This window comes from Arachis ipaensis, chromosome B10 (genome assembly GCF_059453495.1).
Source record: "Arachis ipaensis isolate K30076 ecotype BB chromosome B10, ASM5945349v1, whole genome shotgun sequence".
Taxonomy (NCBI): domain Eukaryota; kingdom Viridiplantae; phylum Streptophyta; class Magnoliopsida; order Fabales; family Fabaceae; genus Arachis; species Arachis ipaensis.
The window spans coordinates 145,451,972-145,506,616 of record NC_142435.1 but is presented as its reverse complement, the minus strand read 5'-3'; the positions used below and the strand labels follow the sequence as shown (position 1 = coordinate 145,506,616).

At 29.6% G+C, this 54,645-nt stretch overlaps 5 protein-coding genes, 1 long non-coding RNA gene and 1 pseudogene across 9 annotated transcripts; 3 read left to right on the top strand and 4 right to left on the bottom strand.

Annotated features, from left to right (window-relative positions):
• The first annotated feature begins 245 nt into the window (after positions 1–245).
• LOC107621299 (uncharacterized) lies at positions 246–920 on the top strand (annotated as a pseudogene).
• Positions 921–1,433: 513 nt separating this feature from the next.
• LOC107623185 (golgin family A protein) lies at positions 1,434–6,066 on the top strand. Its single transcript, XM_016325355.3, has 6 exons — positions 1,434–1,850; positions 2,817–2,939; positions 3,310–3,495; positions 3,596–3,677; positions 4,529–4,593; positions 5,667–6,066. The coding sequence occupies exons 1-6, from the start codon at positions 1,569–1,571 to the stop codon at positions 5,964–5,966; spliced, it is 1,038 nt and encodes a 345-aa protein (XP_016180841.1). The 5' UTR covers positions 1,434–1,568; the 3' UTR covers positions 5,967–6,066.
• Positions 6,067–8,375: 2,309 nt separating this feature from the next.
• LOC107623184 (protein trichome birefringence-like 19) lies at positions 8,376–10,856 on the bottom strand. The gene is made up of 3 exons (XM_088485357.1): positions 10,174–10,856; positions 9,567–9,961; positions 8,376–8,987 (listed from the first exon to the last, which is right to left on the bottom strand). The coding sequence occupies exons 1-3, from the start codon at positions 10,645–10,647 to the stop codon at positions 8,573–8,575; spliced, it is 1,284 nt and encodes a 427-aa protein (XP_088341483.1). The 5' UTR covers positions 10,648–10,856; the 3' UTR covers positions 8,376–8,572.
• An 11,710-nt stretch (positions 10,857–22,566) lies between these two features.
• Positions 22,567–28,142, bottom strand: LOC148582021 (protein trichome birefringence-like 19). Its single transcript, XM_016323332.3, has 2 exons — positions 27,548–28,142; positions 22,567–23,621 (listed from the first exon to the last, which is right to left on the bottom strand). The coding sequence occupies exons 1-2, from the start codon at positions 28,064–28,066 to the stop codon at positions 22,812–22,814; spliced, it is 1,329 nt and encodes a 442-aa protein (XP_016178818.1). The 5' UTR covers positions 28,067–28,142; the 3' UTR covers positions 22,567–22,811.
• Positions 28,143–30,143: 2,001 nt separating this feature from the next.
• LOC107622065 (uncharacterized) lies at positions 30,144–30,573 on the top strand. Its single transcript, XR_015899272.1, has 3 exons — positions 30,144–30,232; positions 30,311–30,353; positions 30,445–30,573. It is a non-coding gene; the product is annotated as an uncharacterized LOC107622065 (long non-coding RNA).
• Positions 30,574–34,324: 3,751 nt separating this feature from the next.
• Positions 34,325–40,956, bottom strand: LOC107621679 (zinc finger (C3HC4-type RING finger) family protein / BRCT domain-containing protein). Of its 3 annotated transcripts, XM_088498069.1 has the most exons (8): positions 40,825–40,956; positions 40,474–40,647; positions 40,165–40,298; positions 39,410–39,584; positions 38,135–38,737; positions 37,256–37,435; positions 36,139–36,346; positions 34,325–34,426 (listed from the first exon to the last, which is right to left on the bottom strand). In XM_088498069.1, the coding sequence occupies exons 1-7, from the start codon at positions 40,954–40,956 to the stop codon at positions 36,167–36,169; spliced, it is 1,578 nt and encodes a 525-aa protein (XP_088354195.1). In that variant the 3' UTR covers positions 34,325–34,426; positions 36,139–36,166. The 3 variants fall into 3 exon arrangements, with proteins under 3 accessions (XP_088354195.1, XP_088354168.1, XP_088354231.1); XM_088498042.1 differs by lacking the exon at positions 34,325–34,426 and having other exon boundaries at positions 35,815–36,346; XM_088498105.1 differs by lacking the exon at positions 34,325–34,426 and having other exon boundaries at positions 35,815–36,346; positions 40,474–40,613; positions 40,825–40,929.
• A 7,812-nt stretch (positions 40,957–48,768) lies between these two features.
• On the bottom strand, positions 48,769–54,020 carry LOC107623675 (protein FLX-like 2). 2 transcript variants are annotated; one of them, XM_016326022.3, is made up of 5 exons: positions 53,826–54,020; positions 52,805–53,441; positions 50,764–50,909; positions 50,569–50,666; positions 48,769–49,913 (listed from the first exon to the last, which is right to left on the bottom strand). In XM_016326022.3, the coding sequence occupies exons 2-5, from the start codon at positions 53,416–53,418 to the stop codon at positions 49,407–49,409; spliced, it is 1,365 nt and encodes a 454-aa protein (XP_016181508.1). In that variant the 5' UTR covers positions 53,419–53,441; positions 53,826–54,020; the 3' UTR covers positions 48,769–49,406. The 2 variants fall into 2 exon arrangements, with proteins under 2 accessions (XP_016181508.1, XP_088341480.1); XM_088485354.1 differs by lacking the exon at positions 53,826–54,020 and having other exon boundaries at positions 52,805–53,802.
• Positions 54,021–54,645: the final 625 nt, after the last annotated feature.

Here is a 54,645-nt window from a genome sequence, read left to right as displayed (position 1 = left end):
GTGAATCTGAATCTGACGATTTAATTTCAAGGAGGAAGAGAAGAAGGAGTTCCAAGTCGAAGGGTCGGAGAAGGAGAAGGAGAAGGAGAAAAGTTGATAGTGATGTTGAATCGGAGGAAAGCGATATTGGTTCTACTATTGGTGATGAGTCAGAAGTTGAAATTTCAGATGATCTGCTTATTATAACTACTAATGACCCTCTCTCTCATTTGATAGACTTTGCATATTCAAATTTGTGACAAAACATGTCAGATTATAGGTATTTTCATAGTAAGATAATTCTTGCACCCATGCTTGAAAGTGTCGAAAAGGTAAACGATTTCATCTTGACAATCTTCCTAGGGATGGAAAAGGAGTATATAAGTTCTGACACAAAATGTCAAGTTGATGAGAATGAAGATGTACAACAAGAGTGGTTCACACCAGAGTTCCTAAATGACATAAAATGTTCGGGATTACCCAACCACAAGTTGACTTTGAAGCTAGGAGTCGCTGTAATGCTACTGCGAAACATAGACCAGACTTCAGGTTTATGCAACGGGACAATGTTAATAGTTAACGAAATTGACAACAATGTAATTGGAGCGACGATAGTAATCGGTAGAAATATTGATGACAAAGTGCACATTCCAAGAATGAACTTGATCTCTTCAAATTTAGGATTGCCATTTAAGTTCTAACGGAAACAATCTTCATTAACAGCGTGCTTTGCAATGACCATCAACAAGAGTCAATGTCAGTCATTATCACATGTAGGGCTTTACTTGCTAAAATTAGTGTTCACCCATGGACAACTTTACGCTGCTTTGTCAAGAGTTAAGAATCGCAGCGGTTTCAAGGTTCTAATTCTGGACGAAGACGGTAATCCAAAATCATTAACAACAAATGTCGTGTTCAAAGAAGTTTTTAATAATATTTAGATAAGAAAAATAGTATTTTCATTTTAATAACATGTTAGGATTTATACTTTTGCACAAATATTTACTGTAAATATAACTAATTTATCAATAACACTACTTTCAGACTTGAAATGAAGTGTATAACATAGAGCATAACATCATATACTAATTGCTTTTCTAATGAGGTTAATAAAATAATAAGTTGTTGATAAATTTTTATTAATCTTTTGATATAAAATTTACTATAAAATTGATATGCTACTATTACAGTTATATATATTCTTATTTTTTTAGGTCTCTCCTTATGGTTCAAGAATATTATAGACTTCAAATAATTTTATTTATATTTTATTTTGAATAAATATAAAACAGCATATTCAATACATTTATTATATAACAACAATGATAATATTATATTAAACTTGAAACATTTATGATTATAAAATATTATTTTCAATTTACAATGTCAAAAATTAAAATGTAAGGGTTTTACACTAGTTCAATTACGTAACTGTCATATTAACCAAAATAATTACGGAGTAACTGATCACTCTGATTTCGGTGACGGTAATTAGCAACACTCTGAGTTCTCGATCGAAATTGAGATCCCGGAGACTCATCTCATCTCTGAATCACACAGAACACAACAAACTCGTGACAGAGAAGACCATGGCGGGGTTACTAGCATGGGCAGCAGACGTGGTGGGCGGCGGCGGAGGATCAGGAGGAGAGGAGGAGTCGATCCCTTTGGTGCTGTCGGAACAGCAGAGCAAGTACGTTCAGGAGCTCGACCACAAAGCAACCTCCCTACGCCGTTCGATTCAAGATCTCCGCCAGAGACTGCCACCTCAGGACATATCTCAGAGCCTCCCTCACCTCCACGCTCACTCCCTCGCCTCCAACGCCGCCCTCGCCCTCCAGTTGAACTCCCACTCCGCCACCCGCCAACAGGTTACTGCACTCTCAACTAATCAACCTCATTCGCCGATTGTTTTTACACTGTGAAGGGAACAAGTGCTTAATCACTTGAATTATCCGTGTATTGGTTCGTCTATTATCGCATTAGATCTTGGAGGGGCTTAGTTTGGTGACATCGTAGCTTTTGAAGACTAATTTGTCTGATTAACTGTAGCTAAGTAGAATTAGGTATAGTGAAATTGATTTGGTTATAAACTTATAATTGATTATGATATAAAGTGATGTATAATTCGCATGTCTCGAAATGTGATAGGGTTAATCGAAATTGACAAAAATCAATTCTAAACTCTAAGCTTACCAATGGATCTCCAACATGCTACTAGAGTTTACTCTGAGGTGACTTCAGAGAGTGGGATTAAAAATGGAGAAGAATTATCTATGTTGGTAATAGATATGAATCTTGTTTATAGTGGGGGTTACTTGATTTTTATATTGGATCTGTCTTCCACCTATTTTGTGGTTGAGCTTATTGTTGAAACAATAAATTTGGTAATGCAAATTGCTGTGTTCTGTTTATGGATTATGGTTACGCACATTTGTGTGAGTGAAATTCATTAGTTCTAGCTGCTACAACTGTCCGAAAAGGGGATTGTGAATGTTTCCGGGTTGTGCTATAAATCCAAATTGGAAAGGAAACTATTATTGTTAAATATAGGAGAATGAGTCCGAATTTTGTGGGGGAAAATTGTAAGACTGGAGCTATTAGATCAAACTCTAATAACATTTTTGAGAAACATATAATGATAATTTAATCCCAAAAGACTTTGTCTTGTTTGGTTCATATCCCCGTTCTCAGTAGATCAATAAATAATATGATGTAATATGTTTTATACGGGAGAATGGAGAAGTATCACTGCCAGTTTTGTTCTTAGTTATATTTGACTTATATGTTATTATTACCTATGGTGCTGAGTTGTGAGTTTTTTATGTTATGAACAGGCCCAACTTAGAGAGGTGACATTAAAGGAAGAAAATGCTGCTTACGAGAAGGCTATATTAAATTGCGAAGATAAAATAAAGGAGAAAATTCAAGAGGCAGATTCACTACGTATGAAATTAGAGGTCAGGACTATGATTTAGTTTACTGTTGAATGCATCTTTCACAAATATTGTATTGTTATCCAAATTGGTGGCATAGTTTGTTTTCCAAAGATGATAATGGAAGGCATACCTTCCATCTTTAAGGAGTTATCTGTTGGATATGCGGACAATCTGTCCAGATCAAAGGATGACGCTCATTACATCTTTATATTTTGTGAGACGCTCTTTGTTTTGTGGCATTTTCCTGTGTGCTCTGTTTTATTTCCCATCTTGACTTGTGTATGCAAGATTCCATGGTGTACTATCAAGAGAGGTTCTATTTACATTACATATGTTTTCAGAATTGTACTCTTACACTTGATAACATTTATTCTTCCACTTTGTATTGCAGGAGATGGATGAAATGGAGAAGACACTGAAAGCTGAACTGGAACATATGCAAGTGCAGGCTTCGGTTGATGCCAACAAATCATGGAGATCTGATGGATTGAAGGAAGAGATGAATCCTAAAGCAGACGATGCAGATGCATCAAAATCAGCTATACAAGAAAAATTGGAAAACAAGAAGAAAGAACTGGTTCATTGTATTTCTAATCACAAAAATCTTCTCATATTCCCATCACCTTACTATTTATTGGAATATCACTTCCAAATTAATAACCTTTCTTTTGATTCAGTGTTCAATGGAGGTTACTGTACAAGAGTTGGAGAAGAAATGGGCTGAAATGCAGGAAAATGCGCTTAAGCAACCTTCCCCGGGTATTATATTGTTATTGTTGTTTTAAATGTAAATGACTAATTTATTGTTATTCCTCTCTCCCTTTGTTCTTTTGTGTTGCTTCCTTGCTTTTGCTGGTACATATTGTTGTACACATTGAGAAAATAGATCATAAGGAATTGTTGCAAATGAAACTTAAATACACAGAGTAGGACATGGTTCTACAAGGTACAAATACAAACTACTTGAGACTTTTAAATGTTTACATTGTTGATATTATAGGAAGTTCAATGTAAAACTACTAGCATATGTGATCTCTTGTAAGTTGGATTATCTTCAAGCCTCTTTGTGTGTTTGAATACAAATTTGGAAACTTAGTATAACCATTTTGGCTAAACTGTTTATTTCTGATTTCGCATGAACAAACATAATGACTAATACTGTTTGCAGTAAAATAGCTAGTATGGATTTTAAAAAGCTGATTGTGTGCGGGATTTTAACAAGATTGTTTGTCACTCCGGTTTGCAAGGGGAGTAGGTTCCCTTTTTGGTTGATAATTGATATTAGTTTCATTTTATTTATTTCCATTATTGTCTTAAATTGTAGCTTTTGGAGGATTCCTGATGCTCTTGTATAACTCTTCTTTGTGCATGAATTATTCTTTTAGAAAAAAGTTTGACAAAAAAATATAAACTATGTATTTCTGGCTAGAATTTAATCCTCTTATGTTCCTGAATATTGGATACTATTCTTATGCATGTGGAAATCCATGCTGTTTAATTAGGGTGTAAATGTAATTATTGTTTTATTATGTTTATTCTGTCAGTAATTTTGTACTCTTTTGATGTTGCTGGTGTACCATTTTGTGATCTAAGGCATTCTTGTTCTGCAGCTCAAAGAGAGAAGGCTTTGGATAAGCAGCTTCACGGTCTAATAGAGCAACTTGCTGTTAAACAGGTCCTTTATACTTCCTAATCTTTGTTCAACATGCAACAGCATATTTTAACTGTTTGTTTGGCAAAAGATTATAACTATTTTACCATTTATGAACTGTTTGATTGATTATTTGCATGTGCCAAATCTTTTGATAGAAAACAATTTTTTTTTTTTTTATTTAGAATATGAGTATACACAACAGAGGATGATCTGTCCTCTCATAGATACAAAAGGTGTGGATAACTGGATATGACATAAAAAGCTTAGTTGTTTACCAACCCGCGTCAATCCCTTTGAATGTCATTTAAAGAAGCCCCCGTTAAACAGACTATGTGTTGAGCACCAAAGAGAAGCCGAAAAGATAATCCTATCCCAAATGAAATCAATAGTATGAAATGAACCATTAAAAATCCTTGAATTCCTCCAGCCAAATTCACCAGAGCTCTGCAAAATCTGCGGACAGCCATAGAATCTTTGCTCTTTTACATGAGCCACAACCTCTGAAATTAGTAAGCAGAAACTGGTGTAAGTTCATAGGGCAAGCCCACGATTCTTCAAAGATACCAGAAGGCCTATTCGACAGAGATCTTGCCATAGGGAAATGTAAAAAGAGATGGGCGACTAATTCTGAATTCAACTCACTTTATGCTCATGTTAGGTGACAGAGCACTGAATGGTTTGTACTTCTAGAGCATGTCATTAGTGTTAATCTGATTGAAAACTGCAGTACAAAACAAAAGCTTCAACATGGAGGCAGCTTTAGATTTCCAAATAAGTTTGTGCAAGGAAGTTTCTATAAAGACTTGTTATTTGAACAAATTAATGGTGGACATACTGAACACCTAGATAGACAGCTGTGAAAAAGAGAAAATAAATACAAAGAACAAAAAAAAAAGATAATAGAAAAACATGGGAGAAATGAGAGATATAGATATAGATATTTGGTGCTACCAAATTCTATGTTAAAATTTCATTTTGGATTTTGTTCTTTGGAGAAGAGGTCAAGAATATTTCGATATTTGCATGTGAATTCTTCATAAGTGGTTACCTTTTGAAGGAAAGTCTAATAAACTTTCTTCCTCTATTTCCCTCAGGCACAAGCTGAGGGCCTGCTTGGTGAAATTCATCTGAAAGAGATGGAGTTGGAAAGATTAAATGGACTATGGCGACAAACCGAGAGCAGCAATTCAGAGGCTAATGCTGCCAGGAATCGTTTTAGTAAAAGCTACTCCGAGAAGGGACATAGTTTGTCGGATTACGATGGTAGCCAGAGGCTTCCTTACCATTCTGCTGGCAGAACTGAAAGCCTGCAAAGGCTTATGCTACTCAGGTCGGCATTTGTGCTTTATATTTTTATTTTACACATTGTTGTATTTATCCGGATATCGTTTTGACAAGAGTTATTATTACTTTTACACAGCACGATTGAACCCTTCTTTGTACTCATCAAATATGTTGTCTATAAAAAAGAAATGTTGTGCAGAATTTAACTTATATTCATTCTTTGAAGTTTTGATCAGATTATGTTATGGTTGTAACTGAAAGATGAGACATGAGAGTATAGGAAAATAGAGCTCATTACAAGGATACTCACTTTCTAGGATTCAAATTCTGCAATATGATATGGTATAGCTGTGGTAATTGAGTTAGTTTGGTTTCACTGTTTCAAAAATATGACATCTGAAAAAGAAACACTAGGTCAAGTGATTGTCATTTTTATTGAAATGGCTAATGTAATCAAGATTTCATAATATTCAGAGATTAATTTAGATATAATATCAGCATAGTCTTTTGACTTTGTAAAAAATACTTGATCTCTTGATATTTATGAATTTGTGAGATTGAAGATAGATGCTTCAAATTTTCTACACCGAGTTATTAAATGCATCAATTATACTGTTCTGTGTTCTCTTTCAAATAAAATAACAGGGGTTGTTGATCTTTGCTGAACTGTGTTAAATAATTTTTTATGTTTCTATAGGCTCCCTTATCTGTTCCGTCAAATAATATTCTTTAGGTTCCTTCAAAGTCCAAATTTGCTTATATTCTTCCTTCCAGGCAACTTACGAACACTAGTTATTGGTAGTGAAAGCATTAGCACATACAATATCGAAATTTACATATTCATGAATTCATTAGTTTAATGCTAAGCTTATTATTATATTTTTTTTATACGCAACCTGTCAATCATTTTGGGGAAGATGATCGAGTTTTTTTTTTTTTTTTTAATATAATAAAATTCAAATCAATAAGCCATCCACATGTCAAATTTTGATTTGAAGGGAGAGGACAGGGTTTGTGGGACAGATGATCTGCGTTTGGTCTCTTTCCTATTGCTGGAGCTAGGGTGTTCAAAACACGTACCAGAGTACCAGACTGACTTAAAAGTTAAAAATTTAAAACCAATCAATCAAGTAGAAAATCATAGGAAATAACCCGTAACCGGAAAAAAAAAAAAAGAAGAAGAAATTTCTGTCTTTTGTCGGCTACCGAAAAAAATTAATGAAATCTGTCTTTTGTCGGTTCGGTTGTTGGTTGACTTGGTTCTGAGTAGTGATCATGGTGCTTTAGGGGGGTCCTTTTAGCTTTCTGATGCTTTTCATTTATAACCAAAGTGATAGTCTCGTGTACAAGTATCCTGCTTTACATAAAATTTGGAAGAGAGTTATATCCAAGGAGTGTAATGTAGACTATCTTACGTGATGTATATATCGTCAACTAATTCTATATTTCTATTGAAAAAGAATTCTCAATAAGAAAAAAGTTCCCATAGAATGTATAAATGCTACTGAATGAATAAAAGGTAGTTGAATGCACAAGAATCTCGCCTTAATACAGGATTTGGAGAAGAACCGCACTCAAAGAATGTAATATAGACAGTTTAACCTGATAATTACAAGTCTTGAACCTGTAACAATTCAACCGTTGCTCTAAGACTTCCTTTCAAATGCTACTAATGAATAATCAAGCTATTTTCCTTTAGCACATATCATATTCAACCGTTCCTTTCAGCCATGTTTTCACCTCATGTTATCATAACACTTTGTTTTGGTGGAATGAGCTCATGAATTATTAGGATGATAACACCTCAAACTTTGGATTCCTAAAGCATACTGAATGACAGCATTAATGAAGAGGGGACATTATTGTTCAGTCATATCAACTAAAAAAGAGTGGAATTATGAGCTGGAAAATTTGAAGCTAATCCAATCAAAGATCCAAACAACAACAACAACAATAATACTACTCAATAATTTCACAATGTTTTTACCATTCTATCATTGTACCCTACACCTGATCACTGGGACAATAATAAGTTAATAACTGTGCAGCCTAGACATAGGTGGTGGCCCGGTGAAAGTAACGGCGTGGCAGTAGTGGTAGCACCTCCGAAAATGGTGGTTTTGGGGTTCCAAAAGGAGAAGGTTGAAACTTGTAAAGATGGAGCCATGAAGGTGTGACAGAAAATTCTGTTTCAATGACAATTTTAAACTCTATCTTATAATAAGTTAATCTTATAACTCTGAAATTCATTATTGTTTCCAACATTCTGCATAGGGTAAAGTATACGATTTGCGATTTTTGTCAAAATTATCTCTAGACGTTAACTCCATGTAAAATGTTAGGAACAAAATTGAATGAATCGAAAGCATTAGATGCAAAATTAAATAAATTTAAACATTAAGAGTATTTTTGAAAAATATCACAAACGTTAGGGACAAAAAGTATACTTTACCTATGTAGCACTTTAAATTTAGACCTTTGGAACAATATTTGAAGATCAAAGAAAATGGATCAGCAAATGGTTCATAACATCAAGTGGATCAACTTATTCTCCGCCCAAAGTAAAAATCTAATTTTCACAAATTGCTTTTCATATACATTCTATATTCAAAGTATAAAGAGTACATAAATACATTCTATGATCCCTCTTCACTTTCCTTTCCAAAAAACCTTGTGTAAATACAAGTAAAAAACAGTACATGGTAAACCAGATGTTCTAAAAAATTCTCTGTATAATTGAGTCAGAGGAATCTTGATTTTCCATGTTCATCATATACTGTAATAACTCATTCCATGTGTCAACAGGACCAGGCAAGCACCAATGAACGCAGTCGTTTAGCGTCGTGTTCTTATCCTTTGAATGTCCATAGTTGTTTGGATGGCCATCAGGCCTTAGCAGCATGATCTCAGTTGTATCAAGCATCATAAACTTCAAGCCTTTCTTTCTTGCTTCCTTTTGTGCTGCTTTGAATTCATCCACTTGAGTCAGATATGTCTCAAGCATGAAACCATCTAACTTGATCTCTTCCTTGGTGAATGGCTTTGTCCTTTTACAGTTTCCTCCTTTGTTCCAATCCCCATTCTCAAAGTGTGATGGAGAGAATGTCCTCAAAAATGTCATTCCATTGTACCTGTTGAGCCAAAAAAAATTAGAGACATTCAAATTGACTTATATTGTATATTTTTAACATTGTCATAGATATAACCATTTATATGTCTCCTCCTATCAACTTAAGTTTTTAGGAAAAGTGGTTTTATGATATGATATCACAGCTTCTATATGACTTAAAGATTTAGAATTCGATCCTTATTGACTCCAAAAGAAAAATTTCAGTATAAAGTAGACAAAAACAGAAGGAAAACCTATGCAAAAATTTATACAAATCCAAAAGAGATTCTTGCATAAAGGAGCGTGTTAGAGATATAACCATTCATACGTCTTCTCCTACCAGCTTAAGCTTTTAAAAGAAGTGGTTTCATAATATGATATCACATCTTCTATTATCTAAAGGTTTAGAATTTGATCCTTATCGACTTAAAAAGAAAAAACTTCAGTATAAACTAAGCAAAAGCAGAATGAAAACCTATGCAAAAATTTACGCAAAGTTCTTGTATGAAGGAGCTGTTAGAGATATAACTATTCATATGCCTCCCCCTATCAGTTTAATCTTTTGGGAGGAGTGATATCATGATAAACATTCAAATAGTACCTTTTAAGATTTGTGATTGCTTTGAATGCAGTTCGAAATGCCTTCCTGTAACCGTAGTAGTATGTAAGATCTGTTACATTCTCCTTATCGCATTGGTTGCATCCAACTAGTTTATTATTTTCGAAGAACAGAAGAGGTCTAAAGAACCAATGCCCTGCTGAGAAAATGACAATGTCAAAATCTGCAACCTGATTAGTCCAAGCTTCATCTGCCTCATCCAAGTAGAGTCTCATTATGTTGTTGTAACTGTGTTGATCAGGATCATCATCCCTGGCTTTCACAAAGTATGGAGACCATAGATTTGCCAATGTGAAATTGTAATCTTCGAAATAGTACCTCTTGAAATACATTGGATTTGATGAATATCTCTCAGAAAGGTCTTCAGCTTCAGATACCTGAAAGAGAGATCAAAATCACATGATCACATAAGCATGTTTTGTAACTTGATCATGCAAAATTAGTTCATTAAGTGTTAATCAAGTAACAAAATTACCGACGAAAGATTTTGTCATAATCTTTCGTCGATGATTCTGTTACTTAACTAGAAGAATTATGTAACTTCCAATATCCTAAAAAGAAAAGAAAAAAGCAGAATTTTTTTACTTACATGATTTAGGAGGCACAAAAGAGACCACATTTGGTTTTTCCCTACAGAATCACCAACAAAGACCATCTTCTTTCCCTTGACAAGTTTCAAGAACTGAGTTGCATTAAAGAGAGGAAGCTCACATTGATCTGGTTTCCACCTCCAATGCATGAAATCTGTGTCAGGTCTCCCAAACTTGATGCAGTTCTGCTGATCCAGTATCCATGGACAAGTTTCATGGTTGTAATATGGCCCTTCAGGGTAAGGAACCCATGTTCCAGAAAATATGTCACACCCATCTTCTGATTCTGATTCTGTTGTGCTATTCAAACTGCTTCTGCTTCTGACAGCAGATATCACAGGTGGTGATTCATGGGAGTTTCTCATGAGAGAGAGAGGGAGAATGATGAGTAACAGAGTGAATGGTATGAGGAGAACACTTTTGGAAGTTTTTCTTGTTGTCCCATTGAGGATTTCATTGATCCTAGACTTCATGGCTGTGTGAGATGAATTCTGAACCAAGAGCTTTAATTGACAACATATATAAAATGTATAAAGTACTTTTTGTTCCAATGTTCTGGTTAGATCAAGCTTTCATGCTTTAATTGAGTTTATAGCTGAACTTTATCATAACTCTACCAAATTATGGATACTCCAATACCATCATGTATTCATGATATGCCTTGTCTTGTTAAAATGTCATTGTATTCTCACGTGACATATATACAGGGGATAAAAGCAATTTATTAAAAAAAAAAAATACAGAATAAACACTTAAATTGATCCTTACTAAATTTTAGATGGGACACCTTAGTTTTCCCATTTATTTAACATACATATCAGATAAATGAGTCTTTAAAAATTTTATTATAAGATAATTACGTAGTATTTCAAAGTAGAAATTGGAATAGAAAGCAGAGGATTGAAATTTAATATTGTATTTGTTAGTTAGAGATTAAAATTAAATTTAGTTTCAAAATGTAAAATTTTAATCCCTCTAGAAAGTAAAAATATAAGAAGACTGAAATTTTTAAAGATGTACATTAAAAATTTTAATAACATTTATTTTTAAAATTACCCTTATTCAACTCATCTTTTCTTTTTTAACAGGATATTGAGACATAACCTATGATGCACAGACATTGACACCGATACGGGGACACGCTAACACATGAATTTTAAAATCTTATAAGACACGGGACACGCATACATATAAAATATAAAGTATTTTTTAGATAAATCATAATGGTATTTTGATATTTTATTGAATACTAAAATATAAATTAATTTTTTAATTATTTTTAATATCTTATTTTAATTATATCAAGTATTTAAAATATTTTTTGTTTTAATAAATAATAAATATAAACTATATCTAAATTTATTTAAAAAATATATGTTAAGAATAAAATTGGACACGCTGATACGTGATGGTATTTAGATGTGTCTAAGCGTGTCCGGTGAAAATTTTTTTATTTTTTATTTAGGTGTGTCCAAGCATAGTATTAAATTCCAAAAAGATATCATTATAAGATAAATTAGTCCATTTCAACCCGACAAAAAGACCAATATGTCTGACGGAAGTAATTTTTAAGAACTTTTAGAGAATCAAAATTTATAAACACTAAAATGTCTGATATAAAATCTGTTGAGAACTAATTTGAGTATTTATTCTAGAATATCTCTCTTCCTTTATTTGAGTTCTCTTTTGGTACTTTCCTCTCTTAAAGCTTAAACTGTTGGATAGAAATAGAAACTCCACCAAATTCATTAACTAAATCTTTCTCTTGGAAAAGGGACAACTGTTTCTTTTCTAAACCAATAAACAATGACTTCTTATTTGCTTTTGGTTTTGCATAAACAATGTTCCCTATGCCTGAAGCTGCACATGTTTTTTATATGCATCTGAGAGTATAATTTCTCTTGGCTGATGTGGTTGGTCAAGAACAACCAAGTCTGATGAATAAAACATGTTAAAGAATTATCCAAACAGAAAAAAACATGAAGTTTTGGAATCCTATGTGGAAGCTTTAAGAGTTCCTTTTTCACTCATTGGTACTTTAGTACTTAGAAGTAGTGTTTGCATGTTCTATGTGGAAGTGAAAACTTGAAAGGATAAAAATAGAAGTAAGAATTGTTAAATGTATTTCTTAAGTAAGCAAACATGTGATGTTTGATCAGTTGATATGTATGTTAGGTAGATCTCTTGTACTTCTTTTTTTTCTTTTATATTTTGTTATTATTATTATTATTATTGTTGCTACTATTATTTTATGAACTGCTTTTTTCGAACTTTTTAATTTTAATATGGAGGGAGGGTTGGTATATAGCAGAGTTATAAAGGTATATGGTGTTTTACTAGGGTATGAGGAGGTACTGAAAATCCTGGGTTCGATTTGTGTAAATTCTGGGTCCAATTTGTGTATTGTCAGAAAATTCTCGGTCCGATTTGTGTAACCCTGGATCCGATTTGTGTACTGGCAGAAAATCTTAGGTCCGATTTGTGTACTGGCAGAAAACTCTGGGTCCGATTTCTTTTCACTAAAGCAAAAAATTGAAAACCGTCACAATCGTGTATATCTCCCCAATACTCCATAACTCAGCATAACTCACGTATCAATCTCATATAAAAAAAAATTAGCCGCTTTTTTTTTGTTTTGGGATTTGAACATGCTGGTTGGTAAGTCAGAAAATAAAGTTGACTCAACTTTTTACATGTTCCTTATCAATGAAAAAGAAATCTGATTTCATTGCAAGTAGTTGTAATAGAAACCGCCACAAATATAAGGATATATTTGTTTCTGAAACTTTTAGAAAGTGATTTCATAACTTTTTTTACCATGTATATCAGATTCATCCTTCCACTCAGTAATTCGTATAGATTATATGTTGAAGTATAAAATATAAATTAAAAATAAATTAAATATATAGTGATTATTTTTTATGTATATATAATATTTTTAATTTTTTTATATTTTGAAAACTTAAAGTTTAAAATTGATTTTAATTAGAGACTATTTTTGTTTAGCTTTTTTGGGGGAGGGGGGGGGGGAAGAAATTGTGGTTATCTTATAAAATTTATATAAGCATGTTAAAAATAAAAAAATAAATTTATCCAAAGTTTTAATTTTTTTCCAACTCTTAACAATTATTTATCTAATTTTCATGAATTTGTAGTATTATATAAAATGCAATTATTATGGAGTAATAATAGAGTGACAACACTGCATTAAAAACAAAAAATATTGTTGGCTAGCTTAGGTACTTAGTTGGATTATTAGTTACTTATTATTTGTCCAATGATTTTATGCTATATCAGATGCTAATTATTGTGAAACAATGAGTGAAGATTTGAGTATATAATCTAGTTACTTTGAACATAGTTACAAAAAACAACTAATTATTGTCCTAAATATTTCACTTATGAAATGAAAGCCATGAAGATGATTTGTCCTTTGTATCCCTCCAATGAGGTGACCCCATCATTGTTTCACAGCAAAGCAAATTAAAAGCACATGAGAGAGATCTATGTTTATAGAGTTTACAAGAATAAATGTGGTGGTTCGGTGCATTTAGAATATTGCCGACACAAAATACTCAATGATTTTCAGTTTTGTGATTATATTTAGGCAAAAATATATTTGGAAAAAAAACTAATAATGGAAAAATATCAATTTGGTCCTCAAAATAATGCAAATACTGGCAAAGTAGTTTTCCAAGGATATTTTTTGTTCCTTGTAACATACATATTTTAATGGTTTAATTACTCTGTTGGTTCTATAGTTTTGCGAAATTTTCAATTAGGTCCCTATACTTTTTTTTCTTTTAATTAGGTCCCTACACCAAATTTTTTTTTAATTGAGTCCTTACACTTTTTTTTTCCCTTTTATTTGAGTCCCTGCACCAATTTTTTTTTTTTTGGTTGGATCCCTATATAATGAAGCCAATTATTACTAAGAAGGACCTAATTGAAAAAAAAATTGGTGCAGGGACCCAATTAAAAAAAAAAATATAGGGACCTAATTAAAAATTTTGTGAAACTATAAGGACTAACAGAGTAATTAAACCTATTTTAATTTATTTTCTAAAAAATTGATTTTGCAACAAATTAATGTCCAAATATTCTTTTATATACTTTTGAAAAAAAGTAAATCGAAGTTACATAGTAGATTTACATTCCTATTCTAAACTTTAACAAAATAAGAAGGAGGTGGTTGATTTTAGTTAGAGGAGAGACCTAAACTCTAAAAGGTTTAGAGTATCACAAAATGACAAAATATTTTCCCAGAAATAATTTATTTGTCAATACTTTAATTGAATATTATATATGAGTTATGATCAAATAATGACACCAATATCATTTTCAGCAAAGTTGCACCATTCATATCTCTTTATAAAATTTAATTTTTATCGGTTCAATTATATATTAAATTATAAAATTAAAAATTATTTTGTTAGTCTTTATAATTTTATTAATTTTTTAATTAAATCATTATTAATTGTTATTTTTCATAAAAAATACAATAAATTTAAAATATTTATTTTTAGAATATTTCATAATTCATTGTATATCAAATATAAAGACGATTATTTTTAGAAAAATTGTATCTTTTACAAAAATAGTTAGAAAGAACTTAATTAAAAGGTTTAATCTAATATAAGGACTCATTTATAAAATTTTAAATTACAAAAATCTAATTAAAAATATGATAAAATTGTAAGGGCCAACAAAGTAATTAAATTTAAATTATAATTATTTATTATAAAGATTAGTTGTATTAAATTTTGTAAAAGTAAGTATCTATAAAATTATGATCTAACAATTCATATTCATGTATTTTTTGAAGTTTTTATTACAGTCATTTTTATTTATAAATTAAAAAAAATGTGAAAAATAATCTTAGATTATCATAAACTTTTATAAAAAAAATATGTAAGACACAAACTTCTGATTGAACAATAAATTTCATAAAAAAATTATAAGAATGAAAAGTTACATAATAGTACGGTATAATCTTTACTTAAAACTTATTATATCAATAGCATTTCATTTCATTCTAACTCATTCCTATATATGTGTATGTTGACTTTATTTGTTTGTTTTTTTCAAGTGTGACCAAATGGTGTGTTGGGGAGAATGTTACCTTATATATGTTGGCATGGTTTGGAAGGAAGTGAAGGAAATTATTAAAATATAAAAGCTGATAAGAATGAAACAAGCCACCAACCATGATTATTGGCTGTTGTTATTGTCTTTTTATTGGATGCATAAAAGCATTCTTTTCCTTTTCTCTCAATTTGTCTATGTTTATTTCATTGTATATTTGTATCAAATCCAAAACCAATAAATTAAATCAGTTGGTCCAATTTCTTTTCATAATATGGAATACTTTAATTTTAAGTATAGAAGAGGCGCTTCTTAATTGAAATAGTATCTCTAAACCATGGCTCATTTTTAAATGTTTCTTGTTAAGTATGGAGTGCTGTATACTTTGTAAATTCGTTAAATTTGAATTCTTTATTTATTATATTTTATTTGAATGATCTGAATTTAAAAAGGTAACCTAAGTTAATTATTTTTTTACAAATTTTATATTTTTTTTGTAAATCTTAGATATTAGGCTGAAGTTTAAAATAAAAAAATATTATATAAATATTAAAAACAACATATCTGTACAAAAAAAAGTTATTAAACTTTAAAATTAAAATAAATAATACATAAAAAATAAGTTAAAAATTCATGTACTAAATAACCAGAAAAATAAAAGATATATTAAAATCTTAAAAAAAATAATATTAAATATATATTATGTATATAATATTAAAATTTAAATAAATTTTGTTTTGTGTAAAATAAAATTATAATATTAAATATAACAAAAAGATAAAAAATTTTGTGTTATATATATATATATATATATAATATTAAAATTTAAATAAATTTTATTTTATGTGAAATAAAATTATAATATTAAATATAAATATAATAATAAAAAAATTTGTGTTTTATATATATATATATATATATATATATATATATATATATATAATTTTATTTTGTGTGAAATAAAATTAAAATATTAAATATAAATAAAATAATAAAAGATTTTATATTATATAAATTTAATTAAAAATATATATATATATACGACGTAAAAAACAAACAAACATATAATAATTTTATTTTAGACAAAACAAAATTTATATAAAAAATATTTATATAATTTTTTATTAACAATTTTTTTATTGAAATATGTTATTTTACTATATTTATAATATATTATTTGGGATAATTATATTATTTTAGTTAATATATATTATTTAAAAAATATTTAAAATTTATTATTTTGTATTAAGAATATTATTAAAAATATATTATTAGTTTTTCTTAAAATAACATTTTCTTTTCTTTGGTCAAATATTATGACAACAAAAAAATTTTATGTAACTGCGTCTACTCAATAAATATTATATTCATTTATTTCTATATTGCATGTAAAATAAATAATTAATGTTTAAAAAAGTTAATAAAAGGAAGAAGTATTCTTTTTTTTTTACCAACTCTTAGGTGAATATAGAAAGATTATGTCATTTGAATTATAGTTCGTTGGCAAAAAAAAATACTCTTAATTATATATTAAATAGAATAATTATTTATTAGGCTCATTCTTATACAAATAAAAATTTTTCTTAGTTTTATATCTGTAATATTTTATACCAATTAGCTTCAACATTTAATTATTTTTTGAATAAATTAATAAAAAATAATACAAATAATTGTTTAAATATAATTGTATTTTAATTTTTCATTCTATTACTTACACGTTGAGGATAATTTAAAATAAAAGATAATAGACTTATTGTAATTGCCATGTATTTTGTGCTTTGACTGCGTCGTCATTTGAGAATAATGGCGCTTTTATGGAGACCGGAGTTCTTCTACAGAATCTGTTTTTGCGTTTGGAGTTAGTCAATCAGCACCGCGACGAGAGACATGTGTCTTCCTTTTCAGCAGCAATTTTTCAGATTTTCAAGGTCATTTATGGTAGAGGTGGAATGGGGTGGGTTCAAGAGCGTCAAAATCTGTGGCTAGCTAGAACCATGGTGGAAGCACTTGCCAGCAAACAAAACAGTGAAAATGTTTGAAGACATCACATCGATAATAACAGAGTAATGGAGGAATTCGATCAAATTTTTCTGAATACTTTTATGGTGTAAAGGTCGTCTTATGTTAAACAAGGGAATTAGTTTTTTTGTTAGTGCCGATTTGTTTGTTCCATCCATGACAAGAAAAAAATAATAACAATAATAAATAAATTTAATTTATCTGATAACTTTTGATAATAGATTAACTTTTAAAGAGTGCTGCACTCCCTACTTTACCTGGAGTGCACTAACTTTCGCCCTAAACCATGTATTTGTTGAAAATCTCTAGTTTGCAACAAAAAATAAAATCATTACTATAAATTCAATTATAGTTGTTAATACATTTAACATATTAAAAATATTTTATGAATATTAAAAATTAACTACTCAATTAGCTATTATATATTTATACATAATTTTTTTAAAATAATCATTATTAGAATAATAATTAAATCTGTTATTACAAAATAATTAAACCTGTAATAACGAAATAATCAAATATTTCTATAGAAGAATAATCAAATTTTTTCAACATCAAATATATTCTTATGGCGGATATTACTATTTTTTATGTGCATGTATAATATGGTTATATTATTTGAACATTTTATTTGAATTTGGGGCGACAGTTTCATGTTTTAACTGCTATCTTAAGTTTATAAATATTTAATTACTAATCTTTGTTAACATCACTTTAGTAAATTCTAACTTCACATTTTTATTAACTAATACATTCACATTATAATCACCATCAACCTCTGAAGATAATTCACATTATTTGATTTTGAGAAGTCAATCCTTTTCATCACTAAAAGAAAAAAAGTAAATCCAATTTATTTCTTAACAATTTTTCTTTAGACTTTGTTAGGTAGACAATAATTTTTGTGAACAATGAATTCTAAAATTGGCCCAATAAAGTAAAAATACACTACACCTCCAAATTACCCACCTAAATCTTAATATTAGAATAACCTTAGCTTTCACATATCTAGTAAATTGAACATCCGATATATCCATTATTCATCACATTGTTTAGTATTTTCATTGTCTACCTATACTTTTCCTTTTGAGTAAAGTATTGTTTTTGTTCCCAACGTTTGGGGTAAGTCCTATTTGTGTCCTTAACGTTTAAATCGTCCAATTTATATCCTTAACGTTTATAAAAGTGATTCAATATTATCCTTAACGATACTTTACTCTTTCCTTTTTTATATGGCAGTTTCAGTATTATTAGCTTCTTTTTTATTTTCACTCGAAAACTCCAATAAGAAAATTATGAAACAAAATAGTCTTTCAAAATTTATAGGGTAAACTACCAAAAATGAACTTAAATAAATTTTTCTCTGAGAAAAATATATTCGAATTTCACTATCGATAAAAATTTCCTCAAATAATTTTAAAACGCAACAAAAATATCCAACATTAATATGTATTTCTCAAAAAATGTTTTAGAAATTGAATTTTGATGTGATTTTTTACAAATATGATTAAAAAAATGAGATATTATTATTATTCTTAAAATTTGGTATTTTTTGTTAAGCACATTTTTTAAAAGTATTATTGGTTGTTGACAAAAAAATCACAAAAAATATATATTTAGCGAAAATCACCAAATTTAAAAATAAAAATATCTCATTTTTTTATTCATACTTGCAAAACATCACATTAAAATTCAATCTCTAAAGTATTTTTTGAGAATATATATTTAATGTTGGGTATTTTTGTTGCATTTTTAAATTATTTGAGGATATTTTTATTGATAACAAAATTCGAGTGTATTTTTGTCGACAACAAAATTATTCGAGTGCATTTTTTATAGTTTACCCAAATTTATAATAATAAATTCATTCTTTATGATCCAAAAAACTGTGACCGATAATAAATTCTTCCTATATATTTTTTAAATAATTTTCAACACTACTGTTTTGGATGCAGTTTGGTGTTGGAGTATATGTGGTGGGGTTCTCATGCCATCAATGGCAGGCTGAAACAGTGTTTTGGTTGTTGGGTATACATTTTTCATTTATTTCAAGATAAGCAATCAAGCAAAGCTTGAATTTTATCTACACATATAACAATTGATTTGACCACTCCTATCAAAAATTTTTTTTGGGGTTTTTTTACAGTAGTTTCTAATTCCACAAGCAAAATATTAATCTATTGCGAATTTGAGCTTTACTCAAATTATTGACACTTGACTAACGAGTGAATTAACCACCCTATCGATCCATGTTCGTTTCTATCAAATAATAGAATAATAATGATCATAGTGCTACTGAATGAAGTATTCTAGAGAATAGGAATGTGAAAATTTTACATAACTTTAGTCATATATTGGTTGAAGTTTGAGGTTAACATTGGATAGATTCATACAAATTTTCTGATCAATATGCTAAAATTAATGCATTGCAAATTAATTATCTACACCATCATACAATATGTAAAAATATATAAAAATATACAAATATGACAAATTTAGTAAATAATTTTTTGTTACACATAGTATTATAAATTTTAGGAAGAATTTCAAGTGTATTAAAAATGCCGGTATTTTAATTGTTTTAATCGTTGATCTAAATTATAAAAATTATTTATAATATATTAATTAAAATCAACAGTTAAAACGACTGAAACACCGGTATTCTTGGTATACTTAAAATGTTTCTTAAATTTTATAGTTAGTTCATTCGTTGGAAAAATGTCTCGAGAGCTTTCAGCGATCATTAGGCTCTGATGCATAAACATCTATATATATATATATGTCAAGTGTTTGTGATAATTTGTGATGAAATGATTGATGTTCAACTGAATCTAACGAAACATCCAACAAACTCTATCTGCCATTGCCTTAGCAGTTGCCACACTTCCCTTCCCTTCCCAGTCAAGTCATTTTTTTAAACAATTTCCTTTTTTTTTTTCACGTCATGTTGTTTTTCTTTGACACATGTTATTCTCTTCTATTCTTAACGATCGTTTGCTGCTTATAACTTATATATGTAGCACAGATATTGATAGGAATACAAGATATATTATGTCATAGATACACTAATTTTATTTTTTTACAGGATATGAAAATACGGTATATATAAATAATATAATGTATTTTTTAGATAAATTATAATAATATTTAAATATTTTAGTAATATTAAAATATAAATTAATATTTTTAATATTTTTTAATTATATAAAATATTTAAAATAATCTTTTATTTTAATAAATAATAATATGTATTATTTTAAAATTTATTTTAAGAATATATATTAAAAATAAAGTTAGACATATTGATACGTGATGGTATTTAAATATGTTCAAGCATGTTTAGAGAAACATAATCTTTTATTTTTTTTATTAAGATACAATTAAACATAAAAAACACACGTGTCGAACAAATATCAAATGAGTATTGTATCTAAAATGTGTTTAATATGCAAATATAACAATTCAGTCAAATATTCGTATTTGATGGCTTGCTACCCTATACTACTATTTCAGGCTCTTTTATATTCCAAATTCCAATGAGGTTTAATTATTCTTTTTGTCTCTATAATTTTACCAAATTTTCAATTAAGTTTTTATACTTTTTTTTTCTTTTTAATTAGGCCCCTATACCATATTAGATTTTGTTACTAAACTTTTCCTGTAACAAAAATATTGAAATTAATGGAATATTCTGTTAAACTATATAAAATATTCAGTCAAGTATTAGACATATTCGTTTTATTTAACGAAATATTCTATTAATTTCAATATTTTGTCACGGCAGAGATTTAATTACGAAATCTAATATGATATAAGGACTCAATCAAAAAAAAAATATAAAGGCCTAATTGAAAATTTAGAGAATAACTAAACCTTCCAATAATCCATATAAAATTTTAGATGGTGAAACGTGACAATAGATACTTATAGTCATGTTTGCTAATCTTGACCATTTTATTGAAAAATATGTCATTCTTTAAACAAAAATCACATTCAATAAGAACATGTTGAAAAGAACGAGTGTATTTGGCTTTTTATAAAAGGAAAATCAAATGTTACATTTACGAACTGTGGTGATAAATTCTATTATTAGATTATGACTGAAGTCACGGTTTAGAAATGGACAGAGACCGGATTGAGTGTTTACTCCGTATATAATAATCTAATTATCCAACTAATGAATTATAGTTCAAATATCATAGTTTCTTTATCTTTATTTAACGGTCTTGGATTTGAGTCTCACTTCTAACTTTTAAAAAAAAGTTTAATTAATTTTTTGTAATTTTAGTCACCATTTAATCAGTATAAATATTAAACTATTTTTAATAAATAAATTTTATTAATTTATATGTATAAATTTTAAAAAATATAAATACAAATTATATTAATTCATATATATAAATTCTGATAAATATAAATATAAATTATATATTTTTTTATATATAAAACTCTTATAAATATAAATATATATTATTATTGATTAAATACTAACCAAAAAAATAAGAATATTTACTAACCAATAATATTGTTCGTAAAAGATTTTTCTAAAAATATTTTCGGAAGTACCCATTGTCATATATTAAAATTGGTCTATTTTTCTCTATTAACTGTAATATGGAAAATGAACCATATTTGCAGCTCCCCCTAGTCCCTAACTAATAATCTTTCAGTAATGTACACCAATTATTGAGCTAATAATATAGGCTCAATGCGACACATTTTAGATCAAATTTAACAAGAAAATTATTATTACATATTAATTTTAATAAAATAATTTCCTTTTAATATAAAACTAAAAAAATGTCCATACTTGTAATAGAATGTTTATATGACAACACTTTATAATTAAACTAGTTGGAGCAACTTTGTATTTTATTCTTTTTTGTTTCATTTATTCATGGAAATATGGGATACTGAATGGGTCCAGTGCCAACCTATCTCCAATGTATCTTATGTACACAATATTCTTCAATTTAATAAGTTAAAAATTAATCCATGCGTAAATCTAAATTTTATTTAAAAAATATTATTAATTAATAAATTATTGTATATACAACACAAAATTTGAATTGTCAACGGACCCAACACTTACTCTATTTTTATCTCATATGCTTGGTACCCTTTTTTTTTTTTTTTTTTTGAGTATCCTAAGCTTAATATATAAAATTGGTTGTCATTAGTGTATTGTAGATTTAATCCAATTCTGATAAATACTTGGAGTTTTGATCATTTATCTGGACTAACTCTTATTTAGTAACTTTTAGGTGAAAAACAGGAATTTAATCATGAAAAAATAGATCGTTACATATATAAAATAGACTTCGAATTTTCATTATTTACTTAAATATACCCGTTAATTGATTATTCAACCAATTCAAGGTAATTGAACCATATCTATTTTTATGTAATTTAAAATACACTATTAGTCTTTTGGTATAATTAATGTATAACATATAAAATAAATCACAAAAAATGTTTCAAAAATAGTATACTCAAGAGATTAATAAGATATAATTTATGATATACACTATAATCAATCTCTCTGCAAATAAGGACTCTGTCCATGGTTAGATCTCACACCCTCCATCTTAAGTAAGTGTAATAGGAAATCGCTCCACGTGTCGATGGGACCCGGCAAGCACCAATGAACACAATCATTGTACAATGTCACATTTTCATTGGGCCAATGGCCATATCTACTTGGATGGCCATCAGGTCTCAACAACATTGATTGTGTGATATCAAACAACCTAAACCTTAAACCCTTGTCCCTTCCTTCCTCCTCAGCAATTTTGAACTCTTCTAATTGGATCCTATACAACTCCAAAAAGGAACCTTCTAATTGTGTCTCATTGCTCCTAAATGGCCTTGTTCTCAAACAATTACCACCTTGATTCCACAACCCATTCTCAAAATGTGATGGTGCAAATGTTCTAAGAAATGTTACACCCTTAAAATTCTCTAATCTATTGATGGATCTAAATGCTGCCCTAAATGCCATCCTATAGCCATAGGTCATGTTCAAGTCAGTGACATTTTCTAAGAGGCAATAATGGCACCCAACAATTTGTTGCTTCTCATAGAAAACCATTGGCCTGAAGAACCATTGACCACCATTGAGGATGACAAAGTCAAAGTCTTGAATTTGGGTTGACCAATTGTCATCAAACTCATCAAGGTAAAGGTTGAAGAGCCCAGTGTTTGTTGGGCCATTTGAATCTCTTTCTTGGGCTTTGATGAGATGGGGTGACCAAAAAGTTGCCAATGTGAAATTGTAGGTTGGATATTTCCACCTCATGAAATTGAAATCTGATTTTTCTGACACATCTATGGGCCATTCCACCTGAGAGGTTAACAACATTAATTAATTAGAAGACTCAGCAAATAGTTTAATTATTCTATTGGTTTTTATAGTTTTGAAAAATTTTTAATTAAGTTTTTATACTTTTTTCTAATTGAGTTCTTGTACCAAATTTTTTTTTAATTGGGTCCTTACACTTTTTTTTCTTTTTATTTAGGTCTATATACCAATTCTTTTTTTTTAGTTGAGTCTCTATAAAATTAAGTCAATTATTACTAAGAATGACTTAATTGAAAAAAAAATTTAGTGCAGGGACTCAATTAAAAAGAAAAAAGTATAGGGACCTAATTAAAAATTTCACGAAACTATAGAGACCAACAGAGTAATTAAACCCAGCAAATACTGCTATTAATACACAAGAAAATTAAAAAAAAAAACTTTAAAAATTTGTGAAATTTAGGGTCCATGAATATGGTTTTATATTTTTGAAAAAAAAATTGTGAATTTCAACTAAAAATATTTACAAAATAAAATAAAATAGTTGAAGATCTTCTTTACTTTGTGTCAAATATGTATCTTCATATAGCATTGTTCTATATTCATAAACACTCTTTAAATATTTAATTTTTAATTTTTTTTAAATAAAATGTCCTTCTTGAACAGCAGAGGTTAAGAGATTAGGAATTAAGGTATTTTAGAAAAATTCAAAAAAAAAAAAAAAGATTGAGTGGAAATGATATCATCAATTTTGAAATAACAATAATCTCTTTTCTATTTTTACTATGATCATGTTTAAAAATAAATGACATGTTAAATTTCTACTCTTTCAACAATCATTTTTTGTAAGAGAATAGATCAATATAATAAAAAGCAAGGTAAATAGTATTGTGGAAGTTGATCAAATAAAGCATCTAGTAATGGATTAGAGTTAAATTGGCTATTCAACATTATTATGAGAACAAGTAATGCAAACTAAAGTATTTTAATAAGTATTGTTTTTTATTCTGATATTTTTGAAAAGTTTAATTTAGAATTATTTTTTTATATATAATTTTATTTAAAATTATTTTTAATATTTGAAATAACTTTTAATTCTCATTTCTATTATTAATTTTATTTTTTACAATCATTAAACAATTAGCTAATTTTTTTCTCTCTTTCAATTTTATTTTCGCATTATTATCTCAATTTTAAACTATGGACGCCACTTAAATTATCACCCATTTCAATTCCTTCTTCATCTTTTCTCTTACGCTTTGTTTGGGAGCGGAAAAAAATAGGAAGGAGAGAAATTGAGTGAAAAGAAATAGAAAGAAAAGAAATAGAAGTGAAATTTAATTTTTATGAGTGTGTTTAGATGGAAAGAAAATAAGATGAAAAGATATTGGAAGATAAATAGTTTATGTTGTTTGTTTGAAAAGAAAAATTAAAAAAAAAATGAATTAAGTTATATAATGACAATAGTATCCTTCATATTATATAATAATGTTATTATGTATATAATTATGTAAATATTTATAAATGTCATTAAATAATAACAACAAAATTTAATTATATTTATAATATAACAAGTTAGGAATATAAATTTTATATTATAATAATAATAATAATAAAAAGAAGAAAAAGAAAAGGGTAAGGTTTGGAATGATGGAATGGAATGAATTTTTCTTCCGTTTTTTCGCTTTAGTTGGAGAGAAAAGTTTTTGGTGGATTCCTTTCACTTTTTGCTATTGGTGTATTTTTCACTTTACATTTTCTTTCAAAACCAAACAAATAAAAATATATATTTTCTTTCTATTTCTTTCCGTCCATATTAAATTTCCCTTATTTTCCATCTAAACAAACATAGCATTAACAATAACCACCACTATCACTTCTCATATTTTGATTGTGATGGTGGGGTTTAGAGTGAAGGTAGTGGTGATAGTGATAGTGATTAATGGTAATTATGATCATGATGTTAATGATGGAAAAGCGTGATGATATGGAAGAGGAAAAGAAGAAGAGAGAAGAAGTTAAGAGTAAAGGAATAAAATTGAAAAAGAAAATAATATTACATATAGCTAGTAACTAAATAGAGTTATATAATAAGAATGGAATTGAAATTAGTTTTAAATGTTGAAAATTAAATTAAATTAAATTAAATATTAGAAATCAGTTTAAAATTTTTAAAATTATAGAAAAATTATATTTTAAAATTTAATGTGTTGTGTGTTTATATACAATTATATTAAAGAGACAAAACGTGCGCGCGAACACATATAACAATGCAAATAAATTACTAATTAAAGTCTGAAATATAATTTGACATTATTACTTGATATATAACAACATAATATTTATAATTATATTTTTATTATATATAATATTATTTAGTTATTTCTTTTTTTTTTGTGACTATATTATTTAGTTATTTCAACAGTAATTAAAGAATATAAAATAAAATAATTAATAATTAAAATAAAATAAAATAAAATAAAAAATTTTGAATTTTTTAACTGATTTTTTGTTGCATTCCATGTTAAAAATATAAGTGATATTTTCTTATGTTATCTTTCAACGTGTATGAGACTATGAGAGTGATTATTTTATGAGAGAGACAAAAACAGAAACTTCATCAAAGTGACCATTCACCTAATCTATATGTACTAATTAATAGGATACAAACAAAAATGCATTTACTCATAATTAATAACTATATAACATGACACGTGAGTGTAATATAAGGATTAATACATGGAGATTGAACTTCTTGATGACTCATTTTTTCTCTCAAGTCTTTAAAACTTAATTGAGAAGGATAATAATGATGGCTTTCAAGTGCCAAAATGTATGAAATCTCTAGATTTCGATCTGCCTAATATTAGAAAGAGGGAGAGAAGAGGGTATCATCATTAATCCAATGAATTGAAGCTCAATTCGGCTTTTATAAAAGTTGGTAGGGTAAAAGTGAAGGCTTGTTATGTGATCAGATTACCAAATTACGTAGCATCAAAGCATATATAATTCACATCACAATTTGAATCAATATAAAATCAAATAAGATAAAATTGATCGACTGTTTGATTTGGTCTTTGTGTGTGTCGAGATGTGAGTTTGGAGTATTTTTTTAAGGTTGAGAATTATTATTCAGAAAAAATATAGGGTATCAATATATTATCTATCAATTTATTGCCAATAATAATTAATTATTATATTTTAAATACATATATAAAGAGACACATCCAAAAAATATATCTATAAAGACACTTCTATTTAACACAATCACAAAAAAGACATTTTTATTAGACACATTCACAAAGACACTTCCATAAAACACAATTATAAATAAGAGTTGGCAGAAATTGACAGAGATATACTGTTGGTAACATAGTGAAACCGTATTATTAATTAATCTAAGTAGTTAAAAAGTCTTACATTGGTAAAAAATGAAGTATTTATGTAGAAAATATGGAAGACATCCATGATATGCTTAGTGATCAAGATATGATGTCTGAACTCTGAAGTATTGTTATGATTATTCACTTCATTTATTACTTCAAAGTTCAAAATGATTTTTGTAGATTTAAGAGTTTCAATTTTAAACAAACAATCAACAATGCTAACTAGTAATTTTATGCTCCCAATAAAAATTTAAGAGGGTAAGACATCATAGTAGATAAATTTGTTACTTTTTCTAAAGTTATTTTACTATATATTTTGGTTAATAAAATAAAAATTTAATTTTGATATACTTATAATATAAATTATTTTACACAATCATTCAAATTATATTATTTTTTTAATAACAATAAATGATAATTTATACTGACATAACAATATATAATTAAATATGCGTGTAAAATTTATTAATATATTAAAATTAAAATTCTTTAAAAAATTTTTAGATTATATCAAAATTAAATTCATATCATTTCAAGCCATTATTTTAACTAGAGTATAGTTTTATTAGAAGAAATGAAACATACCCTTGATAGGAGGCAGATCATAGATTGCATCTGATTTCTTCCAACTGAGTCACCAACAAAAGCCATGGATTTTCCCTTAACAATGTCAAGAAAGTGCCAAGGATTGAATAGAGGGAGTTCACATTGATAAGGCTTCCATCTCCATTTCATGAACTGAGAATCAGGCCTTCCATACTTGATGCAATTCTGGTGTTCATGAATGGCCCAACACGTTTCATTTGTGTAATATGGTGCCTCTGGATTCGGCACCCATTCCCCTCTGAATATGTCACATTTGTTATTATATTCTGATGCTTGTGACTCATCATATTCATATTCATGTGGATGTGGTTTGGATTCTATATTCAATAGTGATGAGTAACCAAAGAGAGGATAATAAGAAATTGGGGAGAGAGTGATTAATATGAGTATGCTAAGGATTAGCAATGATATTAGCAAAGTTAGTTTGGGGGTTATTAATTGTTTCCAAGAGAGAAGCTCGGTGTCTTGGATCTTCATATTTTTAGAGAATGAATTCATGAAGAATAGAACAAAGACAGGAAACAAGAGAATGGAGCCGCTAAAGGTGGAGACAATTTGGAACTAGTATTGCACTATATAAACTATATATATTTTTTTATCAGCTTTATTTAAGGTTTTATTAATGAACTAATCACTAGCTAACCTAAGTTGATTACTATATATATATATATAAACATATTATATCTATCGCTCATTGTTAAATATTCTTTAGTAAAAAAAGATTTATTATATTATTTATGAATTTAATTTTAATGCAATGTCAGTGTAAAGTAGTTTCATATGTGCATCTAATTACGTAAATCACATCAGTAAAAAATAACTACTTTTTACATTGATTATGTGAATGATTATCCAAAAAAACGAATGTAATTACACGATTGTGTGAATGTGCATCAAAATTAAACTCTATTTCTTAAGTAGACAAATAATAATCCATTATTTATAGGACCAAAACTCTATATTTAACCCTATCATATGTTTATATGTTTTAATTTTTTTTTTTATTTTCACAATAAATTGTTGCATACACATAGAACAAAATTTAGAACAAAATTTAAACCATGGCACTTGTTTAATCATTCTAACGAAGTAACCATTGTACCAATCCAACTATTTTATCGAAAAATTAAGTATATCGAGAACATTGGTGTTCCAGTTGTTTTAACCGTTAATTTTAATTAATATATATTATATATTTTTTTATAATTCAGATCAACGGTTAAAACAATTAGAACACCGGTGGTATTTTCTGTACACTTGAAACTCTTCTTATTTTATATATGTAATGACTAATGAGAAACATGTATGGTTCCGGTTGGGCCTGGATTTCCCCAGTTTTTAGAGGAAACCATACTCATTTTGTTGCCAAATTCCCATTCAGGCTTCTTAGTGGGCTAAGGTTCTATCAGTGACAATGTTGCTTTAGATTCGTTTGAGAGTTATAACTCAAAACTATCCAACAGAACTGACCCAAAAAAGAAAGGAAAAACACTAACCGACAGAAATTTTAGACCATCTCTAATAAAATATTTTGAGAGTATCATTTTTAACATTTTCAATAAATAAAATGATTTAGAATTGAAATTTATATTAAATTAAAATTTATCGATAAAATAAAATTAGAATCACCTTGATAGAGAACCAATAAAATTTTGTCACTTTTATAATTATGTTGATGAAATAATAAAAAATAATATAAAATTTTAATTGAATTAAAATTAAATATTAGAAAAAAAAATTCTATTTTTAATTTCAAATTACTATTTATAATAAATAGTCCCATAAATATTTATGTGTTATTTTGTAAGAATCAAAATAAAATTGAAACTGAAACTATAATTGGAGATATTCTTAACATTTTAAAAAATACTAATAATTATATATCTTAAAAAAAAAGGTGAATAAATGTTAAGAAAGGACTGTAACATTTTTCAAATAGAATAATCATATCTATACATTGAATTCGTGATTAATTTAATTACATAAATTATATTTTGGATTCAATTAATCTTCTGTAGTCTTAAAAAGATTAAACTTAAATATAAAATAAATTTAATTTTTGTGTATTATTAATATAAAATAATTTTATATAAATAATTAATTATATATTATCATATCAATAAAAATAATTAATTATTTAAAAAATAATTTAAATGTATAAATCTAATTGAATGACTTTATAAAACTATTTATACATAAATTTTTTTTTCTACTTTTGGCATTAAACTTTTTAGAATATATTAGGATAAATTATTATTGATTAAAATTATTTAACATATCTAAATATTTATTATAAGATATTACATCTTTATTATTTTAATTATCTTTACACGTATAAATACTATTTTATATTATATAATTCTACACGATTTGAATACATTTAAAATTTTTCTCAATCATTCTCTCTTACCTTTTTAACAAAACTGATTAATGAAAAAGGAAAATAGATAAAAAATATATATATATAAAATTAGTGGTGTGTGCAACTAAAATTCTCACACACACACACATATATATATATATATATATATATATATAGAACACATTGATAGCTCATGCTCTATCCTCTTGTAAATATAAATAAATACACACGAAGAACACAGAGCCCAAGATTGAAGCAGAACAGAACAGTGTCTTTTAAATTCAGAGAGTAATCCTTCACAGGTTTTGGTTCTATTCCTTAATCACCAATTGTCCTTTCTATTCTTTTCTATTTTTTAATGAATTAAAGATGGGTTTCAGTGTTTGAACTTTGAACAGAATCAAAGATGATGGGTTTGAGAAGGTTGGTGCTCACTCTTAAATCCAAAATAATAAGGTGTTTGATGAAGAATAATAATAATAATAATAACAAGCATTCTTATTATTATGATAAGGTGGAGAAGAGTGAGAGCATGAGAATGGAGATAAGGAGCAGAAAAGCTAGAAAGCTTATTGAAGACACTCTTAAGATTGCTGATTCACCCACCTCCAAAACCTTTGCTTTTTGATTATGCATTTATGCTTAATTATTGTTTAATATTCAGTGTTTCATTCTTCATTTCTGTTCTTCATTTTGTAATGCTTCAATGATAAATTCATCCAACACTTTTGTTTCACTTGTTTTGAATTGGTTTAATTATTCTGTTAATGTTTATAGTTTTATCAAATTTACAATTAAGTTTTTTTTTTTTTTTCAATTGAGTTTTTATACTGCTTTTAATTTTATAATTAGGTTATTTTTATGTTAAAATGTTAAATTAATAGAACATTTTGTAAAAAAAAAATATTATTAAAGATTTAATTAAGTTTTTAATTATAGATATATTTTTAATTTATAAAAAAATATTCAATTAATTTTAATATTTTTTACACTAAAAATAATTTAATTATAAAATTAAAAATAACATAAAAATTCAGTTAAAAAAATTAATTAAAAATTTAATAAAATTATAAGAATTAATAAAATGATTAAACCTTTTAAATTCTATTTCTGAGACCAAAAAAAAATGTAAACGAAAAGAGAAATTTATAAACTCTGTTAAAGTAAAATGCTTTTTTAAATGAATTTTAAATTCGCACCTTACCATGCACATGAACCTAATGTAAAGTTTATTGCATGATGAAATTGGTGAGTCACCTCACTTGTTCTTTTCTTATAAATAAAGTATATAAAGCTTGAAAGGTAGAAACGACATTATAGGCTAAAGTTAAATCCTATAAGATGCTGGATTATTCTTTGAAGTGGCTAAACCAATTGGTTATAAACTAAAAGGTTATAAACATAGTAATACTACATTGCTAATATTATAGCAGTCAATTTCAGCTAATATTATAGTAGGTTGTGAAATAAATTCAATATTTTTTTGAGTTTCGAGTGTTTTCGTTTTTAAAAATTTTTTATATTTTTTTTAGTTGAATTTTAAATATTTTTATTTCTAAGAGTTTCAGATATTCTCTTTTTTGTGTTGAATGTTGGCTTTCGAGATTTTTTTTTAATATAAATATTGTAGTATAAAACAAATTAAACAAAGCAAGACACAAGTATATGCTACGTTACAAACACACATCTATTAAATCAAACCATTTTAATTTTATTACGATTTTATGTTTTAAGAATGATTAATATGATATAGAAAAAAAATTATGCATGTGCTTCTTCCTTATAACATTCTCTGTTAAAATATTAATTATAAGAATGATATAACTTAAAAAAGGATTTAGTTAAAGAGTGTTTAAGGATATTTGTTACAAAGTTAAAATAAAAAATTTAATTTTTTTAATATATTATTAATGCATTTAATGCAAAAATATAAGAGTTTCGTTTTGATATACAGTGTAAAATATTTTAATATACAGTTACGTTTAATTTTATCTATTTTTTTAAATAACTATTTAAGTAATCAACATAAAAAATAATTATTTTTTTAATATGAAATTATGTAATTATATATATATAATTATTTTATATAGACAGTGTATTAAAATTAAATTTAAAATAAAAATTTAAAATTTTTTAATTACAGTTAAAACATTTATTATGGAGACGATTTTTTTTTTTTTTGAAAAAAACTCAATGCAACAAGGTAAAACAAACAAAAAATAAAAACAAACAACTAATAAGAACTAAATAAAAAAATATTCCATTATTATTTGTTCAAATTGAAAAAATGTTTAACTAGATAGCTTAATATGCACACTACTTGTCCAATCTCATCTAAATCAAATGATAAAAAATATAATATTAATTTCAGATATTATTTTTGAATATTATCTAAAGTTTATAACCATCGTATTTCCGTATCGATAGTCATAATAAAATTCCTCTTACAATATATCCACTTTTAAACTCTTTAAGTGGCTTTTAATAATTAAATGCAAATTAAGGCAAAGAATTTAAATAAGAGAAGAAGCAGTTAGTGCAGTGGTTGTCCTAGTCAGAGCAGTGACAGAATACGGTTAAGATGCAGTGACTTTGCACGTGAAACCAACAAAACTATAAAGCACATACATACAGACACTTTTTTTTATTGTTGTATTCACGTAGATATATTTTAGATACAACACTTGGTATTTATTTGATATGTCTTCTGATGTGTTTTAATAAAAAATAAAAAAAAATTTGAATATATTTAGACACACCTAAATATTATCACGTGTAAATGTATCCAACCTTATTCTTAATATAAAATTTATATATTATTAATTATTAAAACAAATATATTTTAAATACTTTATATAATTAAAAAAGACATTAAAAATTAAAAATTAATTTATATTTAATATAAAAAAATACTAAAATATAATTATAATTTATTTAAAAAATATTTTATATTTTATATATATATGCTCTATTCTTGTGTCATATATGAATTTTAAATTTGTGTGTCCCTATGTTCTGTGTCTTATAATGTCCCATATCCGTACATCACAGTAATAAAATTATTACTATAATGTCTACAAATATTTGTCTAACTTATTAAAAAAATTAAAAATTAATATTTAATTTTAAAATTATAAAAATAAATAATTATTAAATATTTAAACTTCATTATAAAAAATAAATTAGATAAAAATTAAACACTAAATTATAAACACTATAAAATTCACCGTATAACAAAAAGACATTTTAAGACCACAAAATAGTTGCTTCCAATTTCGACGATTTTCTTGCACACGAAAGTGAACGTTCAAAGGATACTTTCGAATGGAAAAGGCAACTTTACGGAAATTGTCTTTTTCCATGTCCCATCATTCTATTTATTAAATATGTGTAGAAATAATAAATATTATTTAAAAGAATAAGATAATTTATTTTTTATTAGTCACCAAAAAAAATTATCTTTTATGAATTATAATATAGAATATGTTCGGAAAAATAATCGTGCATTAAACATTTTTTGTGTTTGTGTACCATAGAAAATTTTTCAAATATTACTAAAATACCAGTATTTTTAACTGTTAATTTTAGTTAATATATATTATATATTTTTATAATTAAAATTCATGACTAAAATTTTTAGAATATCAGTATTATAAAAATATTTAAAATTCTACCCTATACTAAATGAGTAAAAAGTCATTATCATTTGCGTTTTACTTGTACAATTATTATGTGTGTTTAAATTGATATTTGTCAAACTAAAATTTAAATAAATTTAATTTTATAAAATTAATTTTAAATAAAAGTAAATTTGTCTGAATATAATTTTTACATTTCAATGTCAACTAGTTATTTCTGGTGCACAACTGTTACATAAGAAACAAAAGAATGTTTTACCTAAGAGTATGGATAATTGGATATGAAAGGAAGTACTACGATATGTATAGGTTAGAGTAGTATAACGCCGTTACAAAGTGGTAGGTAAACAAGTAGTTTCAAGTTTAAATATTTGAAATAAAAAAAAATTACACTAATTGTTATTCCTTTAAGAAACTTTAGTGGCATTGAATCGAGACCGTTTATATTGGTGACTCAATTAGAACAATAGATAAATAAATATAATGATATAATATCAATTGAGTTGTCTTCGTGTGAGTTTAAAGTCATATATTTAAATCATAGAATTAATTATCAGATTAAGTTGTTTTAAATTACACTATTTAAATAAGATTTTTTTTTTCCGAATCTTATATTACTACAGAATACTTATACATCAAACTATCTCTTTTTTTAAGTAATTATAAATTAAAAAAAATGTAACCGATTATTTTGATATCCTGAGAATAGGTATAATATGTCAACAAATTAAACAATTGTTAGAGATTGGAATTTCACCTTGTACATGTAGTAACTCATTGGTCAGCGACAGATCTTTAAATGGAGGTCAGATCTGTGACAGATTAGTCCTTGACCTGTCGGACCGAAGGATACCGTGGCTAACAAAAAAATTATATCAACAAATTAACATATCTAATTAATGGACAAGATAATATATATCAACCTACAATACTTATGCTGGTAACATGAGAAAATGCATAAATTCAAGAGGGGGAAAAACGTATGAATTTAGAGAAGAATGTACAGGAAAGTGCTGAGAATACGGACATAAACACACAACAAACGAAAAGGAAAACGATAAGTCGGTTGGATAAAAACAAGAATGTTATAGGAAAGGGTTGAGAATTTGGATGGGAGAGGCATGAAAAGGAAACTTGTTTGTTGATAGGTTCACTTCAAAGTAGGGGCCGCACGAGGATGTGAGCCCATAAGAGCAGTGTGCTCGATTGTGACATCACAACTCAAGAAAAAAACACACTAGATAATAGATATGGCTGCATGCATTGCAAGTGCAACTTCTCAATACCACAAGAGATTAAGCATATATCTTCTTGAGAGGAGTTACTTTTTGGTTTAGTAATAAAATAATAAAAGAAAGTAATTTTTTGTTTACCACTAATAAGGCATCTAATATAAAAAAAATTATTGAAAAATTTAAATATATTAAAAAAATAAAAAATTACTATGATATATACTTTTAAAAGAAACACAAAAAAATACTTTTTAAGTGGAATCCCTTTATTTAATTTTGGTATATTATAAAAAAATTTCTATAATTAATTATGTATCATCATATTATAAAAAATTAATTATTTTTTTACAATCATCACATAAATAATCATTTAAAGAATAGACAAGATTAGACAACTTTTGTAAATTGATACTACTATTAATTTAAGTAAATATTATACAGTTGAATTAGAAGCTTAAATATATAAATCATTTTTAGAAAAATTTATTTCAATCTAAAATCATTTACTATGCTATTTTATATAGTTGAAATTTGAAAATCAACTTAATATAGTTGTTCAAAATACATCTAAACAAAAGGTTCTTCAAATGCATGCTTATTAATGTCGAGTTTCAATAAAACTTGATATAGATAATCTTTTATTATATGCCATTGTGATTCAAGCACTTATGATTCATGCATGCTTGAATCAATAAAAAAATACATCCTATAAAAAATTATAAATGGTATAACTTTATTTAAATTAATACCAATGTCATTTGATCCTAACTGATATATGTATAAAGTAATGCTTCCAGAAACTAAATTCTTGTTTGTAAAAGATCTCCCCGAAAAACAGGATTTTTCGTTTAATAAATAAACCTAACTTCATATTGATGTGACTTCAAGCTGCAGTAGTGATAACAAATTAAATTGAGAGACAATTATAGCTAAATCATACAATGTAATTTGAATCAAAATATTCAATTAGTAGTATTCCCACTTTATGCTACTTTCATGAAAATCTCATCCATGCTGATAATAACAAGCATAGCTAGATTCAATATTAGACAGTAACGTTAAATTACATTTTACATTTTACATGTACTCAGGTGCTTGTTTCATACCCATGAACGTGCAGTTGAACAATCCTTACAGAAATTCACAAGCAAAATCAATTGAATCCTTGCATACTATTGCTAAATCTCACAATTAGATTAAGTTCAATATGAAAAGGCAAATTAAATTGGTGCAATAGATGTAGAAAATGAAATCGCTTAGAAAATGCCACCAACAATTTTTTTTTCTTTAAAATTACAAGAAGCTCAGCAACAGTGATGTACCAAGAATGGCACTTACTCTGGATAAACTGAAGAAATGATGGAAATTAATACGAGCGATCATAGTAACTTCTCCGTAGTTGGTTGCAGGGATTGCATATCCATGGAGTTATAGGAGGGTCCAGGCAATAGATATGGATTCTTCGAGTTTGGCAAATATCACACCTGTCAAGGAGATCCTCTGGTTCCAGACCACCACAAACTACACAAGAGTTTGCCACTGAGGACTGTATAAGCATAAGACATAAAATTATGGATGCAGGAGAATTATCACAAAAGAATGGCCGTTTATAAACATGACCAAAAAAACGAAAAGGAAATTAGGCTTTCAGATTAGTCTTCTGGGTTTTTAATTTTATACGTGCATTTTCAACATACTTAATTACGCTAATAACATATTAATTTCAGTATTACGTAAGAGATAGGAAAAATAGCCTACCTAGTTAGTTAGTTAAAAAGGCTAAAAATTTAATACTTAGGTGAAGTCTTGCATGCCAAACCATGTTCAGCTTTTCTAGGTGTTGTAACTGCCTAACTGATTCTAGTTTCTTTGTATCTATATATTTCTAGTTCCCTTGTTTTTCCCTCTAATCTAGACAAAGTAATGGTTAGGAGAAGCACAACTAGAAGTTGATCAAACATCATAACATAAAATACATATGAAATGCCAGGTAACCCAGGTTAGGCAAAAGAGAATGAGAGTCATGTACTCATGTAAATTCTTCCTAATCACTCTATTTACATAAAAGGTATTCACTAGTTTGAAGGCACAATGATATACAACTCAAGCTTTTTAAATTGTCGGGTATAAAATCCAGGCAAGTCTACTATATATCATATTTTTAGTAGTACTATTCTATATATTATGAAAATCTACAAGCCAGAAAATGTTCAGTGTTCATTTAAACGACTATGCATGATGCATCATAATTTGCGCCATGTTTCTTTCCAGCCACCTGTTACTCTTTTCCATAATTTATTTCCCTTGATGTTTCTTTTAATAACATCAATTTCAAGCATAATTCCCTCTATATATAACGCCAGGGTACAAGCAAGATGCTAATATTGAATTCAACTACTTTGAAAGAATGAGAACTTATTGACGCACTAGTATCTAGTTTAATGGATAACCATACCTCAAAAGGGTAATCGGGAAATCCTTGATGTGGAGCGATAAAAACATCTTCAGCTGAATTGTGACATGGGACTGTCTGGGTGTATACTTTTTGATCAATTTTATCTGCATGCTCAACCTTCTTGATCGACTGAAAACTTGCCTTGCACAAAGGACAGGTTGCATTTTTCCTCGTTGAAGTCTAAAAATAGTGATAAACCGATTATGACCATGAAAGAAACATTCAAATCATATTAGACTGAAGCTGTACATGATAACAAGTTCTAAATAATCCAGTCAACATTGCTCTGTAAAAGAACCCAATCTATAGATTGACAATAACTAAAGCACAAAATATTACAACCTGCAGCAACAAGTCTTTTTGTGACTTGGTGGGTAAATAAACATAACATAAAGCTAAAGAGCTATAACATTTATCACAACTTCTATTATTGTATCTGTTTACCATTTTATTCATTACCCATGTCAACACAACACAAATCTAATTAAGACATACTGTTTCTTTAAACAGAATTTGAGACAGTATTAACAAAGAATCTGACCTAAATAGGAAAAAAGTGACATGAATGTTAGGACAGTAAACTTCATGTCAAAGTTGACATAATTTAAATTTTAAAAAAGTCGAGTGAAAATACTATTTGACTCAACTTTTAAAGAAATTTTAAACAGCTTTAGCACCCAGCTGAATAACACCCAAATATACATACACAACTTGTTCATTAGATAGTAGCATGGCACCCAAAGTTTCCGATAAGATATCAGAAACCACGTAAAGAGTGCATTTCTAAAAATAAAAAAAAAAAATCAAAAGAAAAGGGAATATACAAGAGAAGATTGTTATAAGAATAGGAGAGAAATTAAAATTAAAGAAAAGGCATACCCTATGATTAGCCCAACTATGAATGCATTCAAAACAAAATCGATGTCCACATGGAAGAATTCCCCTTGTTGCGCTGAAATCTGCGTGACAGATAACACAGGATAACTCACTGGATGTAGGTAAGCCAGCAACATGTTCATCCTGACAATCATCTGTGAACTTTTCAGCAGAAGAACATGTATCTGTCGACATTTGCGTCATAGGTAGGTGATACTCTACAGAGAAAGTTGAACTTCTAAGAGCTGATACATTGTTCGAATGATCGATCTCTTCAATGCTATCTGAAGTTCCATTGATAGTTTCATTTTGAGTAGACAATCCGGCATCTGTTGTTTCTCCATTTTCAATTGTATTTCCCTTATTGACACCACTACAAAGGCTAGTGGTAGCTGCAGCATCATGGTTTCGTCTATCCCATCTATTATGGTGGTTGTCCGGGACCACATCCAATAAAGGGTCCAACACCACTTCATCAACAATATTGTTTACAATCCTTCTGCCTTTAGGAGAAGGTTCAGCCACAGTACAACCTCCATTACCAGCACAGATACTTCTTTTTCCTTTCCTTGACCGTCTAGAAGGATAAGCAATGGACTTGTCATGCTTAAAATGCAGTTGAAACAAGATTAGCAGGCCTCACAAAACAATAGAAAAGTAATTCATATTCATTCACTTGGTCTACTGCATGAAAAGGACAAAGTTCCAAAATATTTAACATTTTTCAATTTCATTCTAAAATTGCACCTTAAACAATGCAATTAACCATAATGCTATATTCAAGGGTATAAGGTATCAAAGTAATTTAGAAAACCTTCAATAAAAAGAGATTAATAGACATCAGCTATTTTATATTGTTAATGTTAACTAATGCATTAAATTTCAACCTATGAATCAAAGCAATAGAAGAAAAAATCTCATCCCAGCTCCACATAAACATACCATAATCGATTGTTACAACAAAAAGGCTTCTCAGCATATTAAAAGCACTACCAATAACTATTAATAGAAACTGATACCAAACAAATTACAGTAAATCTAGATGGAGTATGTAACTACGTACTGCATATAAATACTGATTAAAAATTTGAGTTGATAGTTATGCATCCACGGTTGAGCCTTTACAATTCATAATGACATTTGATGAAAGTTGAGGCCCACTCAAAAAATGGAGTGACATATTTGTGAAACAGACATGAATACATGATGGCAAATACGTAGAATGTACAAGAGCAACAAAACAACAATCAACAGAAAGAGCGGAGAGGCTATTGCTACCTTTGTATTTAAATCTTCCCAAACAGAATTTTCCGAAGCTCCAAAACTGATCTCAGTTGTTTGCTCTCCAGAGTCAATATCATATATTTGATGAGTTATAACTTTATTTTTTGTCAATCTAGTTGCTGGAACACTGATTGGAACTTCCAGTAACAATGGCCCAACTTCATATCCACTGCAGAAGAAAGGTAGCTTAAAAACAAGTGTGTGAAGGTTCACTGCATGCAGGCTTTATACAATGTGAAAATAAAAATACCAATAACATGAATTCCTACAAAGACAAGTAACTAACTGTATCTGCAACTTTTCAAACATAATAATAACCACACCTGCTGAAAACAATTTAAGATCAATACTCCCTAAGCCTAACATGAGAAACTACAAAAGAAACTTCAGCAAACTCGGTATTCAAAAATAAAGCACCTCCTCCTCCTCTTCATCATATCATCGTATAAAACAAATTCTACCCTATATACAAACATCTCAAGGACTAGCTTTGAAAAGTTGTACCCTGATTACCATCTTTCTCTAGAAGTAAGATGAAATTTTAAACTATGGCTTAGTTAAAATGGAAATAGTTGATCCGTTTATGCAATTTCAACGGCTGATTTAACTCTTTTCAAGCTTGCCATTGGATGCCATCAAATATAATCTATCACTACATAATAAGAATGCCATAATTTAATGATATCCAAAGCCACTCCAGTATAATCATCCAACAGGTACCAAATAAAGGCAGCTAAAGAGAAAAGAACCTTTGCAAGATATATGACTCTTCTGGCACGCGCCTTCCTTCTTTAATGCAGTCTTCAATCCACCGATGATTGACTATAATTATATCAAACTTTTGGGCAATCTCATACTTTCTTCCCTCAAACTTCCAACAAATCTGATCACTCAAGTTTATAAATAAAAAATAAATTAAAAAAAAACATCGAACAGGATCAAAGCTACACTTATACTACTTTAGTTTTAATTCACCTTCTCACTTGCTTTCCTTTCCTCACATAACGTACTTTTGACCTAATTCGTTCAGAAAAATAAGGAAATAAAATAAAACTGACCAGATGCGTGATCGATTTCGACATTGACCCAACGTAATTGGCGCCGGCATGTGAAATCAGCCTGATGAGATTGAACCGCTCGGAGCCATGGTAGCCGCTCACCGTTGCCACCACACGATCCATTCCTTGAACAGGAGAAGCTGCAGAATTCAGCGAGATAACTGCATCAGCAAGCTACATACGGAGAATTTCCATGGACAATTGGATTCAAAAATTTTATCAGAAATTTGAAGGGAAAAAAATTATGATTTCACTTGATGACCTAAAGCTTTTCTCGGAAGCCAGGCATCTGAAACGAGAGAGAGAGAGAGAGCGAGAGAGAGAGAGAGAGAGAGAGAGAGAGAGAGAGACCGTGAGATTGATGGTGAATCGTTTGTGCTTCCATGGCACTGCAGAATTCGGAGAGAGAGACAGAGAGAGAGAGTGTTCTGCCGGGAAATGAAAATATTTCAAATTTGAATTTATATGAAAAGTTGAAAACATACCAATGCCAACTTGTCAAGGCTGTCAAGTGTCAAGCCAGTAAATGTATTGAAACTATTATTGGTAGTGTTGTGAAATAAATAAAGGAAGATATAATAAATATAAAAGTAGAAGTAGAAAATCTAGTATTAATATTAGCTAATATAATAGAACTTTTATTTTTGTATATTGGATTATGAGTGGTGAAGTCTTTAAAAGTGATCTAAATTAGGTGTTAAACGTTATATATCTATGATAGGAATAATCTTAATATAATAGGAATAATTTATATATCTATAATAAAAAGAAAGAGAAGTGTTAGCAGTGTATAAGAAGGAGCAAAGAGGAATACTTTATTGTTGTGTGTTACTTTAAGAGGCTTAATTCTCTATTTATAGATGTACATAGGATAGCTTTTTCAAATGTTTATTAAATGTACTCTTCCTTGAAAATACTGAATCGCCCATCATAAATGGGCATCCACGTAAGTAATCTTATCACAACACTCCTTTTTGAATGTCCATTTAGGATTATGTCTCGTTAAAACCTTACTAAAGAAAATTCAATGGGAAAAACTTTAGTGAAGGAAAAATAGTACAAAATCATTTGCAATGGAGACTGCCTCATTAAAAACCTTGTTAAGAAAAACTCAATGGGAAGAAAACCTGACCAAGGAAAAAAGAGTACAGTCTCCCCCTTTTGTCGACATCATTTAATGTCTCGAAATCGGCGCATCACAATCTCATGTACCAATTTTTCAAATGAGGATTTTGAGAGTGACTTTGTGAATAAATCTGCCAGATTGTCACTTGAGCGGATCTGTTGGACATCAATTGTCCATTGATTTTGAAGATCATGAGTAAAGAAGAATTTGGGAGAAATATGCTTCGTTCTATCACCTTTGATGTATCCGCCTTTAAGTTGAGCAATACATGCTGTATTATCTTCAAACAGAACAGTTGGAGCTATCTTATGATCAATTAGTCCACATGATGACAGAATATATTGGATCAAACTCCTAAGACAAAAATACTCGCGATTTGCTTCATGAATCGCTAGTATTTCGGCATGATTAGAGGATGTTGCAGCAATCGTCTGTTTTGTGGACCTCCCTGATATAGTTGTTCCCCCATATGTGAATAGGTATCCTGTTTGAGATCTCCCTTTATGTGGATAAGACAAGTATCCAGCATCTGCATAGCCAACTAGTTGTGACTTTGATCCATAGGGATAAAACAATCCCATATCAACTGTTCCATGAAGATATCGAAAGACTTGTTTGATTCCACTCCAATGTTTTCTGGTTGGAGAGGAAATATATCTTGCTAGTAAATTCACAACAAATGATATATCGGGTGGTGTATTATTAGCAAGATACATTAGCGCTCTAATGGCACTAAGATATGGTACTTCTGGACCAAGGATATCTTCATTTTTTTCTTTAGGACGGAATTGATCCTTTTTCACATCCAAAGATCTTACGATCATTGGGGTACTTAAGGACTGTGACTTATCCATATAAAATCTTTTTAAGATCTTATATGTATATGTTGTTTGATAGATAAAGATCCCATTTTTTATATGCTCGATCTGCAGGCCGAGATAAAATTTAGTCTTTCCAAGATCTTTCATCTCAAACTCTTCTTTTAGAGTTTTTATAATTGTTAGAATCTTTTCAGGAGTCCCAATGATATTTAAATCATTAACGTACACAACAATAATAATGAATCCAGATGCAGTTTTCTTTATGAAAACACAAGGGCAAATATCATCATTATTAAATCCGTTTTTGGCCAGATACTCAGTAAGACGATTATACCACATTCGTCCAGATTGCTTTAGACCATATAAAGATCTTTGCAATTTGACTGAGTATAACCCTTGTGAATATTCATTGGATGGTTTAGATATCTTTAGTCCTTCAGGGACTTTCATATAGATATCCCGATCTAATGAGCTGTATAAATAGGCTGTTACTACATCAATTAAATGCATATGCAATTTATGATATGCAGATAAACTGACCAAATAATGCAATGTTATCGCATCCACTACAGGGGAATACGATTCTTCATAATCTATACTGGGCCTTTGTGAAAAACCTTGTGCCACAAGTCGGGCTTTATAGCGCACAACTTCATTTTTCTCATTTTGTTTTCTCACAAATACCCACCGATATCTAACAGGTTTTACATCTTTTGGTGTACGGACTACAGGCCCAAAGACTTCACGTTTTGCAAGTGAGTCTAACTCAGCCTTCATGACTTCTTCCCATTTTGGCCAATCATTTCTTTGTCGACATTCTTCGACTGATCTTGGCTCAAGATCCTTACTTTCATGCATGATATTTAATGCCACATTATATGCGAATATTCCATTGACAATTGTCTTATTTTGGTCTCATTTCTCTCCTGTAAAGACATAATTTATCGAGATCTCGTCATTTTCATAATTTTTAGGTACCTGAACGTCTTCTGGCGTTAAAACTATATCAGAAGTTTGGACAACTACAGGTGTCTCTACTATATCTTTTTCAACAGGAATAGTATTTACCTCTTTTCTCTTTCGAGGATTTTTGTCTTTGGAACCGACAGGCTTGCCACGCTTCTGGCATGAATTTGCTTCAGTGGCTACTTGTCCTACTGGGACATCAATTCGAATTGGGGCATTTTCCACTGGTATATAAGATTTGGTTATCCTCTTTATATCGGAAAATGCATCAGGCAATTCATTTGCTATTCTTTGCAAATGTATAATCTTTTGAACTTCTAGTTCACATTGCCCTGATCGAGGATCTAAATGCATCAAGGATGATGCATTCCAATTAAGTTTCTTTTCAGGAAACTTATTCACTCCCCCTAATGTTGGAAATTTTGATTCATCAAAATGACAATCCGCAAACCGGGCTTTAAATACATCTCCAGTTTGTATCTCAAGATACCTCACTATAGAGGGAAAATCATATCCAACATATATCCCAATTTTCTTTGGGGTCACATTTTGGTGCGATTAGGTGGTGCAATGAGAATATATATCGCACACCCAAATATTTTTAAACGGGAGATATTTGGCTGCTGGCCAAAAGCTAATTGCATAGGAGAGAACTTATGGTAACTCGTTGGCCTCAAATGAATAAGTGCTGCGGCATGTAAAACAACATGCCCCCAAACCGAGGTTGGGAGATTTGTTCTCACAAGTAAGGGTCTAGCAATTAATTGGAGGTGTTTAATAAGTGATTCTGCTAACCCATTTTGTGTGTGAACATAAGCTACTGGATGTTCAACACTTATTCCATTAGCCATACAATAAGCATCAAAAGTTTGGGAAGTAAATTCACCAGCATTATCAAGACGAATTGCTTTGATTGGATTTTCTTGAAATTGTGCTTTTAATCGAATAATTTGAGTCAGTAATCTCGCAAACGCCAGGTTGCGAGAAGATAATAAGCACACATGTGACCATCTCAAAGATGCATCTATTAGGACCATAAAATATCTAAAAGATCCACATGGTGGATGAATATGTCCACATATATCACCTTGAATCCTTTCTAGGAATTCAGGGGACTCAAATCCAACCTTTACTGGTGATGACCTTAAAATTAACTTTCCCTGAGAACATGCAGCACAACAAAATTCACTAGATTTAAGAATCTTCTGGTTCTTTAGTGAATGTCCATGAGAGTTTTCAATAATTCTCCTCATCATGGTTGTTCTCGGACGATCCAATCGGTCGTGCCAAGTTATGAAATCATTTGGGTTAGTAAACTTCTGGTTTACAATGACATGTGATTCAATTGCACTAATCTTGGTATAATATAACCCAGATGAAAGTGAGGGTAATTTTTCTAATATAACTTTCTTATTTGAATCATGAGTTGTGATACATAAATACTCATGATTTTCCTCATTCATAGTCTCAATATGATATCCATTTCGGCGAATATCTTTAAAGCTCAACAAGTTTCTTCGAGACTTAGTAGACAACAGTGCATTATTTATTATGAATTTTGTTCCTCTGGGAAACAAAATTATAACTCTTTCGGAGCCTTCAATCACATTGCCTGAGTCAATAATAGTATTAACACATTCTTCTTTTGGCACCAGGTGGGTAAAATATATATCACTTTTGAGAATAGTGTGCGAACTTGCACTATCTACAAGGCATACATCTTCATTATATATCCTTGTCATTTTCTTCAAAGACAAATAATAATAAAATGAGTAGTATGCACAGTTAAATTGAATTCTTGATCGGAATTATTTTTCTAAGAAATACTGCACATAAAAATAATGTCATATACTAAAATTTTATTTTAAAACATGACACATTTAATGATTTCAAAATTCATAAACATTAATATTTCATTATTTATATACATTATATTTGAAACTTAAATACATAGAAAATAAAACTTAACAATAAGTTCTTTACATTATTTATTTACATAAATACTTAACAATCTCACACGTTAAACTATTCCATCATTGATCAAATGACCAATATTTTCCTCAAAATCCTCAAAGAAATCACATACATCATAATGAGTGGTGGAATTTTCAGCATCATTTGAAACAAAATTTGACTCTTTTCCCTTGTCGTCCTTTTTCAAAGATGCCTGGTAAAGATCGACTAGGTGCCTTGGGGTACGACAGGTATGTGACCAATGGCCCTTTTCACCACAACGGAAACACTTATCCTCTGTTGATTTATTCTGCCCGATATTTCTTTCTTTATCCCACTTCTGGTGAGATCCTCTCTTTTGAATATAATTCCTTTTCCTTCCATAATTTTTCTTGTTATTGAAACCTTGCCATTTACCTCTTCTGGGGTAATTTGCCACATTTACTTCAAGAAATGGGACGGCGCTAGCTGGGCGCGCTTCATGATTTTTCAAGAGCAACTCATTGTTGCGTTCAGCAACAAGAAGGCAAGAAATTAACTCAGAATATTTTTTAAACCCTTTTTCTCGATACTGCTGCTGTAGGAGCACATTCGAGACATGGAAGGTTGAGAAAATTTTCTCCAACATATCATGGTCAGTTATCTTTTCCCCACATAATTTCATTCGTGAGGTGATTCGAAACATTGCAGAATTATATTCATTTATGGATTTAAAATCTTGTAAACGCAAGTGCATCCATTCATATCGAGCTTGAGGAAGTATCACCATTTTCTGATGATTATACCTTTCTTCAAGGTCTTTTCAAAGATTTGCAGGATCTTTTAATGTGAGATTCATTTTTCAATCCTTCGTCAAGATGACGACGAAGAAAAATCATGGCTTTAGCTTTATCCTTCTGAGATGCATTATTTTCAACCTTAATGGTATCTCCAAGATCCATTGAATCAAGATGAATTTCAGCATCTAGTATCTATGATAAATAATTGTTTCCAGATATATCAAGAGCATTGAATTTAAGATGAGAAAGTTTCGACATAATGAAAATTTGTTACCTGAGTCTTCCTAAAAATTTGACCAGAGTCTCGTGCTGATAATGTGTTGTGAAATAAATAAAGGAAGATATAATAAATATAAAAGTAGAAGTAGAAAATTTAGTATTAATATTAGCTAATATAATAATCTCAATATAATAGGAATAATTTATATATCTATAATAAAAAGAGAGAGAAGTGTTAGCAGTGTATAAGAAGGAGGAGAGAAGAATACTTTATTGCTGTGTGTTACTTTCAGATAGGGGTGCACATGGACCGGGTGAAGCCGGGTTTGACGTGACTCAGACCCGACCCGAAATATACACCGGGTCTATTTATTAGACCCGAACCCGACCCTAGACCTGATGAAACCAATACACTTTCGGGTCACAATTATACCGGGTGAAAACCGAGCCGTTAACATTACATTACGTTGATACCTTCTTGTAAGCTAGCATGTAAAAATATCCAAATTTTTAAGACTCCAACCATTATTTAACATGGTAAAATTCACTTAGAAAAATATAACAAGAACCAACCCTTCTTTAAAATTAAAGCATAACCACAATCAATACTAATATTGTCTAATAATACGAAATATTTAAATCAATACAAATAACACAATATTATACATTAGTCTAAAGTCTTATGCATTCTAAACATAAAACATTAACTTATAGTCTTATAATGACTAATAACACAAAATATTAATGTTTACAATACTTAAATTTCACATAAGAATAGTGATGATCCATCACTAATAACACAAAATACTAATTGTGTATGATGACCGGGTCACCGGGCCGACTTCGGGTGACCCGAGCTATGACCCGGACCCGACCCGAAATAATGACTGGGTCTATTTTTGAGACCCTTACCCGGCCCTAAACCCGATGAAATCACACCAAATTAGTCCATAAAATGTTCGGGACCGGGCCGGGCCTTCGGGCGCGGCCGGGTCTGTGCACCCCTACTTTCAGAGACTTAATCCTCTATTTATAGATGTACATAGGATAGCTTTTTCAAATGCTTATTAAATATACTCTTCCTTGAAAATACTGAACCGCCCATCATAAATGGGCATCTACGTAAGTAATCTTATCACAACAGGTAAAAATTTTTAAATATTTTTTGGATAAATATAAAATAAATGTATTAAAAATTTAAATTTTTTTTATTCTCAATAAAAACTTTTTCAGTTTACAATTTTAACAGTAACTCTTTTGTTTTTTATGTGCCTAAAATTATAAACTCATATTAAATATCAAATAAGGTGTAACTCATATATAGTTAATTATTGAAAATTTTTAGATGATGATTTAATTAAATATATTAAATTATTTAATAATTTTATATGAAAATACAAATAAATAATAATATATAATTTGTCATAAAAATAACTATCATTTATATTAATTGCGTGAATTATTACTAAAAAAATAAATATAATTAGATAATTGTGTAAAATATTTTATACTGTTATGTTTTAAAATTAACCTCTAATAATATGTAACAAAAAGTTTTAATTGTCACGTAATATGCAATTAAACAAGTTGATATAGTATAAAAAATGTTTTAATCAATTTAAGATGAAACCTATGTAATTCTTAATTAGAAGAACAAACTCTTAGCTTTTGAGTTAGAACGTAAATTAGTTACATGATTATTAACAATCATTTCATGACATACTCTCTTAGATATTCTCTCCCCCACTAAGATTAATTTGAAATTTCATAAAACAATAGTTTTATAATTTTTAAACAATTTTAATGCATTATATAGTATAATATCTTAATTTACATTTTGTAAAAAGACATTAGGCTAGTTGAAGAAAGGTAACATTTCAGTAAATTATCAATTATCAAGAGAGTTTATATACACATGTAACATATGATGAGATGACAAATTTTTTAAAGAAAGTTGATATACACATTCAAAATAATCAGTGTTATGTGAAATGTTTTGTTATTTCATAAATATAAACGAAAGAGCATGTTAGTAAAATAAAAGATAAAAATTCATTTGCAGTTGTTTCATATAAGTCACATAGTCAATTTTGTATTATAATAAAAATGTTACCTTAATCATAACATTGAAATTTAATATCAAAAAGTATTTTTCGAATTAATTGTCATATAGAAATAAAGTAATTTATATTTAATTTTATTTAAACAATTTTGTTTACCTTAATACTGTAAATTAATTTATACTACGAATTAATATATGCATAATTAAATGTTCTTTGTTCTTTTGCTTGGTGTTTGTAAGAGTGATTTTACTCTTGTATACATATGCACTACTATTAATGAATAATTCAAATTAATAACATTATTGAGAAGTATGAAAATTAATATAATTACGTCTATTGCGTTTTGTTTTTTAACAAAGAAAAGGAAATGAAAAAAGATGATATTTGATATTTCCAAATGAAGTTCAACATCTCTGTTTCCTTTATAAAAATGCATATATTTTCTTTACAACCTATTTGATATCTCAATACATCAAGTGACAAAGTATGATCAAAATATTACATGTCTAAATTTTCAAGTGAGACACTGCAAAGAGATTAAAACTAAAACATACATGAGAACATAAGGACATAATTTAATTCGATGTCAATGGACTAATGTTACAAAACTCACAGCTGTAAGAAACTAAGGAGTTTTCCGCAATGGCAAGTTACTCCTTGTCTACACTCTCAGCATGAACATCACAAAACAAGGGATGTGATCATCATTGATGCACCTCTAGGCAGCATTGTGCAGAAAGAATTTTCTGAATATGGGGTTCCACAAACATTTTTGAGACTCCATCAATTTAGATTTCAAAGAAACATATTAGGTTTGAGAATTATCAATTACTGTGAATTGAATATAGCTATCATTGACCCATCATATTCTATGCAGATCAACTATTAGAGGAGATGTGAACTCTGTTTATATTCAGAATTTCAGATTCACACCCCATTTAATCGTGGATGGTGGCATGCTGGCCTAGAATATTATAACGAGTATGTTAAAGAGATGGTCATCGCCTCATCGGTTTACCGCTTGATGCAAATTCTCATATCCACCACTATTATGAGCCGGCGGTGTTGTAGATCCATAAGGCAGCATAGTCTCCACTGGCAGAGCATGTCCATGAGGACCACCAGCAGCTATTGACTGCGGTTCATAGCCAATAGCTCCGGATGCATTATAAGCAGGCCGTCTCTGCATATCATAACCTTGGTCTCGACTGGCATCATAACCTGGACCTCCCTGCATGCCATAACCTGTACCTCTATGTGGATCATATTGAGCATTCAAATTTGCTTCTCTCTGTGAATCATAGCCAGATTGTGTAACCGAATCAACACCAGTCACCCTCTGTGCATCGTAAGCAACAGACCTCTGTGGATCATAAGCAGGACCAGCAGATGAATCATAATTTGACCAGCTGGGAGCATTAAACCCATTGTTTGCAGAAGCCGGACCAGGTTGAGCTCCAGTAGTAGTTGCAGTAGTGCCACCAACACTGGCTGTGAGGAGGGTACCATATCCCTGCAAACAACATAAAGGACAGAACATTTATTACCTGGAAACAAATTGATGTGGGTGGTACTAACAGGTTACATAACATATTGAAATTGGGAAACCGATTAGGACTTCCCGATAATCAGAGTTCGCCAAAGAGCATTTCGCTCTTCAAAACAAACCTTAGTTTATCAGCTGTGCGCTAAAATCACGCAAACATTATAGTTACCATAATAGTATTCCTGGAATATATTTCAGATGATACACGGTGCATACATCTATGTCCCAACTATTATTTTCTTGAGTAGCCCAAACCTCACAGGTATAGTTGTCCATATGCTTATCAACAAAACCATGCAATTGCCAAACAAACAACCATGACACTTCTAACGTGTTAATATTATCACTTCTCAAATTAAATAACATTCTGTCTTATTCAAATTGACACTACTAGAAAATCTAATGAATCATGATATCTTACAGAAATCAAATCAAAGTATGTCCGATAGAGGTATTCTCCAGATTTCACGGGACAAAATCAAACTATTGCTAAGCACTTAGTTCTATAAACAAATCAAGTTGGAACAGGAAGAAAAGCATAAGAGATTATCAACTCAGTGGGCTACAATGCTGCACTCCCAGAAGCAATTTAAAAGAATATGAGGAGCAACAGCAAACACACCTGGGAAACAACATAACCATCTTCATGTGCATTTTGTCTCTTAGAAAGGCCATAAGCCTCATTGTCCATAGTAGTAGAGGAGCCTCCGTAAGAACCACCTGCATTTTATTGCATGTCACGACCACCTCCAAAAGAATGAAAGATTTGAGACAGATAGCTCCAATGGAGAAAACTATAACAGAAAGAGATACATACTACTTCTTTGATTAACATTAACAGTGTTCGTAAGCTCTGCTCGGAGTTTTTCCACTTCTTTAGACATAGAAGCATAGTTATTTTCCATCTCTTGAAGTGACTTAAGATGGTCATTGTATAATTTTTTTTCACATTCAAAAGTGGCCCTGCATTGGCCACAAGTCAGAATAACGTTAATCAGGGACATTCAACAAGGTAGACTGACACAATGTTAGCATGTTATAGAACAGTATATAAGATTGGGGTAAACTAGATTTTGCGAGTTTTCTAGGAGGATCCATAGGTCCAATCAAGGTTCATTGTGTGACCTAAAGATGAAGGTGATTTAGAAGTTATGGATTTAAAGGGAAGCAGAAAAGGTGTGTTGGCGGGGAATATAAAATAAAAAGGGAGAAGCATTGGAGTGGTTTGGACTGGTGCATTGTTATGCTTACTGCTGTTATCTTTGGGAGAACCCTTTCTAACGGCATTTCTTTCTATCTAAGAAGCCCCTCTAGTGGGATCACAAGACTAACCTCTTCCTTCTATCCAGAATGGATGACTTAAGAAACAAGCCAAGAGACAGTGAGATTTATATTAAAAGTATACATCATATAGGACCCATGGAAAATGGAAATATCAGGAATAAGTGCAAAACAACAATCAAAAGGTTGGACAGTGAATTATGCAAATTTGAAAGATGTGGAAACTAGGGAAATAAATAAATCGTTGTAGCAGCATAGCAGATGGTGGGATGGCTGCTATGTCAAAGATAGTAAAGGGAATATAAATAACTTCTAGTATATCTGATAGGTGTTAAAAAGTTACTCAAAGTCTCAAATATTATATTTTAGATACATTAACCAATGATAATTCGAAGTTACAGCACAAAAGGCATAATCATCGCTAATAAGTCAATAATAATAATGATATATTGATAACATGATTACTAGAGGCTGGAGAAGCTGCAAAACATAGATGGGCTTGGTGGGAAAAGTTGAAACCAGCTGAGACAGAGCAAAAAGGAAAGGATGGAAACTTTGTCTGATGGGTTGCGTATTAAAGAACATAGATTACTCTGTTTTGGAATCATGAAGGTGCTGCAAGAAGACCAGAAGATTTGTTGAAGGAACACCGGAACAGGGAAAATAAGTTTTAAGTGAGGGCAAAATAGAAAACCCATCAATATAAGTGGAAGTAAAATAGAAACTTCAGGGTCTGTTAAGTTGTGGGGTAAAAACAGGGTGAAGTTTTCCATGGATGAGTTTGGTGTGTGAATTTACATATAGAGCTCATCTGTTACACCCTATTCAGGCCCTCCAACCAAAGATACACTCAATAGATAAACAGGCACATATGCGTCAAGTGTGTAGCTCCACATGATAGCACCCATGATCTGCTGCAATGCTGAAGTGTTATGTGACATCAGCAATGTTGTGTTTACAAGCTGAATCACCATGCACTTTTGCAATAGGGGTGCAATTGACAACTATAAGCTCTCGATATTATCACAATTCTTCCTAACTACTCTACATTATGCAGAATTCACCTTCTCAAATACTCCTCATTTATTTAAACCTCTTTTGGTAGCTGAATGGTACAGAAACCCATTTCCAAATTTTATAGTAAAAGAACAAGTGAACAACCATTCTGACCTGCCAAAATATTGGATTGTTAACAAAATCGTCCCTTAAAAGATTAATTACCATCACATGGTATCCAAAAAATTGGTTTCGTGGACAAATCTACACAAAGTGAGAACCAGATTTTTAGAAAACATATTTTAAGGGCCAAGATGATGGTTTACTCAAGTAAAATGAAACATTATAATATTTCTGGTACTACATGATAATTATCAATCTTAAGGGAACCATTTTATTAGTAAACTAATCCTTTGAGGGTTATAATAGTAGTTTACTAGTCAAATGAACACCTAAATTAATTATAATTATATTTTGAGTTCTGCCATACCGCATGTACACCTACAAATCCATACTTAGGGATAGTGAAAAATGAACACTTCTTGAAATCCACTGAAACCATACAAAAGAAAAAAAATCACCTGCAATGCTGATATTCTTGTCTGAGGCCCTCAAATTCCGACATCAGAGCTGGAATCTGCTGCACATCTGCGAAGGTTCTCTGAAGTTCTTGAGACAGCTTCTGCGCATTAGAAACAAGCTCCTCCCTAGAAACAACCAGGCTCTGAGCCTCACCCTGCGCTCGTTGCAGTTCATGCTTGAGAGGCTCTGCAGCCTGCAGCTCAGCCTCCATCCTAGCAATTTCATCTACGACACCCCGAATCTGCTGCTCCCTCTTGGCCTCTGCAGTGCCAATTTGCGATTGCAACACTTGCAGTTCACGCTGTGCTGCAATGAGCTCCTGCCTCAATGTCCCATGGGAAGCTGCAAGCCTTTGGTTTTCATAGTCCAGCCTTTGCATCTCCGTGTGCTGGTCAGAGAGCCTCCGGTTTCCATAGTCTAACCTCTGCATCTGCAGCTGCTGGTCAGCAAGCCTCCGCTCCATAACTTCGGAGTGTGGCAACATATCATATGGCGCATGCCGAACAGGCGGATGGTGCATAGTGAGTGGCTCAGAATGCAACAAACCAGGACCTGAAGGGGGAGAACCCCTCACATATGGCGGGTGCAATGATATTCTATCCTTGCTCCCCATGCCGTAATGTACCTAACTATGACCTAAATTTGAAGAAAGCATGAACCAATTAACCAACAGAAAATCAAAATCATTGCATCTATCATCCAGGGAAGAGTGCAAGTTCAACATTCGAATTGAATTGAAAAAGTTAGACAATAAAATCATTGAGCAGAGTCCAGTAAAAACAAAACCCTGGCCTCATTAGGGCCAGAATCAATCACTCGGTGTTTCCATGACATGAACACAAAAGAACTATTCATAAGATTTTCAAAACCGCAGCATCAAGAAAAAAGCGTATTTTTGAAACGAATGCAGAAAAATAAAGATATTAAAGCAAAACCTAACAAAAACAATTTTTTTGTTTATTTTGTCTAATAATAATAATAATAATAGAGGAGTGATGGAGAAGAAGAAGGATATGGTACCGTATATGAAGCTGCGGAGAGATTTAATTCAAGTGTAGATGGTGATAGTATGCAATTAATTGCGAGCTTAATTAGTTTTGTGCAATGCAAATGCAGCTCAGCGAAGTAACCTTTTTTAATGTTGGGAATGGACGAATGGTGGAATATGCCAATAGGTCAATACCCAAACCATGAAATTTACAATTAAAGTGAAACTCCAAATTGTTAGAGAATGTCTCTAATTAAAAAGTTTGATGAATTGTTCCTTAGTTGGTACCAAATAAAATGAAAGATGAATTTGTTAATTATTTTTCAGAATTTTATACAATTTATGTTCTTTTAGACTCACTTTAAATAAGTAACTTAATTAAGTTCTTTAAAAAAATTTAAAATATAATAATTTATATAAAAAATAGTTTGTATTTAATTTTTTAATCACAAAAATACTTAAGGATTTATATAGTGTGAATAATGGTTTGATTTTTTTGTTGTTCAAGTGATTCCGATGGAGATACCTCAATAGTCAATACAAAAAAGATTAATTAAAAGGATTAATCTTCGCATACAAGTGATTAACATTTACAAGTGTTACAAGTTCTGAAACTTACTAAACCCTAAACCGCTAAATGCGCTCCAATTGTTACGTACAACTCATGCGCTATATAACAGAACATTATATCAATCAAAATCAATTAATGCGCGAATAATATAATTTCCAATTTTCAAAAGATTTCATTACCTTCTTCGAATCTCCTGCCAAGTTTTTCGTTCTCCTTCTTGCCTTCTTCCCTTGTATTTTCGATCGTTCTTTCTTCTGCGTTTATCACTGCTTTGTTCGTCG

Coding starts and splice junctions, on each gene's coding strand:
- LOC107623185 (XM_016325355.3), top strand. CDS start 1,569: ATGGCGGGGTTACTAGCATGGGCAGCAGACGTGGTGGGCGGCGGCGGA. Junction 1,851..2,816: donor ACTCCGCCACCCGCCAACAG/GTTACTGCACTC, acceptor TGTTATGAACAG/GCCCAACTTAGAGAGGTGAC. Junction 3,678..4,528: donor GCTTAAGCAACCTTCCCCGG/GTATTATATTGT, acceptor CTTGTTCTGCAG/CTCAAAGAGAGAAGGCTTTG.
- LOC107623184 (XM_088485357.1), bottom strand. CDS start 10,647: ATGAAGTCTAGGATCAATGAAATCCTCAATGGGACAACAAGAAAAACT. Junction 9,962..10,173: donor TTTTGTGCCTCCTAAATCAT/GTAAGTAAAAAA, acceptor TCTCTCTTTCAG/GTATCTGAAGCTGAAGACCT. Junction 8,988..9,566: donor GCAATCACAAATCTTAAAAG/GTACTATTTGAA, acceptor TTGGCTCAACAG/GTACAATGGAATGACATTTT.
- LOC148582021 (XM_016323332.3), bottom strand. CDS start 28,066: ATGAATTCATTCTCTAAAAATATGAAGATCCAAGACACCGAGCTTCTC. Junction 23,622..27,547: donor TGATCTGCCTCCTATCAAGG/GTATGTTTCATT, acceptor TTAACCTCTCAG/GTGGAATGGCCCATAGATGT.
- LOC107621679 (XM_088498069.1), bottom strand. CDS start 40,956: ATGTTTTCAACTTTTCATATAAATTCAAATTTGAAATATTTTCATTTC. Junction 38,738..39,409: donor GGGAAGATTTAAATACAAAG/GTAGCAATAGCC, acceptor CTGCATTTTAAG/CATGACAAGTCCATTGCTTA. Junction 37,436..38,134: donor ATAGTTGGGCTAATCATAGG/GTATGCCTTTTC, acceptor CACTATTTTTAG/ACTTCAACGAGGAAAAATGC.
- LOC107623675 (XM_016326022.3), bottom strand. CDS start 53,418: ATGGGGAGCAAGGATAGAATATCATTGCACCCGCCATATGTGAGGGGT. Junction 50,910..52,804: donor CAAGAATATCAGCATTGCAG/GTGATTTTTTTT, acceptor TGGCCAATGCAG/GGCCACTTTTGAATGTGAAA. Junction 50,667..50,763: donor TAATGTTAATCAAAGAAGTA/GTATGTATCTCT, acceptor AATAAAATGCAG/GTGGTTCTTACGGAGGCTCC.